This window comes from Diceros bicornis, chromosome 4 (genome assembly GCF_020826845.1).
Source record: "Diceros bicornis minor isolate mBicDic1 chromosome 4, mDicBic1.mat.cur, whole genome shotgun sequence".
NCBI classification, from domain to species: domain Eukaryota; kingdom Metazoa; phylum Chordata; class Mammalia; order Perissodactyla; family Rhinocerotidae; genus Diceros; species Diceros bicornis.
Genome location: NC_080743.1, coordinates 64,604,504 through 64,673,102, shown reverse-complemented (window position 1 = coordinate 64,673,102; position 68,599 = coordinate 64,604,504). Strand labels below are relative to the sequence as shown.

At 51.9% G+C, this 68,599-nt stretch overlaps 3 protein-coding genes and 1 pseudogene across 4 annotated transcripts; all 4 read left to right on the top strand.

The window, feature by feature from the left end:
- The first annotated feature begins 4,031 nt into the window (after positions 1-4,031).
- On the top strand, positions 4,032-8,696 carry LOC131401534 (Fc receptor-like protein 6; annotated as a pseudogene).
- A 10,050-nt stretch (positions 8,697-18,746) lies between these two features.
- Positions 18,747-21,479, top strand: SLAMF9 (SLAM family member 9). 2 transcript variants are annotated; one of them, XM_058537876.1, is made up of 5 exons: positions 18,747-18,947; positions 19,364-19,488; positions 19,564-19,705; positions 20,481-20,753; positions 21,131-21,479. In XM_058537876.1, the coding sequence occupies exons 1-5, from the start codon at positions 18,902-18,904 to the stop codon at positions 21,334-21,336; spliced, it is 792 nt and encodes a 263-aa protein (XP_058393859.1). In that variant the 5' UTR covers positions 18,747-18,901; the 3' UTR covers positions 21,337-21,479. The 2 variants fall into 2 exon arrangements, with proteins under 2 accessions (XP_058393859.1, XP_058393857.1); XM_058537874.1 differs by having other exon boundaries at positions 19,364-19,705.
- A 4,385-nt stretch (positions 21,480-25,864) lies between these two features.
- IGSF9 (immunoglobulin superfamily member 9) lies at positions 25,865-44,289 on the top strand. The gene is made up of 21 exons (XM_058539555.1): positions 25,865-26,221; positions 28,239-28,489; positions 28,716-28,904; positions 33,959-34,111; positions 34,884-35,044; positions 35,293-35,410; positions 36,902-37,043; positions 37,146-37,291; positions 37,384-37,526; positions 38,883-39,023; positions 39,518-39,634; positions 39,844-39,994; positions 40,203-40,326; positions 40,537-40,712; positions 40,958-41,208; positions 41,412-41,496; positions 41,593-41,775; positions 41,992-42,028; positions 42,354-43,196; positions 43,472-43,599; positions 43,812-44,289. Exons 2-21 carry the CDS (start codon positions 28,432-28,434, stop codon positions 43,991-43,993), a joined length of 3,528 nt encoding a protein of 1,175 aa, XP_058395538.1. The 5' UTR covers positions 25,865-26,221; positions 28,239-28,431; the 3' UTR covers positions 43,994-44,289.
- Positions 44,290-46,558: 2,269 nt separating this feature from the next.
- On the top strand, positions 46,559-54,095 carry TAGLN2 (transgelin 2). Its single transcript, XM_058539554.1, has 5 exons — positions 46,559-46,564; positions 51,760-51,967; positions 52,416-52,590; positions 52,875-52,977; positions 53,306-54,095. The coding sequence occupies exons 2-5, from the start codon at positions 51,788-51,790 to the stop codon at positions 53,445-53,447; spliced, it is 600 nt and encodes a 199-aa protein (XP_058395537.1). The 5' UTR covers positions 46,559-46,564; positions 51,760-51,787; the 3' UTR covers positions 53,448-54,095.
- Positions 54,096-68,599: the final 14,504 nt, after the last annotated feature.

Here is a 68,599-nt window from a genome sequence, read left to right as displayed (position 1 = left end):
AATGTGACTCTATTTGGAAATAGGATCTTAAAGAGGTAATTAAATAAAAATGAGGTCATTAGGTGGGTCCTAATCCAATATGATTGGTGTCCTTAATAAGAAAAGGAAATTTGGACACAGACATCTACCAAGGGAAGACACAGGAAGAAGACAGCCATCTACAAGCCAAGGAGAGAGGCCTGGAATAGATCCTTCCCTCACTGCCCTCGGAAGGAATCAATCCTGCTGACACCTCGATCTTGGACTTCCAGCCTCCAGAAGTGTGAGAAAACAAAATTCTATTGTTTAAGCCCCCAGTCTGTGGTACTTTGTTACGTCAGCCTTGGCAAACTAATACACTACTGCTGTAGGTAAGTTCTTTCAGATTGCAAGAAAGAGATAGGCTCAGGCTCGGAAGAGCTTGAGTGATGAGGATTTATTTTAAGGACAAGTAAGGAAATTGTCTCATAGTCAGGCCTCACAGAAGAGTGGGAATTACTCAACAGCAACTCTGGTTGCCCAGGCAACCAGTTGTCCCCTCAGAAGTGGATGTCTACTCTAGGTATAGCTGTTCTCCTTACTCAGCTTGTCTCTCTTCTGTCTTTACTTTTCCTACTTCTGTTTCTATTACCTCTGGTTTCAGTGCTCTTTTACTCTCTATTGCATACTTAAAACTCCCAAGAGAGAATCTAATTGGGAAACTTAGTACTCTATGATATGGTGCTCTCCTATAAACCCACTGGTCTAGCCAGTCCTTGATCCTTGGTCCAATCAGTTGTGTCCAAGGTAGCAGGATCATAAAACTCAAGGCATGGCATATTTTGCTGGAGTATAAGACAAAACTGATTTCTTCTGAAGGAGGCCATGGATTTGCTTGGAACTTGTAATATCAGAAACCTCTCTTCAGTCCATCCATTCCAATGTGGGCTTGGGAGGATGTATTAGTTTGCTAGGGCTGCCATAACAAAATACCACAGACTAGGCGGCTTAAAGGACAGAAATTTATTTTCCCACAGTTCTGGAGCCTGGAAGTCCAAGATCAAGGTGCTGGCAGAGTTGGTTTCCTCTGAGCCCTCTCTCCGCGGCTTGTAGATGGCCACCCATTTGCTGCCTCTTCATTGGGTTGTCTCTCTGTGCACGAGCACCCTTGGTGTTCTAATCTCCTCTTCTTATAAGGACACCAGTGAGATTGAATTAGGGCCCACCCTAACAGCCTCATTTTACCTTAATCACCTCTTTAAAGATCCTATCTCCAATTACAGTCACATTCTGAGATACCGTGAGTTAAGACTCCAACATATGAATGGTGGTGGGTGGGGCGGGGGCAGGGCAGGTGGTAAAATTCAGCTCATAACAGAGGGTAAGCAGTATCCTACCTCTGCAATTCTCTCACACATCAAGAGGCCCTAGTCCTTTGGTGTATGTTTTGGTGTTCCTTCCTGTGATTCCTCCTTCTGCCATCTGACAAGGAAAAGGAAAATCTGATGGCTTGAGGAGACACGGACACAGAGTGTTGGATGAAGATACGAGAAGAGTGGGAGAGTGAGAAGTAAACATATTAAATTGGGCTGAGCTCTTGAATTAGTTCTTAATTCTCAGAAGTCTCTGTTGCCCTTCAGAGGAGGAAGTAGGCAGGCATTTGGGCAATGTGGTTGGATACCCTTCTATACTGGTCACTTTCAAGAGAGAACAAAGCTAGCCACATAGTGAAAGGACAAGAAGAAATGAGGTACCCAGGCTAATGGAAGGGGTGAGAGATATGGCAAATGGGAAGAGGCTGGGAATAGCGGCCGAGGGAGGAAGACCATTGAGCTGGGTGAGAAGGTGAGTCTTTCTGACTGAGTGGAACCAAGGACTCAGCTCATTGTGGAAGGATGTCTGTGCCCAGGAGCCCATCCTGGAAATGTGTCTAGGAATCATGGTTCTAGTAGGTGGTTGGGGATGAGCTCTCAGCAGCAGAAGAAATGGGAAAGAACAGAAGACAGATGTCACTGATTTGCCCTAAACTTCCTTTGCCTTGGTCTTGCTCAGAGGGTCCCAATCTTCTCTCCCACCCTTATTTTCCACTAATTCCACATTCTTACGCTATGCTCTAAACAGACCTGACCATCTGATGTTTCCTAAAATATCCTGTGATGTTCCATCTCTGTGACTCTGTTCATGCCAGTTCTTTCATATACAATTTATTATACTTATAGCTGCCTCCACATCCCTTCTTGATGCCAGTGGAGCTCTCCAACTGGGTGGGCTATCTCCCTTCTTTGAACTTTCTTGCTACTCTGACCCTTTGCTTTGTGTCTCCATATGTGTTTTGTCCTGCATGACCAGACTGCCTGGGAATGAGGACTGTTGCATACAATTTTGTGTCCCCAGTTTCACCTAGCACAGCGTCTCACATATAGTAGAATTAAACAGATCTTTGTTGAGTTGAACTGAAGTAGAAAAAGATTGCCTTATGTTATTTTCTCTAGGTCGTTCATGGTAAAGAGTCCCATGAGGGTCTCTTCCAGTCAAGAAAATGTTTTTTGGCTACCATACTTGGATTCTTAACTCCTGCCCTTTGAAGCTGCGATTGATTTAAAGCCCTTTGCTTGAAATGCTTAAGCTTGCATATTTACCAAAATGAGCTCATAGCTTCATCTAAGCCTGCTTACCCAAGGAGATTTACATTTTCTCTGAACACTTACAAAGATATTAGAACAGTTTCTAAACAGAGATATGTTATGGTTTCCTCTTATCTTCCTAGCAGCATTTGCATATTAAAAGAAGAACTTGAGGAAGGTAGTGACAACCAACAAGAAATCTGTGAACTTTCATGTTGGGAGGTGGGGGTGGGTCCCAGAGAGATGTGATGGAGAGGGGCTTCTCTAAAACAGCTCGGTCTACACCACCTGGGTAGCCTTCTACTCCTCCTCCTCTTGGTTTGTAACTAATATTCCAACTTCCCCCACCCCCATCAGTTTTGCAAGATTTTCTACTCATAGCCATGTTAAGTGACCCACAAACTCAGAAAACTGAGCATGACAAATAGAAGTTAGAAGGAAACAATACTGACAGCATTGATGAGACACATTTAATTACATACAAGGCTCATGCAGTGCCTCCTGATAAATAAGCATAAATGAATCCCTATTCCTCAAAATCAACAGCAATCTGTATTTTCACATAGTCAAATGAAGTATTTTCTGGGGTCAGCTTGGGGAAAAGATTGTTTGGAGTGGGAGAAGCCCCTCTTCCAGCAAGAAGAGAGAGCCAGTTACTGCTCAGTCCATATTTTTGCAAGGAAATATTGCCTTCTTTGATAGCAACAAAATTCAGAACCACTGAGGTTGGGCCTGGAACAAGGATCTCCTGGTGGGGAAGGCCAACTGGACCACCTAGGCCTGAGATTCTCTCTGCTTTTGAGGTTTGCCTTCTCTTGGGGGCTCTCCTTGATTATCACTGTCGACGTCTGCCTTGCTGGGCTTCAGGGACCTCTGTTTCCCCTTCAACACATGGCTGAGATAGGCCGAAACCTTTAGACACGTCTTTACTAAAGATTAAGGTAAAGGGCAATTAAAAAAAAGAAAAAAAGAGTACCAGCAAGAATCTGTCTTAGAAGACATACGTTGGGCATCTTTAGCTGCCTCCCTTCTTAGTTCCTGGCCTGTCTGGATGCCGTCCTATCACCTGTCACCCAGGTGACTGAAATTGTCCACTTACCTCCTTCAAGTTGGAGCCAGGCTCCTGGGAGCTTAGGAGTCCTTTCCACCTGCTGAGATCCACCTCATCAGATCTGGTGTCCTGTAAAAGATCCACCTTCTCCCTAATAATTGACACCAAAGTCAAGTTCTCCTTTATAAAGTCCCCCACCTCCAGCCTGGGTCTTGTCCTGCCTGCTTCTTCTTAGAGGATGAGGTGGTTATCATTTAAGTCATATCTGACCTCCTTTCCTTATTCCTCCTGAAGCAGGGAGTGGGGATAGGTATGCTATGGGCTGGCTCCATGGAGACCCTAAAACCAGGATGACCAGATGTTGTGCGGAAATGGTCCTATGAAGCTTTTTAGGAACTATGACCAGGTGGGGGCTGGCACTTTCCAAATGTGTGTAGGAGGAGGGAGTAAGAGGGCTCACTTATCCTCTTGTATCCACCATTCCCACATTTAACCATTCTATCTGTCAGAAAGTCCTACTATCAAATCTAATCCCCATTGCTTTTCTCCATTGCAAATGGAGACAAAAAGTTTAGTACATCTTTAATTTCATTTTCCTGCTGTTTCTGTGTGTATGCCTATGTTCATGTCCCATTCTGACCACCCAGGCTGTTTGGAAATGTCTGAGGGGATAGTTGTCTGGCTGAGGTTGCTACAGCCCTTGACTCTAGATCAGTCAGTAAGGCTGGCTCCATCTTACTGAGCTCAGGCTTTTGTGTCCACCTGTGCCGTGGTTTATTCCAGAGCTGAAGGCAAGGGAGATCTCAGTATCTCTTCCCTCCTGTGACTGGCCCTGGACCTCCCTCTTCTCCCTAGTACCCAGTGACAAACATCTGTGTCTGGGTGCATTCTGATTTTCTTTCTCAGCTACTTTCTCCCATTTGCACCATGTCTCTCCATCAACAGAAGTCTTAGCCCTGTGGGACACTGTGACTGGCTCTACTGGGAGCTCATCAAACAGGAACACAATGAATCTTTCCTACAACTGAGGAGACAGAGAAAGCGATGCCAGGACCAACTTTCAGCAGAAAATCCATTTTTTTGTCTCTGAGTAAAGACTGGTTCTGCTAACCTCATGTCTTCCAATGCTACCTGGGACCTTGGCATGTAACTTCAAGACATGGGCTCTGCCATGCTTTGTGTCTCTCTTATCTCTTGCCCTCAACAAAATTGCAAGCCTGTCATTAGTTCTTGGTCTTCTCATCGACTTTTCCTATTCTGCCTAAGCTACAGTCTCCTGGATTCTCAATTCTAGAGTCTACACCTTACCTCCTCCCAACGGTTCTCACTGTGCACTGAGAAACTCAGTTCCTTAGGATCTTCACTTGCAAGGAATGGATCCATGCTTGGGTAACTTCAGGTAAGAAGAGTTTACTGAAGGATGTATGGGGAAATAAAGAAGGTCAGAATCTTTTATTTTATGTAGCTTTTTAATTGAAAAATATAGGTGAATGTGGTAAGAACATTAGAAAACATTTTTTAAAAGAAATAAGAAGTACATTGTGAAAACCATTTCTTGCCAATCCTAGCCCAGGAGTTACCAGTCTACCTACTATATTCTAAAAAAATTGTACACATATGCAAACATATATATGTTTATGAATATGTACTTCTTTTTATACAGACATGGAAGTGCACTGTACACATGGTTTCACGTGTTGCTTTTAATTTTCCTTCCCTAACACTTTATCTTGGGCCTCATTCCATGCAGGTATTTATGGACCTACCTCTTTCTTTCTCATGGCTACATTATATTTCATTATATGGCTGGATTATAATTTATTTAACCAGTCCCTTATTAATAAACATTGTAGTTGTTCTTACTCTTTTACTGTTATAAACAATACATATATCAAGTCTTATAGATTCTACCTCCTTAGCATCACCCATAACCTGCTGGGGTGGGCATTGGCATGCGGCATTGGTGGGGTCTGGGCCTGGGAGAGCCTCTGAGGAGGCAGGTAGGAGGGAACCAGCTTAGGTTTCCCCATCCCTGGATTCTCACGGGGACTCCTTGGAACTGTCACTGGAGGTGAGGGCTACTGGGTCAGCCTGGACCAGGGCAGGTTGCGAGGTGTGAAAAATGGGACTCTTTTCAGGAAGAAAAAGATAGCTAACTGGTTGGAATGACTCCAGCTGGAACCAAACATGTCAAGGATGAGGAAAGCCCAATATATAGTAGGGTCAGGGAGAGAGGAAAAGACAGAAGAAATGAGGGAAAGTAGAGGACAAGAGGAAGGAGAGAGGAAGAAGGGGAAAGGAAAGCAGAGGCCCTGGCCCCGGTCTGGCTTGAAGGACTAGGGGGCAGTGACAGCTGTGCAGGTGCCGTCCAGAAGCCTCCATCCCCAGTGGGAGGACCTAGGCTGGGGGACAGAGGGAGAAAATGGGCTAATGGGACCTGCAGCTCCAGGGTGACCCTGTTCCTGTGTCTCACAGTCCAGCTGAACCTCCAAGCCTGGCCAAACCCCATGTGTGAAGGATACGTCTTGACTCTGAGATGCCAGGGAATGAGGAACGCAGCCCTGACCCAGGTGGAGTTCTACAAAGATAGGAAATTCCTCCACTTCTCTACGGACAACCAGCCCCTGTCTGTGGGGACAGCAACAGTGAAAAACAGTGGCCAGAACACATGCACTGGGCAGGTGACATGTGGTCCATACATGAGCAAACAAACCTCAGGGACCACCCTGGTTCAGGTCCAAGGTGAGTCCAGCTTAGGGGGTTGGGGGGAGTAGGGTGCTGCTCAGGGATCTGGCCTCTAAAGGTCAGTAGCTCTCTGGGCAGCAACCCCCTCTGGCTGCCCCTGATGTTGGGCCAGTCCACAGGGCCCTGGATGTCCATGATGCTGTCTGAATGCCCTGCCCACCCACCATGGGGCACGTCTGGAGCCAGGGGAAGGAGGTGGGATGTCTTGGGGAGGGGTTGGGAAGAGCCCTGAACCAGCCCTGCCACTCACCCCCCCTTGAGACCCTGGGCCACACCCTTCCCCTCTGGGGACAAATGGTCTCTAAGGCCCCTCTGGCTCTGGCTTTCCGGGATTCCAGGGGGGCTTGGGTGTGTGGAGTCATTTCAGAGCTAGTGGGTAGGCTGAGAGGCCAGGTCCCAAGAGACAATGACAATGTTTCCCATGGGGCCCGGTGCTGTGGCCTGGGATGTGCTGAAGCTCTGACCTCAGCCTCCTGGGCCTCACTGTCCAGGATTCTCCTCCTGAGTCCTGGGCCTGCCTCTCCTCAGAGCTCTTCCCGCATCCTGTGCTGAGCGCCATCCCCTCTCCTGAGCCCCATGAGGGGAGCCCGGTGACCCTGAGATGTCAGACCAAGCTGCACCCCCAGAGGTCAGCCTTGTGACTCCTGTTCTCCTTCCATAAGGAGGGCCATGTCTTGCAGGACAGGGGCCTCCACCCAGAACTCTGCATCCCAGGAGCCCAGGAGGGAGACTCTGGGCTTTACTGGTGCGAGGTGGCCCCTGAGGGAGGCCGGGTCCAGAAACAGAGCCCCCAGCTGGAGATCAGGGTGTGGGGTAAGTGGGGGAGGGAGGGGAGACCCTCCCCAGAGGTCTGGGCATCAGGCAGTGGGCCCCTGGGAGTGTGGGGAGGGGTCCCTAGGGGAGCAGGAGCCAGGAGCCTGGGTGGTCCAGCTGACCCTCCCATCTCGTGTGCTGCCCCAGCTCCTGTGTCCTGACCTCTGCTCACCCTGAGCCCCGGGCCCACCAGCTTCACTGTGGGGGATGTGGTGGAGCTTCTCTGTGAGGCCCAGAGGGGCTCCTCTCTGATCCCGTACTCATTCTACCTCGATGGAGAGATCCTGGGGAACCACCTGGCCCCCTATGGGGGAGCCACCTCCCTCCTCTTCCTGGTGACATCAGAGCAGGGTGCTGGGAACTACCCCCGTGAGGCCGAGAACAGCGTCTCCAAAGAGTCAAGTGGGCCCGAGACACTCTCCCTGGACGGTACGTCTTGTCCCCCAGCCGGGTTCTGAGCCCCAGCGAGCTCACAGGGTCACTTCTCACTCCTCTGCGTACCTCCCACCATGCCCGACTCAGAGTATGGGGGGCTTGGAGGAGGGAGATATTAGAGAGAGAGAGAGGATTCTCATGTCACATGCAAATAAGCCGTTAGATAGACCTCCTTTTTACAATCACAGATGTTGTGGACCCTCTAGAGAACTGCTTTCCTGGGATTTCACTAAAACTGAGCCATCTGGATTTTAGCCTGAGACATGGGCAACTTCTCTCCTGCGGATAGACCATAGGGTGTGTGTTATGGACTGAATGTTTGTGTTCCACCCCCCACCCCCACCACCAAATTCGTATGTTGAAGCCCTAACCACCAATGTGATGGTATTTGGAGAGGAGGCCTTTGAGAGGTAGTTAGAATTAGGCGAGGTCATGATGGTGGAGCCCTCAGGAAGGGATTAGTGTCCTTACAAGAAGGCACACTGGACGGCTCTCTCTCTCTCTCCATGCCATAAGAAAAGGTCACGTAAGCACACATTGTGATGGCAGCCCCTTACAAGACAAGAGAAGAAGCCTCAGAATGAAACCTATCTGATTGGCACCTGCTCTTGGACTTCCAGACTCCAGAACTGTGAGAAAATAAATTTCTGTTGTTTAAGCCACCTAGTCTATGGTATTTTGTTGTGGCAGCCCAAGTTAACTATACAGTGTGTGTTAGAGAGACAGAGCCAGGAGGAGGAGAGCCCAACAGAGGCACACACAGGGACATGAACAGAGAGAGGCCAGAGCTGGAGTCCTGTGTGCAGAGGAGCTCCAGAGACCTGCAGGAAGTCCCGCAACATCAGCTTGGCCCGCATTTCTCCCCTGGACCTGCAGGCACCTTCTCCTCCCAGCTGGCTGCATTTCCTTTTCCCCTTGTTGCTGAGGTGGGTCCCTCTGCAGAGGGCACTCTGCGGCCCCACAGACAGGAGGTGTTTCTGGAGCACAGGCTTCCTCTTGCCCAGGACTCCTTGGAGTGCCAGGGGAGAAACAACAGTTGTTTTGCCCGAGTGCTGCCTGAAGAGATGTGAGAGTGGCTTTGAGTCTCTAGACCCCGGGCGCAAACCATGACCTTGACTGAGCATTCTTCCCAAACAGTTCCGCAAATCCACCAGAATTCCAACCTTCTACGGCACACGTGACCATCTTAACCTACTCTGCCTAGGAATCCCTTACCTAATAACATGAGAAGATGGAATGAGTCTGCCTGTGTCTGCATCAGCATCTCTGTGCCTTCCCTGGTCTCGGAGGGCACCGCAAGATGTCTCTCCTCCCTCACTCAGGCCGAGCAGTACCCCTGGCCCCCTCCTCCAACCCAGGGTACCACTAGCAGCACAACCAGCCCACAGAGGGGCTCAGTGGCTCTGGGCACATAATGTCCCTGCTGGAGTCCCTCACCCTTGATTTCTCCCCCAGCGGCATCATCATCAATGTGGGGCAGTTGCCAGGAGTCTGGTCATGTCTGGACTGATTCGGTTTGATTGGTTAGTTCATCCATTCTTTCCTTCTCCACACCTTGTTTAAAAAATGAATTTAACATGTTGGGTAGTGAAGAATTAACTTTACCCAAAGATAGACCCGGCCTTGCTATTGGCTACTGGGAGGTGATCTTCAGACCTTTGGAATGTCATGTCTGATAGGAATGTCTTTGTTTGCACAGGGACCTTGGCCACCAGACAGTCTGGCACTGTGATTTATGATGAGGGCTTTGGGCCATGCAATATCATTTCTGCTTCCACAGGGACTGGAGGCTGAAGGTATCTGCCCAGCCTTTGGAAGGACTAGAGACTAAAGGTTAGCCACCTGGGCCGTATGCCATCCAGCCCCAACAAAAACGGCACCAGGGTTCACGTGAGCTTTTCTGTGTGTATTGTCACATTGATGCCAGGAGAAGAACACTGTCCTAGGATTCCACAGGGAGAGGATATGTTTGGTGCTTTTCCTGGGCCTCTGCACTTCTTCCCTAGGCTGATTTTAATCTGTATTCTTTCCCTGTAATAAGCCATAGCTGTGAGCATAAAAACTTTCAGTGTGGTCTGTGAGACCTTCTAGCAAATTACTGAAACTAAGGGTGGTTTGGGGAACCCCTGGAACTTGCATTTGGTGTCAGAAGTGAGGGTGGTATTGTGTGGACTGTGATCTGTCTAACTGTATGCTGGGCTAAACTCGCGCACGTCTTACAAAATGTATACAGGGTGGCAAGATGAGACACCAATCAGTTAGGAAAATGAGATTAGAAGAAAGCAGGGTAGGAAGATAACCCAGAGCAAGGAACAAGGTCTGTATCCAAATTGCGTAAGAGGGCTACAGAAGCGGTCTCCACTCTTCAGCAGCAACTCAGAGAGGGCAGTGAGGTCTGCTATGCAATCACAGGGCTGCGCAGGGAAACAGCCCTGCTGTTCCTGCCACGGGGAGGCATTTTTTTTCAAGAGGACGTTGTGTGGTGGTAGTAAGCGGTATCTTTAGCTGCATCTTTTCCATAGCCCCATTGAATATTCCTACTTTATAACACCCCCCACCCAGGAGCTGGGCACTGCATCAAAGCACTTCAGTAGGTCCTTATGTGATGTGGTTCAGGTTTCAGCTTTCTGATCACGCCGCTTAACCTGGGTTAGTGATTCTCCCCTACCTCAACTTTGAGGGCCACTGCCAGAGCAAGCCATGATTACTTACAGGAACATATGGTATTCTTTTGTGTTTTGAAGTCTACAAAATTGGTGATAAACACTATATTAAAGGATTTTGAATAGAGTGGGGGATTTTTTTTAAAAGGGAAGTTTTTTCGCCACAGGGAATCTTTTCATAAGCCCAATATGTGAATAGGAGAAAGCCCATCTATTCTATTTGAAATAGGGGTAGAAGACCTGGAATTCCACCTTTTCATGCTGCCTCATTTCTTTGCCATCTGCAACCCCCTCCCCCAGCAGAGGAACTCCACAGAGCCCTTACGGCTCCAAGGAGTTGCTTTGGGGTTTAAGCTGAGAGGGCATACACTCTCCAGCTTCTTCCAGAATAGTCCATTTTTATCTGTTTCATATATCAGATTTCTTGTAATATTTCCTTTGAGGAAAGGGCTGTGTGGATATTTTCTGAAGTCCAGAAACCACTGTGCTAAAGGAAGGACTGGACTGCATAGCCTTTGGTGAACTTCAGAAAAGCAACGAGTTAGGAACAATACCCCTTGCCCCCTCCTCCACCCCCTCCCAATACAGCGATTCACAGTTAGCCAGACTGGCTACCCCTAGAGCCAGGAGTCGTCCATCCTAGGTAAATTCTCCTCCATTGCTTCTTCCCCTACCACAGAGCGGTTGTGGTGGGGGCTCCTAGATCCTCCACTTCTTTTTATGTCCCTCCATTTCCTCTTCTAGTAGACTAGGGGCATCCCTGAGGCCCTCCCCACCCCTTCGTCATTTCCACAGATCGGGAGAAAATGTCTCTGCTGTTGGTGTTTTGTTACCAGGCTGCTCTCCCCTCAGAGAAGGGACACCTCTCAGTTGCAGGAGATCCTGTCCCACAATCCGATGGCCTAAACTCCAAGCCACCTTTCATGCTCTGAGGTCAAGACTCCAGACAGCCCCCTCTTCCCTAGGAAGAAGGATTTGACCCAGAGAGCGGAGTGACACCATGGGGTGTCTTAAAACCTTTATACGAGATAAGCTTTACGAGGGACTTGACAGGGAAGAGAGAGCCTTCCCTAGTGAGGGCATTTTGTATCTGACGATGAGAGAGCCACAGCCTTTACCAAGAAAAGTATTGAATATGTTGGGGGGGTGCGGCGGGGGGGAAGGAGGTAGCCCTGGAAAAGGAGAATATGAGACTGCGTTCTGAGTCCCATAGTATTAAGTCAAAACTTAGTGGATCAGAGGTGAGATTTGCAAATTATCCTCAAAGAAACAAATGATCAAATGAAGGTGTCTACCTTAGAAAAACGAGATGGGGTGGTGTGGCCTTATTACAAGCAGAGTCACGGAAGTGAACCCTGGCAATGCCGTCCGAGTTCCCTCTGGGGACTCTGTCAGCCTGGCAGCTGGGCAGAAGGAGCACACTGCAGAGATGGACACAGTAGGTTGTCACCAAATTGTTGAATTATAGATCATCTCCTTTCCTCTAACACCGTGCTCCCCGGGGCAGCATGTTGATAACTCCGCGTACTGACTGTGTGCAGGGACATGCCAGGGCAATGTAACTGCAACTGGTGTATCTGAGCTGAAGGCCTTCAGCAAAGGAGACTTCTTGCCCCTGTCCCTCCTTATTCCCTCACCCTGCTTTGTTTTCCCTCACAGTGCTTTATTACTTCATGTTGTCTATTTGTTTGTTTGATGTGTATTGCTTATCTCCCCCACCCCCACCCTAACTATAATGTAAGCTCCGTGTTTTCCTGCTCTATGCTGCAGCTCATATCTACAACAGTGCCTGGCACTTAGTTGGGGCTTCATAAATATTTGTAGGATGAATGGCTAATTTTATATGTCAGTGGATAAAATGAGGCAGCATCCCAGATTCTGGTCAACTCTGGGACACTGACGAGCTGGAATTTTGAGCCTGGACTGTGAAGAGCTGGAGCCTGAACTGGGCTGACTTCGCTAAGAGAAATATTCTCATGTGCAGACCTGTCTGGGCAGCCAGTGGCTCTCCTCAAGCTACTTCCGTCTGTTCCCTTTGGGCTCTCTTTGAGTGCCTTCAGTCTCAAATTCAAATTAACAATAAAAAATGAATACAAATACAAATTAATAATGACCCCAACAATAATAATAATATTTACTGAGGGTTTTCTATGTTTTGGGACACCACCAGGTATAGTTCTGTTCATCCTGAATTAGTTTAATCAAGTAAAGTCCTGCCAGTAGGACACCAGGAGACCTGACTTTGGACTCCAGCTTTGCCACTAAACTGTGTGGCCTTGGAGAAGTTCCTCTATCACTTGGACCTCTGGTTTTTGTTTTTTGTGTTTTTGATTTGTAAAATAAGGGGTTGGACAACATCAGTAGATTTTAAACTTTTTAAGCAACAGAACCCTGTTTTCGAGCAAGTTCTGCTTCAGCACACCCATATGACAAAGGATAAAAGCAGACACCTCAGGTTGAAGCTCCCGGCCTCGAACCTGCTTCCCCCAGCAGTCCATGGGACAGCTCTTCTGAATCCCCAAGGGGACGCCAAGGAGGACAGATTAAAAGCCCCAGGGGACCCTCTCATGTTCTAGGAAGCCCAGCCCAAGAAGGCAGCCATGTCACAGCTCTACTCAGGGGAAAGAAACCTTTTATGATTGGAGACAAAGGTGTCGCCGGCTGGGGAACTTCCTCTCTGCTTCAGCAAAACAGAGGAGCAGGCAAAGCGTGGCATTCTCAGACTTTAGCGTACAGTGGAATGCCCTGGGGACCTTCATAAGCAGGAGGATTTGCAGGCCCCACCACCAAGGTTCCCATCCTGATTCCCTGGGTCTGGAGTGAGGCCAAAGGAATCAGCATTAACCATCCCTCCGTGCGGTTCTGATGCAGATGGTACAAAACCTGCTTTTTGAGAACAACAAGCATAAAGGAAACAGAGGACACACAACCCAGTGAGTCGATTTTAGAAAAGAAGGCAGACAAATTGTACTTACGAGGGAAGTTGCGGGAAGGGTGTGTGTGTGTAGGAACCACTCTGGCATCTGCGATGCCCGAGAGACAAGGAATGAGTTGTTCAGGCAGTGCATTAAAGGGGCTCAGCCTAGCATGTGGTCTCTGCATACATTACGGGGTGATCTGGTGAACAAACTGGGCTGGGCTGTTCCCAGCAGCAGTGCTGTGTCCCCAAGCCAGGAGCTGATTGGTGCTGCCAGCGAACATTCTTGAATAAACCCATTCATGTGCCTTATGTTAGAGACTTCCTGCATTTTCTCTTCAATAGCCACACACCCTGGCCAATTACAAGTGGGCCCCAGGTCTTCATAATGCCAAAGCACACAGTCTTTACCCGTAACCAACTTTTAGTAATAACCACAACTCACATTAGCTGAGCCCTCACCATGTGCGAGGGTCTGTGACAGCGCTTTACAGGTGTCATTTCATTTTCACAACCACCCTATAAAGCAGGTATTGTGAGTATCCCATTCTGCAGATGAAGGAGCCCACGCAGTTTGGTTCCAGATGCGTTCTCTTATCCCCTGCCCGCCCCACTGCCTCCCTCCAGAGCTTCAGGGCAATTTGCTGACCAGAAAAGCTAAGGGTGGTCTCGAACTCGTAAACCTTAGCTATCTCACTGTGATTCCTTTAATAGTATTTTGCTCCTGTTTTAGGGTAACCACATAATTTATCCTACAAACCAGGACACTTTCTAAGAGTGGAAAGAGGCACTATTAATAATTAGGCCAGGACAACAGGCTTAAACTGAGACTGTCCCAAGAAACCTGGACACAGAGTCACCTCATCTGTCTCAAACTGTCCTTTCTCCTGAAATACCTGCCTTTGAGACACACACATAAACCTTGAGTTTCAGCAGATCATCTGCCTCTACTTTACAGAGAAAATTGAAACCACCAGATAGGACTCTCTGTAACTCCTTGCCACATACAGATCTACCTGCATCTCTGACCACCTTTTCTTATTACGATAAAGGATCATCTTGTAATCTAAGCCTGGTTCTTCTTCCCGGGCTCTGAATCTCAGGCTTTGCTTCATTGGTCATCTCCTTTCTTTCCTGCCTCTGCAGCTCCACTCCCTACTTGCTTCTCTTCTCGGCATTTAAATATGTTCAAATCTCTCCCATCTTAAAAAATCAACAGCAATAAAACTTCCCTCTATATTATGTGCTCCCTTCACTTCCATCCTATATTTCTCCTCCCCGTCAAAGGTAAACTTCTTTATAGAGTATGACTTATAAACTCCTGACCAGGTCTCTACGGCCCTGGTGAGCTGCGTCCAGTCCGTCTTTGCAGCCCCACCCCAGCAGTTCTCCACCTCACTCTCTCTACCCCACCTGGTTGGGATGGCGTCTGTGCCTCCATGTGCTCGGCTCTCTCCCACCTTGGGGATCCTGCACAGGCTGGTCCCTCTGCAAGGAATACTCCTTTCTCCTGTTTCATAATGGCTCCTTTGAGTGCACCTCAATAATCCACAGACTTTCAGTTCTCTCCGGCCACCTTCATGATTCAGCATAATCACTCTTTTAACCCTGACACTTAAAAAAGAAGAAAAGAAAAGAAGAAGGCAAACCATGTATCAAGTGCACAGCAGGCCCCAGAATAGAAGGCCCCAGAACATGCAGGTCTCACCTGGCTTTGCTTTGGAAGAGAAGTGACTTATTTGGAACTTATCTGCTAATAGCTCCTCCAGGACCATGGCTCTGCTGTGTGGCTCCCCATCTTTCCAGACCCAAAGAGAAGCTGAGGAGACAGTCTGATCAAAGGTTTGACCCTTTATGACCCCTGCATCCTCTCTGTCAGAGCAAGACAAGCTTTTCACTGGCCCCTCTTTCCCAAGGCTGTTGTATCAGAAGAATTGGGGTGGGAGGCTTATTTCTCATTGACTTTTTGCCCCTAAAAACCCAGGCAGAAGAGACAGAGGATCTAAATTTTGCTGACTCAACTACTTTATCATTTATAATAGTATCTCAGTCTAGGTTCCGCCCAAAGAGAGCCTTTGACAAGAACTTGGGTGGAGGAAGTCTTTCTGGGAGACAATCCAGGAAGCAAACCTGAAAGAATGAGGAACATGAGAGAGGGAGGGGAGAAAAGTCAATAAAGGGCGTGTCAATGGTTGGTTACAGCTGTTGGCAACTGGGGCTAAATCTCACTGACGTGCTGTGGAGAACAAGGCTCAGAATTGCCCCATGGAAGGGCAGAGAGGCTGGGACATCTCCCCATCAACTCAGTGCTCCGCTGGCTGGGCTGCCTCTGGGGTCGGTACACTCCCCCACACTTCCAGGCTGCACTGCGCCTGTGCTGATGACCTTCTACTGCTTCAGAGAAAGCCCTGAAGCAGAAAATCAGAGATGCAAACTGCAGGGTGGGGGGCACAATCATGAAATTGTCACCACTGCAGTGCAGAAATCAACTGAGTCAAAGGCTGTGGTAGGGAACTCTAAGTGTCTGCTACAAGCAAGATGTTAGCTGGAACTCCCCCTGCTGTGGTTTCATGAAGGTGTCCATGTGACAGGTGTCAGGAGATCAAAGGCAGTGTGAGGGAGCTCCCCCCTCATGGGATTTACAGCTGGGATGAAGGGGAACCTGTGTCACTGCTCTTGGAACCCCTTATCCATGGATGGGGACTTGAGAGAGGGAGATTGGAAAGAAATTTCTTTGGAAATAGCTTATTTTATTGTGAGTCCCCACCTTTTCCCTCAAAGGATAGACAATGTTGTGTCTGACCACAAGCCAAGTGAGCGGACTTTAAGGAGAGCACTTGGAGAGCTTTGAAATGTGTGCTCTGCAGGTGAGGGTCTGAGGAGACAGGAGCCTGGGTCAGGCCTGGGAGAGTTAGAACTGACTGTGGATTGAGATGAGACTCTCACTGGGCAGCCAGGAATGTGGTGCTTGTTGTGGATCTTGGAATTTGCCAGGGCAAGGAGTGTGTTCTGTGGGCAACCCATGAGACACAGCCTGCTTGGTTGGTCTGGGTACTGTACAGTGGGGACAGTTGGAAGGGCGAGGGGAGGAGATGAGATGTATGGCCAGACGTCCAGGGGCTGAGAAAGGAGTTTCAAAGGACCAGCCAGAATAGAGATGCATCCACCCTGGGTCAAGAATAGAAGAGAGGGAATCAGCAGAAACTCTTAAGAACCCACAAAACTGCTCCTCAAGAGAAAAGAGTCCATCTTAACCATCTGCCAGACCCACAGAGAGCAAAGCCACTCAGCCTGGTAAGAACAATTTCATCACCTTCCCTCCCTGCCCCACCTCCTGGAGAGGGGCAATGTGAGTTGGGGGACGTCAGTTGAGGGAAGCAGAGGTGAAGGATGAAGCTGAATAGAGAGCAGGCCCTTTCTCTCTTCCCCTTTGCAGGCTTCCACCCTGAAACAGATCCAAGCCAGGGGAAGGGAGATTGTTTGATTCTAATTTAATTTTGGAATTTTCCATATTGCATGGGACAGGAAGTTCTCATTTCTGAACTGAGACCAGAAACCAAGGCCACAGTTCTCATCTGGGGCAGGTCAGGAGAAGACCACTCCACTGAAGAAGATTAAAGGAGTAAAGAGGGGCAGGGTGTGGCTTCAGGGCAGGGCCAAGAGATGAATAAAAGCCAAAATGGAAATCAGATTTTCAGAGCACTTGAAAATCACGTTCTGAGATGTACTTTCTCCACCTTGGACCAGGAGGGCTTGGCAAGGATGGGGGGTGGGGGGTGGAAATTATTTTCCTTTGCTCAATAAGCATGATGTACTGTTTATACTTATTTATGGAGACAGATTTAATTAATCTGAACACAGTTACCTTTTGGCTGATTAGTATATTCACTGTAGCAGCCTTGAAGGTACCTTTGGATCTCCTTTCAAGAGAGAGCTTGTCTTCAGCTGTGAAGGTGCAGTTAACTGGCAACCTCCAGTGGATCCATCTTCAGGCCCAGCCAACGACTGTGCACAGTGGGGGCACTGGATCTTTGCTTCAGAGCTCACTGCTGAGTTAGAGGAGACTGTCTGCTCTGCATCATGGTCCAAGGCTCTCCTTGCTCAATTCTGCTTCCTTCCCCTTTTATCTTTTACAGGCAATACCCTCTCCTCCATTAAACCGCTTTCATTCCTAACTTCAGCATCTGCTTCTCAGAGAACCTAACTGATAGCCTCACCCTTTAAACTCTGAACATTATGCACATGACCTTGTTTTCATTTTTTTCCCCTTTGCTTTAATTATTATTTTTTCAAATGGGAAGATTAAATAAAAATGTTTTTATACTCAGACTGAGACCTGATCTACCTTTCCAAAAGCTCCCAATCCCTGAGGTTTGATACTCATAAATTGAATTTTAAGAACTATCCACTCATTCTCTCCTTCACTTAGGAAATCCTACTCATCCTTGAGGTCTCAGTTTAAATATCATTTCCCCTTGAAAGCTTTTCCCTGACCCTCCTGACTTCAACTTTGCTAACCCCCCTCGGTATAGTCTCTCCTGCTTTATCCTTTGGTAAGACTCATCATACCTGCAGTTACTGGTCTATAGTCAGTGGTTAGCCTACGAGCTCCACAACGTCATGATCTAAAATTTTTGGTCACTGCCAATCCCCCAGCACTTAGGACGGTGTCCAAGCCATAGAAGCTGCTCAATAAGTGTTTGATCAAGTGCCAAATTTGCTAACCTAAAGATATGACATGTTGGCACAGGACCAGAACTGAATATATCTGCCTCCATTGTGCTCTTGGTCTTGACACACCACTCTTGTTTGCTCATCACAGCACAGACTCAGGGAATTGAGTATTAGAAGAAATTTAAAGATTATCTCATCTGCGGACCCATCTGATGCCAGAGATGCTGCAGAAAATCCAAGCAAGTGATTGTCCAGTCTTACCTTGAGCACCAGGGACAGAAACTACCTCCCAAAGCCACCCATTCCATCCTGGAGAGCTTTGACCATCAGATTTTCTATTTGGATCAGCTCTCTGGTCCAAACTGCTTTTTTAAGGAGAGTTAAAGTTCTTCCTCTGGTTAGTCTCTCAAGTAGGAACATAACTAACTTTAGATAGAAAGACTTCATTCATTCATCCATTCCAAAAATATCAATTGAGTGCTGCATGTGTCTAGCATGGGGGCCAGCAACAGTGGGACATACAGAGATGTCCCAAAACATGCAGTCTGTCTGGGGAGATAAAGATGTTTATAAGATCAAATGATCGCAGCCACAGAGTAACTGCCTAGGGAGAGCCGAGGCGGAATATGATAAGAGCCAAAGGACAGGGCCGGATGGGAAGTGTTCTAAGAGCTCAGAGCAGGGGGTATGTTTGCAGGGTCTGGAATACAGACAGGGGGAGTCTAGGAAGGCTTCAGTTAGGAAGTGGGATTTGAGCTGAGTTTGAGGAACAGGAAACATGAGTCAGTGGCTAAACCATTTTGACAGTCAGGCTCAGAGAAAGAACTCTTCCCAAGTGGACAGGGAGGGGCTTAGTGAGGATGGAGGAAGTTAGAGGGCTGCTAGATAGGGTGAGAATTATTTCTCTCTCCTCAGGACTGTCAACCAGTCACTCTGTCTCTAGCAGCCTCCTGACAGCTTGTCTTCTTCACAGCCTTGGGGGCTGACCAAGTCAGCCTCCTGGGGGCTTTGGTCTGCTGACATGGGGACCTTTCCATGGCTGCTCCTCCTCTCACTGCTCCTGGAAGGTGAGAGAGACTGCAGCTCCAGGACAGGAGTGTATCCTGCCCCCTCTGTTCTCCTGTTCTGCTGGGCCTTGGGCTTCTGCTTCCTTTGGGGCTGAATGCTCCTGTTCTTTTGGAGTAAAGAGGAATAGGGTGTGGCTTCAGGGAAGGCCCAAGAGATGAAGAAATCTGGGGATATAGAAGGGAGAGGAGCCCCATGATGGCAAATGGAGAAAGTAAAATTTGGAGGCTGAGGGCACAGATGGAAGCCAAGCCCTGGTAGGTGCTCAAGCAGGTGCAGCAGAAAGCTAGAGTCAGAGAGGCAGCTGAACGACAAGATTGAGTGCGGGGCCATTGAGGCTGCTCAGTTGAGATTGAGATCATGGCCCCACTGCCAGGCTCAGCAGCCCAGAGACCAGCTTTTCTTCCTTTATCTGTAGCCAAAGGGTACTCTGGAGATGGTCCAGATCCTGAGGACGTGCTTGCGGTCCTCCAGGAGTCCATCAGTCTCCTCCTGGAAATACCATCCGATGAAGAGGTTGAGAACATCATCTGGTCCTCCCAAGTAAGGCTTGCCACTGTGGTGCCAGGGAAAGAGGGACATCCAGCCACCATCATGGTGACCAACTCTCGCTACCAGGGCCGAGTGAGCTTCCTGGACCCCAGTTACTCCCTGCACATCAGGAATGTGACCTGGGAGGACTCGGGGCCTTACCAAGCTCAAGTCAACCTGAGGACATCCCAGCTCTCCACCATGCAGCGTTACAACCTACGTGTCTACCGTGAGTTTAGGCTGGGAACCATGAAGCTGCTTCTTCTGGCTCTCTTGAGCTTCCCACACAAAGGAGTAGGGCTCACAGGACTCGGGGTTACAGTTTGAGGGGCTGGGACTGGAAGGCAGACTGTCTCCTGTGTGCCCAATCCAGTATCTGAGCTGCACCACAGGTAGAGTGACCTGGAGCAGCAAGGCCCCGGGCACTGAGGTTTTCTGTGGACATGTCCAACTCAGTGAGAGGGGTCAGGGGTTTTGTGTATTGACCTCTAGGGGGCCTTTCTGTCCCAGTGAGATTTTGCATCCAGGAGATGAGTGCCACCTTCATTCTTGAGCATTTTATCCTCTTGTGTGACTTGAGGGCTACTAATCAGTATCTCCTTCCTACTTGATCCCAAATTTCTTCTTACTGCCTGTGACACTGACAGATATTCTACCTTGAATCTTGCAGAGACATTGATTAAACTATAAATGCCCCTGGGAGGGGTGATAGTATGTTTTGGGATCAAGAAGGCAGAATGGGGTTTGGAGGAACGTGGGGTACAAAGGTAAGAGAGAGAAAGCAAGGCAGAAAGGGAAAGTAGAAGATGCCAAAGACACCTCTGTCTACCTGAGCAGCTGCCCTGGGGCCTTGCAACCATGGGTTTTATGGCAGTTGGGTTTTGTTAGTTTTTGCTTATTTGTTATGTAGGTGAAGGGGCTCTCAAAGGGCTGTGTTGAGGAGCTTAGGAAAAAGACCCAACCCCTTATTACTTAAGGGGTCTTTGTATTTCTCCTTCATCTAGGACGGCTGTCGGAGCCCCGGATCACCGTGAACTTTGAGATGTCTGGGGAAGGTCCCTGTAATGTGTCCCTGACATGCTCTGTAGAGAAGGCAGGGCTGGATGTGACCTACAGCTGGATATCCTGGGAGGACGGCGCTGACGCAGCCCATGAAGGCTCTGTCTTCAGCACATCCTGGAGGCCTGGGGACAATGCCCTCTCCTACACCTGCAGGGTCGGAAACCCCATCAGCAACATCAGTTCCCGCCTCATCCCTGCTGGGCCCTTCTGTGCAGGTACCAGGACCCCAGAGACAGCCCCTGAGCTACTGCAGGACCTCAAGGCCATCACCTCCCTCCCCAGATTTTCCCAAGAGAGCACACAGAATCTAGAACCTAACCCCCTCCCATAGAGACTCGACACCTTTTCCTACTGCTCCCAAGTTCCAAAGGTCTCTTCCAGTCTCTCACTCAGCTTGAGATTGCTCCCCAAACGTCAGTTCCTGAGCTTCCGTGAATAGAGTATATGTGTCCAGAGACACTTGCAAAGGAACATCAACTGACTGTGAACTTGAGACCCGTCCTGTGGGATTAGGGGTAGGTGTCTGCCCCTTAATCTGGGCCTCACCCCTTCCTCTGGTGAGTGCCTCTCTCCTTCCCTTCTTCTGCCCCAGATCCTGGCTACCCTTTGGAGAAGGCCTCCCCTTCCTTCTGCCTCCCAGCCAAGGGATCGCTCTTCCTCTTGCTCTTGGTGACCCTGGCCGTGGGACTCTGGCGCATCCGAGTCCAGACGAGATGCAAAAGGCCAAAGATGAAGAAACTCAGGAGAAATAGAATGAAACTGTTAAAGAAGGGGAAGCCTGGTCCCAGCCTGGCCTGATGAGTCCTTGGGGACCCCTGCCCAGAGCTTTGTTTCTTCCCAGCCCCCAGGGAATGCTTCCTCACCTCCCAGGGGGCTGAGGGGTGGATGTCCAAAGGGCCATACACTCGAGGGAAGGTTGTCTGGCAATAAAGTCAAATGAAGTGACCACCACTTGGGAGGAGCTGTGTTTGGTCCTTGGCTGTAAGACTCTGCAAAACCCCACTTCCCTCCCTTTCCTCCGTCTCCAAGCGTCCTCCTCCACACCCACATGCTTCCCTGTGCTTGCCTTTGGGGAAGAAAGTGAGTCTAAAGACTCGTACACGATGAGGTGTTGGTATGTTATTGTTCACACTTATCCCATTACCCACCAACATACACAATATTTAAAATCTAAATAAGAAAAGTGAGAGATTCCTTTGAACCTAACTGAATCTGCAACTCCTAAATGGGAGAATTTCAGGCACTGAAAACCCTATACAAGACTGGTGTTATTCCTGCTAAGATTTTTCTGCTCTCATACCCCTTACTTCCACCCTGGCAGATGAGTTCACTTAACTACTCCCACACACCCCACTCCAATCTAGAGGTCGTCCTGCCCAGGGAGATATGAAGCAGCCTGGTGCAGCCCTGCTCTGGGACTTTGCAGTCATCTCCCTGATGCCAGCTGCTCTGGGCCTCTGGCGCCTACCCCACAGAGATGACAACTTGGCTGGATCAATAGCTGAGGTTGGGACCCTTGACTTCTGTTTGTGGTTGATGTTATTGTCCTGTCTGTCCTTTCTCTATAGATTTCCGTGTCTCAGACCTTCTCTCCGGACTCTTGTCCTGGGTTAATGCCCACCCTTTACACACACATACCCTGGCAAAGGCCCTTAAATTTATGTTCTTGCTCTTTCCCGAGCCCAACAATCAGACTGAACTCCTCTCCCAGGACTGATGTGCCACTGCCCAAGTCTTGGTCATCCTCTCAAAATCAGATCTTGTGGATGTTATTTATCGCAGCTACCATGGGGGTGGTGGTGGCGGGGGCTGGGGGGTTGGGGAGGGAATTGGAAGCCATCCAAGTGACAGGACATGTGCAGGTAGTGAGTGAGTTAGAAGAGGTGTGTAGGATACAGTAGCGAGGGGCATCGGGTGAGATCTCAGGAGATCTGGCCTCTGCTCTGCCCCTCGCCTCTGGCTTGGGACACTTTGTTCAGCAAACATCTCTTGGGCCACAGTCCCTTTCCAAAGGAACACACGCTTTGGAGGAGAAGCAGGCATAGGGGCACGCCTGACATTTCTCTGGATCTCACTTTCCCCTCTCTCGGTGAGGAAAAGAATGCTGACCACCAAAGTGTCTTCCAAGAAAAGGCAGTGGAATGCACTGGGGACTGTGGAGACCAGGGACACTGCTTTCAGGGCCTTGCAGATTGGAAAGGGAGCAGGGCACAGGAAGTAGGCAGGGGCTTCCTGTCTAGGTTTTTGTGCAGGAGATGGAGCTCCTTGGGGCTTGGGAAGGAGGTCGTAAGGGTGGGATGCCAGTCCCCAAAGAGCTCCTAAGACTGGCAACTGATCCGCTCTGCTCCCTGGGGCCCTGAGCCCTTGTCTTGCTGGAAGGCAGTCCCTGGTACGAGGCTGGTTCTCTGGGCCTCCCTTCGGCCTGAGCAGCCCCACCTTCCAAAAGACCTGTAGTTCTAGGACCAAGCCTGCAGACCCCAATTCTTCCGACTCCTTTAACGTCTTTCTGGAGACTGACTGGAAAAGACCAATAGGAGCCCATCTTGCACACACAGCGGCAGCTCGTTTCTCATGTATTTCAGAATCCGGCACACAGAAGGTAAATAAAGGAATGAATGGTCCCTGTACCGCTGGCCCCTGGCTCTCCCTGGAATTTGGCAAAGTCCCTTCTTCTCGCACCCAGTCTCTGAGCAAAGAAAGGCTGAGGCCCCCAAACAGCCCAGAGCACCTGGAAGAGGAAGGCTGAGACCCTCAAGAAGGTGGACTATAAACTCAGAGAGGCCCAGGCCTCTTCCTTTGCAGGAAGCCAGAATAATAGTCCCCTGATATCACTTTACAGTTTGCAAAGTTTGCTCACCTTTTGAAACAGATGAAAGCAAACTGGGCGGAGGAGGGTAATATGTAAGCACCTACTAAGTGTCAGGCACTGGGCCAGCACTGGGGAGGCAGAGAGGACAGTCTGCCCTCAAGGAACTCTTTCTGGGATGTGTAAAGATGTAATTACAATGAGGTGTGACGAGCTGTGGGTGAAGGTGAGGGCGTGGTGGGAGGAAGCAGGCAAGGTGTCCTGGAGGGAAGAGGTAAATAGAATTTTGACTTGTGATTAGCAGTGAATCCAGGGAAGGGAGAAAAAGGACATTCTAGCCAGCAGAAGATGAGTGCTAAGACTCTGGAGTGAATTCTAGGGCCTGCAAGGCCATACATTGCATGATAAAGGGGTACATGAGAAGCGAGGCTAGAGAAGTGGGCAGGGCCCCTCTGGTAGACTAAAGACTGTGGGGGAACTCAAGGGGGACCAGACAAGCTCCACACCCTCATGGAGCTAGAGTCTCATTGGGACAGAAGCCAGGCCACAAACAGTTCAGTGACAACCATGAGAAACCATACTTCTTTTCTGATCTGCTGCTAGGACCAGTGTTCATAGGCACGTGGTCAACAGAGTTGCTGCAATTAACAACATTTTCTGATCTCCTTGTCAACAAGTTGAAAATATACTGGCTGACTGCTACTTTGTTTAAGTAGAATCCTAGTTGGTCCATGGACTTTCCCAGAGAGTAATTATTATGGATCAATGACAACCTGGAGGAAAATCTTTTGTTTTGGGCCTCATGGACTATTTTTATCAACTTTCACTTCTGTCATGGTGAGGGAACACGCAATAGGGCTAGGTTCCTTTTTTTACCAAAAAGACAACAGGATACATGGGAATCAGAGCAAAATAACAATAATAATAAAACTCACAAAATGAGCTTCCAGAAAAAAATGATCATATCATAAACTTTTAAAAATTGAAAACTATTTTAAGTCTCAAATTTACAAAAAGTTACTTTAATGTCCAAATGAGATTAGCTTATCCTCAAGAAAACACTGGAGACAGCAGAAATGAAACCTTGGACCAGACAGAGGTGTAGCTGATTTTAATGTGGGGGAAGAGATCTTTCCGGTTGGTTGGTGAGGAGCCAACATGTAGAAAAGGCTTTGCTCTTTGACTCATCTTTCCTGAGCATTCTGCCTGGTCTTGCTTTCATGCTGTGTCTACTAACATATTTTCACTATAGTTTTATCACTGTTAGGTCAGTCTGCTACACTGTAAAGTAACATAAGCTGAAAGCACCACTGTGAGAGAATTTGCTGGAGGGATGGTGGGAGAGGCCACACCACTGCTCCCATCTCCCCCACCTCCACCCCCACTCACACTTCCATCTCAGGCTGTGGCATAAAGCACCCAGAGGTTTACACCTGGTAGAACTTTCCAGCAGTCAGAGTCCCTAAAGATGGAATGGATTACTACAAGGCGTGGTGAGCTTCCTGGCCCAGGATGTGGTCAGATGGGGCTGTCTGACCACTTAGAGGGAGGATGAGGCAGGGATACTGGTGTGAGCAGTGGTTAGATCCATCCTGTAGAGTCTCTCCTGATTTGAGGCTACCCTTCCACGAATCAGACGCCTGCTGCCCTCAGTTTGAGTGATAGGAGTTCAGACGGGTGAGATCAGTGTGCTGCCTTGGAAGGAGGCTTCCTGAATGGGAAGAACCAGGGCAAGTATGACTGCTTAAGCCTGGTGGACGAGGCGTGGTGAGGCTGCATCCCTAAGGTGGCACCAAATGGAGAAAGCAGAAAGCCCTGAGGGGCAGACATGCAAGATATCCTTTAGCCTGAGGTCTCCAAGGGGTGGGTTTGATGAAGTCCGGGCTGGGTCTGAATCCAGCTCTGCCGTGTCCTAGATGGGGAAGTCTGGGGCAAGTTACTTCACCTGCTTGGGCCTCCGTTTTTTCATTAGTGAAACGGTGCTCTACCTACTTCACGCGGTTTGGGCGCAGGTTACATGAGTTATAAAGCATGCAGTCTAGGGTCTGGCGCTCCGCAGGGGTTCAGTAACTGATCGTTTATTTCATTCCTCCTCTTTCCCTCTCGCGTGTCAGGATGTCTCCCATTTCCCCCCTCTGGGCCTATTTCTCTGGGTCGTTTATGCTGGGAGCCGCAGCGGGAGCTGACTTGGCAGCTTCAAGCTCGGAGCGCAGCCTTCCCCTGCTGCACACTGTGGGAGGCGCCTGGGCAAGATTTGGGAGCTCGCCAGTGCAGACAGGTATTTCCAGTCCGGCCACAGAAGAAATGGGTGGAGGTGGGGATGAGGATGGGGGAGGAGATCAGAGGAGCCCAGGAGCTGGGTGGATCCCCTGGGAGGAGGGCGGGGAGTCCCTCTCCTCGCCGGGCGCTCCTGCCCCAAGGCTCAGATTTCAAGCCTAGCTGCCGCATCTGCGGCTCTCTAAGCCTTTTAGGGGAGGGGAGAGGGTCGAAGTGAGTTTACAAAGGAAAGAGGGCGTGCAGGGAGCCAGCTAACAGCCAGCTCCTGCGACCCCCGGAGCACGGCCCTGACCCGCTAGCCCCGTACGCCTGCGCCGCGAAGCGGCCGACCGGTCTTTCCACGCTTGGTTGTACAGAACTCCACCAGGGGGCGATCGAGCCCACGTGCCACCGACTCCTGCTCCCCCGAAACTACAACTCCCAGGCGGCTCGGGGGTCGCGCCCGCCGCGCCTCTCCTTCTCTTTGCTCCAATTGGCCGCCGCGGGAGGAGGATTGGCGGTCTCCAGGGCGACGGGAGGCGCTCGGGGCATCCGAGGCGGGGAGGCGGGTCCGCCCCCTATTGTGTAGCTGGAAGAGAGGAGCCGAGCCGTGCGGAGCAGGTGAGGGCGGGGGCGTTCTGGGGGCAATGGAATGGGGGTGCCGGCGTGGGGTATGGAGAACAGTGTGGGAGTTATGGGGGACAGGAGAAAGCGGGGGACTTGTGAAGAGAAGTGGAATTCTTTGGGGAGCAGAACTAGGGGAGTTCTGGGGAGTGAAGTGGAATTCTTGGTTGGGTGGGTGGGGGTTCCCGGAGAACTGGAGTTCTGGAGGTAATGTGTGTGCGTGTGTGTGGGGGCGGTTATTAGTGGGTTCCAAAAGCAAGGAGGAGTTCCTGGCGTCCAGAGAAGGCAAGGGAGAGGGAATTGGGGGTGGGGTATCAGAAGCGTATTGTGGGCCGAGGCAGGAGAATTCTAGGGAGGGACATTACGCGGAGAGGATGGGAGAAGTGGGGGTGGGGGAGATTCTGGAGGAGACAGGAAGGGAATTCCTTGAAGGGCAGAGCACCTAGTGCAATTGGAGATCAGGTGCAAAAAATTGGAACCTGGGGAGGGGGGCTGTGAGAAGTAGGGAAAAGGAATGGGGAATGTGGGAGAATGAGGGAGTGCTGGATGGGGAGACTAGAAAGGTGAGGACATGGTGGGGGCAGAGGAGTTGGAAGGATCTTAGGAAAAGCGGAGGAATCCTGGGGAAACCCGGGTTACTAAGGTTCTCGGAGAACGGACACAGGAGGGAACTGGGGTTCCTATACACCTGGAAAAAAATTTGTCCGGGAAGTATGAGAGAGCTGGCTGCGCGTGATGGGAAGCAGGGGAATGTTTGCGGGTGAGTTGTCAAGAGTTAGACACATGGGGCCATTAAGTAGAGGCCGGGATCAGGCTGGCAGACATGCGGGATGTTTCATAGCCAGTCCTGAACTGTGAGGCCAGGAGCGGGGTGGAGGCCGCAGAGCAGAGTCCACTCGGATTTGCCAGGACCCAGGCCAGCACCCCCTGTCCCCAGCCCATGTGACTGCTCTAGGAGCCCTGGGGCAGGGGCTGTCGAGTGTTCCTACCCTCCATGCTCCTGTGTTCACTTTGTGCACCCTAAGGACTCGCAGGCTTTCTTTCTTGGCTTCTCAGGGACATGCCCCTAGGGTTGGGGAAGGGAGAGCTGGGCAAACCCTGGTGCCCTGAGGATATTGGAGGGGTGTAAGTGGAGGAATTGGGGTGAGGCACTTGGGTCATGGTGTCTGGCAGAGGGAGGGCTGCCTGGCAGCATGATGAAGAGCAAGTGGCGCCAGCCGCCAGCCTGGGACCTGCCCAGACCTGGAGGATGCTGCCTGGGCCCCCCATACCAGCAGATGGGGGAGGCAGCTCCTCCCTTCCCAAGTGCCTGACTCATTTGCTGCTCAAGCAGTGTTGGGAGGCTGAGTGGAGAGAGAAGCACAGGGTCCCCAGTTTCCAGGGTCCACAGAGACTGGGGAAACAGGGTAGGAAATTGTGTGGGGGTACCCTGGGGGCCACTTCCCCGGGGGTTCTCCCCCAGACTTTGCCCCTGACTGGCTCTGTGCCCCTGAGCAAGGCTCTCTGTGATCCTCAAGGTCCTTACCTGTCACAGTCGGGATGGATAATACTTGTGCTACCTCCTGTCTGCTACCTTGTTGTTAGCATCAGGACTAAGGAAAGAGAAGGGAGAGAGGCTGGGCTCCCTTCATCTCCCATACTTCCCTAACAAATCTTTTTCCGGGTGTACAGGAATCCCCGGTTCCCTCCTGCCTCTGTTTTCTGAGAATCTTAGTAACTCGAGTATCCCTAGAATTCCTCTGCTTTTTCTAAGATCTTTTCAACTCCTCTGCCCCTCACCATGTCCTCACCTCTCAGGTCTCCCCACCCAGCACTTCCTCATTTTCCCAGTACCCTCATCCCAGCCCTTATTCCCTGGGGCAAGATCTCTGGTGTCTTGGCGCCCCCTCTCGCTCCTGCTCTCCTCTCTCTTTTCTCTTCCTTTGCTCTCCTCTTAGCCTCTCCCAAACTGTGGGGTTTCTCCTGGTTCCCAATATTATCCAACTCTGCACGTTGCCTTGCATTTTGCGTTTAGATCTGGTGGTGCTCCAGAGAGCAGCTTTATCAGGTGTTACGAGAGCCAAGCCCTAACTGTCCAGAAGAGTGAGAGCTGACACCTGTTACCTGATCAGAAGGATTGACAGGGCTTGCTGGGCTGTGGACATCCTCGGGCCCCTCCATCTGGGCCCCCGTAGATAGGAGGGGCTGAGCCAGCAGGCAGCTGGGCTATGGTTTGGTGCCTCAGTCTGGCCATCCTCAGCCTGATCATCAGCCAGGGGGCTGACGGTGAGCTTGACTCCCTGGGTTCAAGAACTCCCTGGGGTGGGTGGCATTCCCCAGGGGGTTCTGTGTGAGCATGTGAGGGGAGGGGAGGAAGAGGGCTGGTTCTGGAGACGTTGAGGATTCCCTCAATCACTTCACAAAGTCCTAGGGAGCCCGCAGAGGTACTGATGAACCTCCCCTCCCAGCCCTGACTCCGGCCCCTGCTGTCCCATGCCCCCCCGCCATACAGGTCGAGGGAAGCCTGAGGTGGTATCGGTGGTGGGCCGGGCTGGGGAGAGTGCAGTGCTGGGCTGTGACCTGCTGCCCCCGACCGGCCGGCCCCCACTGCACGTCATCGAGTGGCTGCGTTTTGGGTTCCTGCTTCCCATCTTCATCAAGTTCGGCCTCTACTCTCCCCGAATCGACCCTGATTACGTGGGTAAGACTTATCCTCTGGTGGGAGGTCAGGAGGTATCACCAACAAAGGTGGGTGGGGTAGGGTGGGGGCCAGACCTCTTCTGAATGCTCTGTCCCTGCCCTGACTCATCTCTAGCTCCAACCTTAACTCTGCTTCACAAGCATGGCTCTGCTCCCAAGCAGTGTTAATTCACTGAAGGATTCATTCATTCATACACACACACACACACACACACACACACCTTATAGCTGTGCTGTTTAGAACTCCATGTGGCCTGTTCCAAAGGAGATCCTGCAGCTCTATTCCAAGTATCCATCCTAATTCTCTACTCGCTCTTTCTAGATCTCCCCGTGAAGCCTCCTAGACTCCATCCTGATCTTCCCTAGTCTCCCTCCTTGGCCCTACCTGGTCGCTGACTCTGCTATCTGCTGACTCCTCTGCCCTCCCCCTCCCGCACTGTCTTCAATGTTAGTTCGGGGGTTCTAGGCTTCTAGGGAGTGGACTGATGGGGCAGCAGAGTGGCTTTTCCAGTGCCGGCTCAGCCTTATTGAGTACAGAAGAGCATGTGCGCAGAGGTGGGCTGGGGAGGGCCAGGTTCCCTAAAGATCAGCGAGTGGATGGGGCCGGGCTGGGTTGCTGCTTCAGGGGCTCCTGTACGGACTGAAAATAGTAGAAAGCCTCCCTGGGGGCCTTCTCCTGCGCCCCAGCTGGCTCCCTGGAAAGTCTCGGCTTCCTCCTAATCCCAGATGAAGCCTTAATCTGAGCGGTTTAGTACCCGTCTCAGAGGGCAGTGGGTGGGAGGGCCCAAGGATGGGTCTCAGGCCACTGGGCAAGACACTCTTGTTGCCTCCTCTTCAGAGGGGAAAGGCCACTGGGGAGGACGTTGATTGGGGAGGGGGGCCCCCACCTTTTCCCTCTTTAGTTTGAATCCTGGGAGAAGCCCTAGGATTGGCTGAGCAGAGAGGGGGCGAGGCTCAGGCAGGTGCTGCAGAAGGGGAGAGTTTATTTTCAAACTGGGGGCCGTTGTTGGCAAACAGCCTGGTAGGAACGTATGTGTCTACACAAGCCCTGTGAGAATTGATGAAAGCAGGCCCCAGTTAGGACAAGAGGAGAAAAAAACAGCTGTGCCTACCAATGCTCTGGGCCCTGGAGGGGTTTGGGCTGCCGGGCTGAGGCTGGGCAGACTCAGAACATTGCCTGACTGAGGGCAAGGCAGGGGGAGGTGGGGGAGCGGAGAGAGAAGGGCTTTTCCTGGGACCAGGAAGATGTGCTACTCTTCTCCTTCCCTCTGCCCTCTGTCCTGTTTTGCAGTCCCTCAGGCAGACAAGCCACTGGACGGCTAGGAACTTTGCTACCTGTGGGTTTTCTTTTTGTCTCTGTGTTGCTCCTTTGAGCTGCAAGGACTGTGAGCAGTAACCTCTGGGGATTTCTTCCTACCTCTGCCCTTTGTGCCTACCCCTGCCTCCAGTCTGGAGTTCCTGGGTCGGGCCAGAGCTAGTCTGGGGAGTCAGGGCCCTGGGGGGAGGCCCCTGCACCCGTTAACCCTTTTACTGCCTCCAGTGTGGAAGGGGCCTCTCAGCCTTTGTGTAGGGGACTCTGAACTGCCGTTGCTAGGCAACAGGAGGTGGAGGTTGCTAAGGACAATGCTGTCCTGTCATAAATCCTCTGGGCAAGTGAAGGGGAGATGGCCTGGGACTGTGTGTGAGGCTGATGGCCTAGAATGCGGGAGGGACGGACCACAAGGGAAACTGTTTGGAGCCTTAGGGACTACACTGAAGGGAAAGCTTCCAATCTTTGAGGACTCTAGAATCCATCTAGCAGAGGAGACTGGATTTATTAACTAGTACAAAAGTAGTAAAAAGCAGTATAAAACAAGCTAGGACTGAATCCTAGGATTAAGTTAGCCACTGTATGTCAAGTAGCCAGCACAGAGCCTGCAGTGTGCCCACATGGTGTGAAACCGGGACCATGCGTCCAGAGGACAGAGAGGCTTGGCTTATTCCACACCAGCTTTCCCGGGGTGGATCTTAGACCAACTCTTCTAATCTATGGGACCGGCTTTTGGTCTTTGACTTTTGTGCTTTATTTCCGGGGAGTTCGAAGATACCCCATACAGCAGAAAGGACATGAGTTCTCTCTGTCCTGAATTGTTTGATAAACATCAGTGATCTCATTCCATTAAGAATACCCCTGCTCCTTCCAGTCATCTCCCCTTACTACCTTTTATCCTTCAAAACCCTCCACACGGTCACAGCTTCCTGGAAGCTGTCTATACTCCTCTTGCTTCATGGTGTCTTGGAATATTTGGGCCCTGTTAGCACCATTTTTGAACTGTGTGTATGTGAACTTGTACATATACGTGAGTGTGGATTCTCTGCCTTCTGAGAACTTGAGAGAGCAGAGTCTGTGTCTCCTGCTTCCTTTACACACCCTCCAGAGTCTGAAGTCCATCAGGCTCTGGACCTGCGAGTGGAGAGTGGGCCTCCAGGAGGTGGGTCCAGGACTCAGGAGGACCCAGCACTGCCTGCCCCAGCCATCTTCCTGTTCTTCTGTAACACTACAGGTCTAGCAGTCCATGTCTCACAGAAAAGTTGGGATGTGCACTATACTTCATTGGATATTCTGATCAACAAACACTTAAAACTGTTACCCACTGGCCACCAACATCCCCCAAGTGAGAATACACTGAATATGCTCAGGGCTGAGTGCCCTGAACATCACTTGATCCTCACACCAGTGGGCAATGGAAAGTACACTGCCCCTGGAGAAGGAGGGCCTGGCTTTGTCACTTACTAGCCGTGTGATTTTGGAAAGAAGCTTAATGTCAGTTTCCTCCTCTATAATGGAATTCTTGGGAGGATTAAATATGGTGACGATGCCTAATACAGTCATGTGCCGCATAACGACATTTCAGTCAACAATGGACCGTATATACGATGGTGGTCCCATAAGATTAGTACCATGTAGCCTAGGTGTATAGTAGGCTACACCATCTAGGTTCATGTAAGTATACTTTATGATGTTCGCACCATGACAAAATTGCCTAACAATGCATTTCTCAGACTGTATCCCTGTCATTAAGCGACACATGACTGTATTACATGGCCTATATTCAATGCTCAGTCTCCCTTCCCTCTTCTGTCTTCTTTGTAGAGCTTCAAGATCACCATGATGAAAAGTTACTATCACGTGGGACTTAGAGGAGGTTGCAGTCTGGGGTCTGCAGGGTTCCACGGCCAGTCAGATTAGGGTTACTGAGGAATCCTGTGAGTGGGTGGAGGGGTGTGATTAAGTTAAATATTTACCTGCAAGGCCTAGGCTTATCTCCTAGGTGGGGATTTAAACATGTAGCCCTTTAAGCAGGAGGTCCACCCTTCCTAAGAATCCACACCCCTGGACGTCATTTTTGGAAGAAAAAAATCCCTTGCTTCAGATCACATAGCCAGCCTCAACTTGATCATTTTCCTCTTCCATGACAGCATTAGGGGCACTGTAGGCTTCAATATTTCAGAAAGCTCACCCTATAGGTAGAGGGGAAGCAGACTGGAGGGGTGAGTGCATGAAGTGAGTGCAGCTTCAGAATTCCTAGTATTAGGAAGGGCTAATTAGGGGCACAGTCTGGTTGGTGGAGTGGGCACAATGCTAAGGTACTTGTCTTAGAGCTGTAATTGTTTTGCATAATCCAAAATATTTAGAAAATGTCATTTGTCCATATGAAAGGTCAAGGTGGGGTGAGCGGCTGATGAATGTAGAGGGGGTAGGCTGCAGGCAGGGGGACCTCTTAGGCTATTGGAGTAACCCAGGTCAGAGATACCACAAGGCTAAACTAAGGTGAAGATGGTAGAGAAGGAACAGATATTTAGGAGGTAGAATTTAAAAGATTTACTGAACAAGTTGACATGGAGGTAATGGCGAGAGGAATCTGGGTGATACAGGCTTCTAGTAGGGTGACTTGGTGCGTGAGTGCTGTTCACTGATACAGGGAGAGAGAAGGGAGATGATGTGTTATCAGGTAAGGGACGGGCCAGGATTGAATGCGGGCTTCTGATTTCAAATCTTGAGCTCATTCATTTGTTCATCAATCTTTGAGCACCTCCTGATTCCAGGCACCATGCTGCCTGCACTCCTTACATTATCTCTCCCCTCCATCCCACCTAGATTTTTCCTCTCTCTCATCTTACGGATGAGGAAACAGAAGTTGAGAGAGAAGTTAAGTAAGTTGCCCGAAGAAGTCCAGAGCAGAGCTGGACTCTAGGACTCTCTGGCTCCCAAGTGTGTGCCTTTCTCACTAGGCTGCACTGCCAGGGACCCCCAAAGCTGTCTGGGGTGCAGGGCTCCTCAGGGGAGGGTGCTGAGGGATGCGGGGGGATGTGTGGTGTGGATGCTGACTGAGGCTGGGTGTGCGGGGTCTGCCTGTGCTGGGCTGTGTGGCTTTGTGGAGCTCTATGTGATCAGTCAGCCGGGGCCTGGGTGCCCTGGGGCGTGAGGGTATGGGGTGAGGAGGCTGCTGACCTTGCTGCCTGGCTCGGCTGGACTCTGGCCACCCTAAGGCACTTAGGCTGCTGATAATAGCCCTGAGGGATTAGGGGCTTTGGGAGGCGAGGTCTGGGTCCCTGCTCAGTCCCCACACTCTGCTGAGGTTTCTGAAGAGAGTCCTATGGCAGGAAGAGTACCCTTGGGAGCCCATACCTTGCCCCTACAGAAGGAGCCCAGGGGTGGCAGGTCCTGTAAGAATCTAAAGAGACTAAGCGTGGCTCTTCACTCCCTCCCCCCAGCAGTCCTGGAAGCCGGGTGTAGTTCAGTGGAGCGTCTTGTCAACCTGCTGCCTGCTGCTCTGGGTTTCTCTTTGTCTAAACTGGGCCCCAGCTGTTGAAAGGCAGGAGCAATCAGAGTGGCTGAACGGAGGGATCTGCCTTCAGTGACCCCAATCCTATCTGTGCCTCTCGGACCCCACTCTATCAGGGTAACTGGGAGGGACAGCCTGTTCTTGGCCTCTAAGAATGACTGGTGTCACCAGGGGTTTGGGGCTCCCATGGGGTCCCTTCTGCACACTTGATTCGGGGCTCCTCCCCTAGGGCGAGTCCGGCTGCAGAAGGGAGCATCTCTCCAGATCGAGGGGCTCCGCGCGGAAGACCAGGGCTGGTACGAGTGCCGGGTGCTCTTCCTGGATCAGCACAGCCCCGAAGACGATTCTGCCAACGGCTCCTGGGTGCACCTCACAGTCAATTGTATGAAGCTGGTGGAGAAGGGAGGGGAGCAGAAAGATGGGGACTTCTTGCTGGTGGTGGAAGGGGAGGGGGGCAGTTCCGACATCCCGCCCTTGCTGATAACCCTTTGCATCTTACCCCTCCCACCCCCACTCTTGCTCTGTCGGTTCTTCAGGTGTAAATCCAATTGGCCTTCTAGGCTCTGTGTTAAGAACTTCCTCTTCCTCTCTCTTCCCCGCTCCTGCCTCCCTGGCCAGGAGAGGGTAATGGGTAGGGAGCAGGAGGGGGCTCTTGGGCCCTGAGTGAAACAGAGCACACATATACACAGCATTCTGTTTTTCAAAACTCCTTTTAACGCAGTACCTCGTGAATTCTGTCTTAACGCTAAGAAGGAAGAAGGTTATAATTATTCCCATTTCATAGATGAGGAGACTAGGCCACAGGGAGACTGGGTCATGCAACTGGTTACGGGCAGAACAGAATCTAGAACCCAGGCCTTCTGACCCCCAGAACAGGCTCTTCCAGAGGGCACGTAGCTATCTCCTGGCTCTGAACACCTGGCCTGTGCTCAGCCCCAGTTGCCAAGTCTGAGCCCAGTCTGTGGACGGGCTGGTGCAATCCTCACTTGGCCCTGGGGTGCAGCAGACAGGGTGGCCCTGGGCTTGGGATTCCTCTGAAGGTGGGCAGGCTAGTGGGGTGAGGGCTACAGCCCTGATCTGTCTCTCTGGTCCTCGGACGCTGCTCTTTGGGCTGATAGCCCTTCTGGCAGCCCCTGAAGCCTCTCTCCTTGCAGCACCCCCTCAGTTCCTGGAGACGCCTCCCCAGGTGCTGGAAGTGCGGGAACTGGAGCCCATCACTCTGCGTTGTGTGGCCCGAGGCAGCCCCCAGCCCCACGTGACTTGGAAGCTCCAAGGACGGGACCTTGGCCGGGGCCGGGGCCAGGGTCAGGTGCAAGTGAGTTCTGGGCTGGACAGGGTGGGCCAGATCGAGTGTGAGGGGCAGGTGGAGGCCTGGGAGCAGGGCTGGAGGACAGAGAGGGTGAAGGCCAGGCTGGGAGACCCGCCAGAGGAGGGGCTTTGCATTGGCTTCGTGAGCCTGGGGTGCTGCCTCCCTCTGCTGGCCAGCCTTGGAAATGCAGGGCCTGAGGGCAGCTGGAGGGAAGGGGACGCCCATGGGACCTTCCTCACTGACTCCTCCCCTAGGTGCAGAACGGGACACTGTGGATCCGGCGGGTGGAGCGAGGCAGCTCCGGGGTCTACACGTGCCAAGCTTCCAGCACTGAGGGCAGCACCACCCACGCCACCCAGCTGCTGGTGCTAGGTGCTCTGTGAGGGGAGGGCTGGGAACAGGACACCTATGTGGGAGGACTGTGACCTGTGGCTGGGGTGCACACAGCAGGAGTGGGGAGGAGACATGTGCCTGAGGGCAGGGGCCCTTGGAGAGTGAGGGGGCTCCCAATGCAGGCTGTTCTTCTAAAACCAGCATCTTAATTTTCAAAGAATCGTAAACAGACAGATAGATATTTAGTGCCCAGCAGTGTGGTATAGTGGAAAGAGCACGGATGCTGGTGTGAGACCATGAGCCATGTAGCCCCTGACTCCCAGGGTCCTCATCTATATCAAGAGGTTGATATCTTCCTATCAGGACTGTTACAAGAATTTAACTAGGTTCTGCTGAGCCCAGTGATCTGACTTAGTAATTCCTGGCCAAGACCTTCCCTTTAGAAGGAAACCTGAGAAGTAGGCCTGGACTTTGCCTCATGGAGCCTCTTTTCTACGTGGAGAGATAAGACGGATTAGCGAAGTGTTGCTCTCCTTGGTCCTGTGGGAAAGGCAGTGCTGGATAATGGTCAAGGGCAAGTCTCTGGTGTTGGGAAGGCCTGAATATGAATCTTGCCTTTCCTGCTGACCCTGGCACGTCACCTCACCGTCTCTCTGCCTCTGAGCCTTTGTTTCTTCATCTATGAAGGGGAGATAATTCCTACCACCCGAGGCTTTTGTGAGGATTAAATGAGATGATGCAGTAAAGTGCGCAGCAGGACGTCTGGCGTGCCTGTAGGTGTTCATACGCCGGCGTGTAGCATTACCTCTCATTACTGACTCCTGGTGCAGCAGAGCCCGGAGACGGGGAGACTGGTGCAGCTGCAGAAATCAGATGGTTTTTCAGGGGCTATGTGGCTTAGCCAGGCTGTCAGGGAAGAGCATTCTAAACGGGGTTCAGAGAGCAAAGGCGTGGAGATGGGAGTGAGCCTGGCGTGGGGCACAGCGAGCTGCCCATACTGACCTGAATAAAAAAGAAGTTTGAGCTTAATGTGGTTGGAGACGAACTGGGGCAGGTTCTTGAGCGAAGTGTTCTGTGGCCAATGGGGACATTTCTGCATGGATGGACATCAGCGTGGCAGAGGTGGGGGAGCCTGGAGTCAGGGATTGCTGTGGCATCTGGGGGTCAGGTATTGGGTATCTGGATTAGGGTAGGGGACATAGAGGTGATTTAAGATGTGACAGAGGAGGAATATAAAGGGTAGATGAGCAGAGAGTTAAAAGTGATCCCCCCCCCCCCCCCACACACACATAGTTTCTAGGCAGAGGAAACTGGGTGAATGGGGTTGTCCCTGGTGGGAAGGGGAGCTGGTCCAAGGGAGAGGAGGAACTTTGTCACGTACAAAGGTTAGGGCCTACTTCAGGTCCCCAAGGCCCTTTAACACCCAGCCTGTATTCCAGAGAGCAGGTCTGAGAGGAACTGTAGAAGTGACCTCAGGGTTCTGGGAAGACTGGGCTGAAGCCTCCTCCTTCCCTGTGTGCTCCCCCACAGGACCCCCAGTCATCGTGGTACCCCCCAAGAACAGCACAGTCAACGCCTCCCAGGATGTTTCTTTGGCCTGCCGGGCTGAGGCATACCCCGCTAACCTCACCTATAGCTGGTTCCAGGACAGCATCAATGTCTTCCACATTAGGTGGGACTCTGGGGAATGGGGGTGGGGAACTGGTGGGCAGTCTTTGAGGAGCCCCTTGGCTGAGCAAGGCCTGGACCACTCCCCACACGTGCCATATTGCAGCCGCCTGCAGCCCCGAGTGCGGATCCTGGTGGATGGGAGCCTGCGGCTGCAGGCTGCCCAGCCTGAGGATGCTGGCCGCTACACCTGTGTGCCCAGCAACGGCCTCCTGTACCCGCCCTCGGCCTCTGCCTACCTCACTGTACTCTGTAAGCCTGACCCCAGCTCCCTCCTCAGCCTGCTCCCCTCCTCTGGGCCAGGCCAAGCTCCTCCTCCACAACTCGCCACTGCTTCCCCCCAGACCCAGCCCAGGTGACAGCGATGCCTCCTGAGACATCCCTGCCCGTGGGCATGCAGGGGGTGATCCGGTGCCCGGTTCGTGCCAACCCCCCAGTGCTCTTTGTCAGCTGGACCAAGGATGGGCAGGCCCTGCATCTGGACAAGGTACAGGCTTGGGGCAGGGAGAAGGAAAGTCTTAGCTTGGTGTTATTTTAGTCAGGACAGCTGGGGTAGAATTAGCTCCATTTAATTCAATTCAGTGACTAGGAAACACACACTTCTTGCCAGGCGCTGTGTGGGTATTTTGGGGAGCAGAAGCAAAGAGACATCCATTGTTAAGGAGGGCACAGCCTAGTGGGGATAGGAGAGCAACATAGACGCTCTGCTGGAAGGCCAGGAATGGAGTCAGCACTGTCCTCTTAGGGCTGGTTGAGGATAAATCAGCAACCACTTCTGGGACTTTGGTGATGGGCCTTGAAGGGTGGACAGACATTCCATGCAGATACCAGACCCAGAGGCAGGAAACAGTATAGTGCGTTTATAGCATAATGCATCGTCCAGTTTGGTGGGAGCCACGGTGCCTGTGGGCTCATGAATGGTGTAGAGAAAGCTGGAAAGACAGGTTGCGGCCAAAAGGAAGAACTATGGATGCCAAGTTAATATTACTTCATTCCAAGGCGATTGGGTTCTTTTGTTTGTCTGCAAAGACTATAAATTCCTTGTGGGCTGGTATTGCATCTTTTTATCCTAGTGTCCTGGAGGCTTCTGCAAGAGTAGTACTCAATAAATTTTTGTTAAACGTTAAAAGAAAAGGCTAAAGGCAGTTGGAGGCGTTTGAGCAATGGTATGATAGCATCAGAGCTGTGAGCAGGAGTTGAGTTTGTCGGCTGGAATGGAGGGGGAGAGAGTGGACATAGGGAGAGGGGTTCAGAGGCTGTTGAAATGGTCCAGGTGAGAGGTTATGGAGTCTGAGTTAGAGAGGAGGAGAGGAAGATGGATGGCCTCAGGCCTAGACAAAAGGCCTTCCCAGGCAGGACGGGATGGACCTGGTGTGTATTTAGATGGCGGAGGGAGGGGAGTGAGGAGTCAAATGTTAGCGAGGACAGTGGGGCCTTTAACATAGAAACAGGGAAGCCAAGAAAAGGTACTGATTTGGGGTGGAAGATGCTGAATTGAGCCGTAGAGTGCTGGGATGACAACTAGGTGAGGTCCCAGCAGGCAGGGAGCCCCACACATCTCAACCCCAGGGGGCGCCATTCACACTGTATTCTCCTCTGTGTGTGGCGCCCCCTGGAGTTGTGCAGTCCTAGCCTTCATACCTATTGGTAGTGGCCCCTCTGTAGGAAAGAGAGATGAAGAACTGGAATTCAGAGAGAGGTCAGGCCTAGAGGAAGAGTGGTGGAGTCCTCTGCATAGATGTGAGTTTCTCAGACGGTCTCCCTTCTTTGAGTCACATCTCTCCATCTCTGTCTTGCCTCTGCTGAGTTTCTTTCTCTCGCTCTCATCTCCTCCTCCCTCCAGTTCCCCGGCTGGTCCCAGGGCCCAGAAGGCTCACTGATCATTGCCCTGGGGAACGAAGATGCCCTGGGAGAATACTCCTGCACGCCCTACAACAGTTTTGGTACTGCAGGGCCCTCCACGGTGACCCGCGTGCTACTCAAGGTGAGGCTCAAGGTGGCCCTGGTGCTGACACCAGGCTGACGGATGGGGTGGGGCAGTCACGTGGGGGAGGGGCTTCCAAGTCTGTGTTTCCCGTGGTGGCCACAGTAGCAGCTGTCGGACGCCATCCCAGAGGTTCTTGCAGAGATGGTGCTGGGGAGGCGGGACATCAGTCAAACAGCACATCCACAAAGTAAGATACCCTACTCGCCCCAACTTTCACCAACCTTGACCATGCTGCCTCCCTCTCTGGAGGGTGAAAGAGTGTTCTGCAGAGGTTTGAACGCCTCTAGAGAGGCCTCCCAGCCCACCAGTGCTCGTCTATCCCCACATTTCCCTCCAGCCCCCTGCCAGGGAACAGAGACATAGAGCTAGAGAGACAGTGAGAGATGGAGACTGAGACTTGGTGTGACAGGGAGCACCAGAGGGGGAGTAATGGCTGACCCTTAGACAGCAGTGTGAGAGAGGCCCCTCCCAATGCCAGATCTGGCTTGCAGGCTCCCCCAGCTTTTCTAGAACGGCCCAAGGAAGAATATTTCCAAGAAGTAGGGCGGGAGCTGCTTATCCCCTGCTCTGCCCAAGGAGACCCTGCTCCTGCCATCTCTTGGGCCAAGGTAAGGCTCCTGACCCCACTCAGCCTGTATTCATGCCGGCAACACCCCGCCTCTCCGTGCCCCTGGCCATTCTGTGGGAAGGAGGATATGGGAAGGAGAGGGCTGTCAGAGGCAGGGTGGGGAGGGAACTAGAGCTGCCTGGAGAGATGAGTGGCGCCCTTGGTGAGGGGTGGCTGCGTGTGTCCTCAGGCTGACCAGTGGTTCTGTAGGTGGGCCGGGGGCTGCAGGGCCAGGTCCAGCTGGACAGCAACAGCAGCCTCATCCTGCGACCATTGACCAAGGAGGCCCACGGGCGCTGGGTGTGCACTGCCAGCAATGCTGTGGCCCAGGTGGCCACCTCTACGAATGTCTACGTGCTGGGTTAGTGGCTGGAGAGCTGGCTGGGGGCTGGAGGAATCCATGTGGGACAGGAGATAGGGGAATCATTTTTGGAGGCCCAGATGGGCATCACGAGTGGGGGACCCCTGGGGTGATGGGTGGAGGGCAGAGGCCCTGGGGTTCCCCCTAGCTCTTCACCTTCCCTCAGGGTCCTGACCATCATCCCTCCCTCCATTTTCCCCCTATTCAGGCACCAGCCCACATGTTGTCACCAATGTGTCCGTGGTGCCTTTGCCCAAGGGTGCCAATGTCTCCTGGGAGCCTGGCTTTGACGGTGGCTACCTGCAGAGATTCAGTGTCTGGTATACCCCATTGTGAGTGACCTGCCCCTGCCCCTGGCCTTCTGCCCTCTATCCCAGCCCTGCCCTAACTCTGCTGCCCACTTTCCAGAGAACCTTAGGTGTTCAGGGCCTAGGTCCTGAGACCCTAGATGCTTGAAGGGAGGGGAGCGGTCAGCTCTCTGGACTCCAACCTTCCTGGTCTTCCTAGTTCATGAGGTGCCCCCATTTCCTCATGTCCTCCAGGGCCAAGCGTTCTGACCGAGCCCATCACGACTGGGTGTCCCTGGCGGTGCCCATGGGGGCTGCTCACCTCCTAGTGCCTGGGCTGCAGCCCCATACCCAGTACCAGTTCAGTGTCCTAGCTCAGAACAAGCTGGGGAGTGGGCCCTTCAGCGAAATCGTCTTGTCTGCCCCTGAAGGTAAAGAGTCCCCTCACCCCAGAACAGCACAAGGATGGGGAAGGGCTGGCAGGGAAAGCTGATATGGGAGCACCTGGGTGGGAGGGGGCAGAGGTGCAGGGCAGCTTGGGGTCCAGAGGAGTTTGTGGAAGATGATCCAGGTTTGTATTTAAGGCTCTGAGAGAATGGCTGCGTGGGGGTGGGGCAGGGTAGTGGAGGAAGGGCACTGGAAATCCAACTCGGTCATGCCTATCTGTCCCATTCAGGGCTTCCTACCACACCAGCTGCCCCCAGGCTTCCCCCGACAGATATGCTGCCTCCTCTGTCCCCTCCCCGAGGTCTGGTGGCAGTGAGGACACCCCGGGGGGTACTCCTGCATTGGGATCCCCCAGAACTGGTCCCTAAGAGTCTGGATGGCTACATCCTGGAGGGACGGCAAAGCTCCCAGGGCTGGGAGGTGCTGGACCGGGCCGTGGCAGGCACGGAAATGCATCTGCTGGTGCCAGGTCTCATTAAGGTATGTGAGGGAGGCGCGCACAGGGAGGGTGCTCGCCAGCTCTCTGCTCCAATTCTGGAACCCGGGCTTCTCAGCCTGATTTGACCATCCTTCCAGCTTCCCACTTAACCCTAACCCTTACTGCCCAACTGCTGTGCCTTTCCGAATGGGGCTGGAGTGGGTGGTGCTGGGCCCTGACCCCCTTACTGGACCCCCGCCCCCAGGATGTTCTCTATGAGTTCCGCCTTGTGGCCTTCGCCGGTAGCTATGTCAGTGATCCCAGCAACACAGCCAACGTCTCCACTTCCGGTGAGAACCTGGCGGGCGCGTAGAGCCCTGGGGCTTGTGGGGGTCGTAGCCGGCTAAGCCTTGGACACCGACCGTCCCTCGTGTCCCCTTGCGCAGGCCTGGAAGTCTACCCCTCGCGCACACAGCTGCCGGGTCTCCTGCCGCAGCCGGTATTGGCCGGCCTGGTGGGCGGGGTCTGCTTCCTGGGCGTGGCTGTCCTCGTGAGCATCCTGGCCGCCTGCCTCATGAACCGGCGCAGGGCTGCGCGCCGCCGCCGCCGCAAACGCCTCCTCCGCCAAGGTAGGCCGCGGAGGCCCCGCCCACAGCAGGGCCCCGCCCCTCCGCAAGCGCCTCCTACCTGGAGGAAAAGTCCCCACCTGATTGGGCCAGGTCCTTCGCACAGCTCCCACTCTTCCCAGCCGGATGGGGTTGGGTGGCAGGTGAGGGGGTCTGCGCCTGGGGCCCTGGAGGGCCTTGGTTTTGCCATTGTCACCTCTAGTTCTTCTGCCCTTTCAGATCCACCTCTTATCTTCTCTGGGAAGTCATCTCCACAGTAAGTCCCTCGATCTCGTTGGCTTCCCTCTGCTTTCCCACTCCGTACCAGTATTCTCTGCTTCCCTTTCTGCACCTTGCAGAGGGGTGGGAGGGGCAGAACAGAAATGAGAGGGAGGTGAGGATGGGAGTACAGAGGCCCCAGCCTGGGGGCGGGTCCAGTGTTGCCTGTGCCTTCCCTCCACCCCTCCGCCACGCGTGTCATTTTCTCGCTTGCTCTCCCTAGCTCTGCTCTGTTGTGCACCAGACCTCTCAAGGCCTGATGCTGGTTCCTGAAAGGGGGACTGGCCCTCTACCACAGACCCTGATCTCTTGTCCTTCCCCAGCTCTGCTCCGGGCTCAGGCAGTCCTGACAGCGTGGCGAAGCTGAAGCTCCAGGGTTCCCCAGTCCCCAGCCTGCGCCAGAGTCTGCTCTGGGGAGAGCCCGCTGGCCCCCCCAGCCCCACTCCGGATCCTCCATCTAGCCGGGGGCCCTTACCCCTGGAGCCCATTTCCCGGGGACCAGATGGGCGCTTTGTGATGGGACCTAATGTGGAGACCCCCCGAGAAAAGTCAGGCCCTGAGCAGGCCGAACCTCGGACCCCAGCCCATCGGCAGGCCAGGTCCTATGACTGCAGCAGCAGCAGCCCCAGTGGGATGCCCCAGCCCCTCTGCATTGCAGACATCAGCCCTGTGGGGCCCCCTCCCACAGCCCTGCCCAGTCCCCTCCCAGGTCCAGGACCGCTGCTCCAGTACCTGAGCCTGCCCTTCTTCCGGGAGATGAATGTGGATGGGGACTGGCCCCCTTTCGAGGAGCCTGGTCCTGCTCCACCCCCAGATTACATGGATACCCCGACCTGCCCCATCTCATCTCTCCTTCAACCGTTGGACTCCCCCACTGTGTCCCCCAGGGTGGTGCTTCCTGGGGCCGCCCCAGAGCCTCCATACACAGCACTGGCTGACTGGACACTGAAGGAACGGCTGTTGCCCAGCCTTCTCCCTGCTGCCCCTCGGGGCAGCCTCACAAGCCAGAGCAGTGGGCGGGGCAGCGCCTCGTTCCTTCGGCCCCCCTCCACAGCCCCCTCTGCAGGAGGCAGCTACCTCAGCCCTGCTCCAGGAGACACCAGCAGCTGGGCCAGTGGCCCTGAGAGGTGGCCTCGGAGGGAGCATGTGGTGACAGTCAGCAAGAGGTGAGGGCAGTCCCTGCCCATCCCTGCCCTGGCCCCAGTCCTGCTCTATCGTCTCAGACTTTCTCCCCACCCCTCTCCTATTACCCTCTGCCCTCTCTGCTCCACCCCTGCCCTGGGACCAGGAGACCTTGTCTCTTTTCAGAAGCTTTTGTTGAGGTCTAGGCATCTTCAGGTGAAACCCATGGCCCAAGCTGAGTTTGGGGACCCCGGGTTCGGGCTTTTCTGGGCCACCCTCTATTCCTCCACCCACACCACACATTTGTCTCTTTTAACAGGAGGAACACATCTGTGGATGAAAACTATGAATGGGACTCAGAATTCCCTGGGGACATGGAATTGCTGGAGACTCTGCACCTGGGCTTGGCTGGCCCTCGACCCCGACCTGAAGCTGAGCCAGAGCTAGGTGTGTGAGCCTTCCAGAAGGGCAGGCACTCCTGGCCTCGCTGTCTCATGTACTCCGACAGCCTTAGGGCCCAGTCTGATCCTAATTGGGCCCTGTGCCCCAGGCTCTCTCCTCTTGCTCCCTCGACTTATGAGCACTGGCAGGCTCTAGAGAGCTTCATGGTGTCCATGAACTCGACTTGTTCCTCTCATTGTTCTGCCATTGTCTTGCAGGTGCAAAGACTCCAGAGGAGGGTTGCCTCCTGAACACTGTCCCCGCTCCTGGCCCTGAGGCCCGCTGCGCTGCCCTTCGGGAGGAATTCCTGGCCTTCCGTCGCCGCCGAGATGCTACCAGGGCCCGGCTACCAGCCTATCGACAGCCAGTCCCCCACCCTGAACAGGCCACTCTGCTGTGAACACCCTAACGTGAGGCAGGGTGGAGGCACACAGACGCTGCAAAGGAGCCCCCAATAAGACCTAGCTCCAGCCTGGGACACTGACCCTGCCCCTTTGGGCCCAGGCACAGACCCTGCTGGTGGCCTTGGTAGGGGATGTATGTGATGAGCCCCTAGAGCCTGGGAACTGGAACAGGGATCTCAGGTCTGTGTGTGTGTGTGTGTGTGTGTGTGTGTGTGTGTGGTGTTTGTGGTGTGGGTGAAATTTTTTACAGGTGAATAAAGAAAGTCTGAAAAATGTTCCTGTGTGTCATCTGGCTTTGATTCTGAGAGGGAGGCAGGAAAATCCCTGAACCTTTAAAAGGCAGGGGACTCTTGTGGAATGAATGGAGGTGCATTCAACGTCCATTCAAAAAGCATTTATTGGGCCGGCCCCGTGGCTTAGCGGTTTAGTGCGCGCGCTCCGCTACTGGCAGCCCGGGTTCGGATCCCAGGCGCGCACCGACGCACCGCTCGTCCCGCCATGCTGAGACAGCATCCCACATACGGCAACTGGAAGGATGTGCAACTATGACATACACCTATCTACTGGGGCTTTGGGGAGAAAAAGGAGGAGGGCTGACAATAGATGTCTTCCTCAGCGAAAAGAGGAAGATTGGCATGGATGTTAGCTCAGGGCTGATCTTCCACACACACACACACACACACATACAGCATTTATTGAGTGCCTACTGAGGTCAGCTGCTAAAGATCAGCCATTGAGCTAGATGCTGAGAAAATAGAAAGTTCACTAAGACATGCCTTTGCCCTTGGGGAGTTCTTTCTGGGCAGTGAAGCAGGCAAGTAAAGAAATAGTTATAGGCCGGCCCCATGGCTTAGTGGTTAAGTGCGTGCGCGCTCCACTGCTGATGGCCCAGGTTCGGATCCCAGGCGCGCACCGACGCACCACTTCTCCGGCCATGCTGAGGCCGCGTCCCACATATAGCAACTAGAAGGATGTGCAACTATGACATACAACTATCTACTGGGGCTTTGGGGGAAAAAATTAAATTAAAAAAAAAATAGTTATAGTATGAGGAGACGAGTTCTGTGATAAAGCAGTGTGTTGGTTATTATGGTAGCACAAATGAAGGAGTCAACTGAATGCTTACAGCGTGTGCTGGGACAAATGCTCCATGTGGGGAGGGAGCCTTGGGAGTCTTCCGGAAAGTGGGAACCATGATAATAGCTAACAGCTGAGCACTCACTGTGTGCCAGGCACTGCTCAAAGCTCTTGATGTGGATCATTTAATTCTCTACAACTCTGAGGCGGGTAGTACCGTCAGCTGTTTTATAGACTAGAGAACTGAGGCTTACAGTGCTTTAGTAATTTGCCCAAAAGTCACACAGTAGGTGAGGAGTAGAGCACGCGAGCAGTGAGGCAGGAGAGGGGAAGCATCCCGGGCGGAGGAACAGCCTCTGGGAAGGCACAGGGGTGCGATAGCTTGGCCTCCAGGGAATCACCTGATGGCCCTGGAATATAGGGCTGGGTGGGATTGGGGAAGAGAGAATGGAAAGGTGGGGGCTTCTGCCACATATGAAGAACTCTGCTGGATGGGTGTAAGCAGGGACTCCACTCCAGTGGACTGCTCAACTGAAGCCGGAAAGGGGGGCTTGGAACCCCTTCAACCCCCAGATATGTTCTCCACCCTCAGAGACAGAATGCCAGCCTCCTGCTCCGCTGAGGCCTCCTCTTCAGATCCCTCCAGGATTAAGAAGAGATGCCAGGTCATAGAGGAGAAGATGACGGGGGAGGAGATGAAGGGGAGAGAAGGCAGGTCTGAACCCTGGGTCTCCACAAGGATCATGCCCCTTGGGCCCAGGGCAAGCAATGACCTCACTGTTAATCCTTGCCCAGGCTTGAAGTAGGTGACGACCAAGACCATGTGAGGGTGCTGTCCCAGCCTGCATGTGCAAGTCCTGTCACACCCTAGTCAGTTGTGGGGGAAGGGTCTTCCTATGCCTCTGTTTACCCAACCACCCTTTTTTTTTGCTGAGGAAGATTTGCCCTGAGCTAACATCCGCTGCCAATCTTCCTCTTTTTTTTTTTTTGTATGACAGCGGTCACCACAGCACGGCCACTGACAGACGGGTGGTGTAGGTCCGCCCCCAGTAACGGAACCCTGCGCGCAGAACTTAACCACTAGGCCACTGGGGCTGGCCCCCAACCATGCTTTTTAAACAAAAGGCTTCTTCCCACATAAACACGCCCACAGTCTTGAGCTAACCTAGGCGGCAAGTTTCCCAGCGGGGCACAGGCTTCTGGGCTCTGGGGTGGGGAATAAGGTTCTCATGGGTGGAGACCACTGCCGCGGCCCTGTGCGCCCAGACTCCCCAGATCCTTTAACCCACGTTCTAGCCCACCGCCCCTCTGTGGTAAGCACTGCCCTCTGCATCTGCGCTGCGGCGCCTTTAAACCCTCTCGGTCCTTGCCCCGCCCCTGGTCCGCCCCGTCTGAGGCGGGAGCCGCTGAAAACCCCCGGCCCAGCCCGGGCGCACCACTCGCCGCTGCAGCCCCTGCCGGAGTGAGCAGCTCTCCTGCCCCCGTGAACGGTGAGCAGGCGGGAGGGGCCGGGAGTGGGGGGTATGTGCATGGTCTCTGGAAAGCAAAAACCCCGTGTTTGCGACTTTCTGCAGTGAGCTTGAGGATCAGGGGCTTGGAGGCCAAGGTTCGATGACTTCTCTGCCCCGCCCTGTGCTGTCCTGTACCCGAACCCTGACCCGGCATTGTTGGGCAATGAGGTCAGGCGAGCCTTGCGGGTGCATAGACGGGGCGTCCGTCCGCAGCAAGGACTCAGGGACTACGCCCCACCTGCCGGCTCCAGCCCAGGGTCCTCGACGGGGTGAGGAAAGGAGGGCGTCGGGGATTAGCTGGCTGGCCCGGAGTGTCGCGCGTGCAGGGTCCCGGCGCCCGCCCTGGGCCAGCTCCGCGCTGCCGGGCTTCCCGCGCGACCTTTCACTTCCTGGATCCAGGAGCACGTGTGGGTGCTACCTGCCCTCTGCGTCCCCGAGGCCGGCTTTTCTGTTCCTCCTCCTGCCAGCTCATTTTCCTGGGGCCTCGGGGTAACGGGCCGGGGCGAGGGGGCTCCGTGCGCGGGTCCCACAGTGGCCTCGCCTTCCTCGGTTCGGGCTGGGAGTTGAAGCTGCAGTCGCCTCCAGGAGAGCCCCCTGACCTCAAGCATCTGGGAGCCTGCAGTCCTGACTGCGCCCCGAGGTGCCCTGCTTCTGTGAGGTGGTGTTGGGCAGGGATGGCTGCTTTCCAAGCCCTCCTGCCCCTACGCGAGCCGATGCTCCCACTCCGTGCCCCCTGCTGCTGGGAAAGCCGGTGGTGGCAGCGGGCGGGCGGACGGGAGGACTGCCCAGACCACTGCGTCACCCCAGCGGCGGGCGGTGGGTGACTCATCCCGCAGTAACGGCACAGGGTGTGGCGAGGGGGGTCGGCTGAGGGGGCCGGACCAGCAGGACCGGAAGTGGACTGCCGCCTTCCCTCGCTCTGCAGGCCTCCTGGAGCCCATCGCGGGAAAGTTCTGGGAGAACGTAGTATCTGTGAGCAGAAAGAAGAGGGGCTGTGAGCAGAAAGAAGAGGGGTGGAAGTGAGGATGGACCTGTGTGGAGATCGGTGTAGGAGGAGACCTGTGGCTGGGTGGGCCCTCCCTCATTCTCTGTTTGACTCCAGAGCACCAGACAGAGGGACAGCTCCCCATCTCCAACCCCCCTCCCAATTTCTCCTTCCTGGTCCATGGGGAAGACTTAAAACTGCAGAGGAAGCGAAGGTAGGATGGGGCCAGCCAGGCCCTACCTTTCCAGAACCAACAAATAGTCTTCGTCCAACTGCAATGCCCCCTCTCTCGCTCCATCGCCCAGTCCCTCTTCTGCCCCCTGGGGATAGGCCTCTAATCCTTTATTCACCCCATCCCTTCTCCTCCAGGATTTTCAGGTATGGGGCTCTCTAGCTCAGAACATACCTTCCATTCCCAGAGCATTTCTTCTTCTCCTGAACCATTTACTTCTGTACCCCAAAGGTTATAACTTTCTGTCTCCACCAAATGCCTTCCATGCCCTCCACAGCTGCCTCCTTGGGGAATCCCCTGCATCTGGTTATACCTGAGATCCGCTGCGGGGGTGTGGGAGGGGCCCTTCCCCAGGGATCCCACCTCTGCCCTCGGGGCTCAGAGCCTCCTGACTATTTGGTGTGTGCTGAGTGGATGTTTCTGCCTGATTGCCCCCACCCTGCCCCGTTCCTGTGTTTGGTACACAGAAGCCATGGCAACGCCCCCCCCACCCCTCCTCCTGCACAAGCCTTGTGGCTTCCTGTTTGTGTAGTTTCAGCTTGCTCTTCTGCTCACTTACTGTTGATGGTGAGGGGGCTGCCCCAGGTGGCCCCTTAATCATGGGTCTCCCACCATCCTTGCTTCTGCCTGCTCCCTGTGGCATTTCGCCGGTTCAGAATAGTCTTAATCCCAATTCTGAGTTGGGAAGTTCCCCTGAGTCCTGTCAGCACAATGAATGGAGAGTCCCTTTGTCTTCCCAATTAAACGCCGCAGCCACAAACCTTCAAATCCTCCCACCCCCACTCTGTCGTCTGTCTTTTCTTTGGCATTGGCATGGTGTGGGGTGGGGTGGGGTGAGGTAAGCTTCCAGCCCAGGGTCTGGGTGGGGCTGAGGGCTGGAGTGCCTTTTGTGGCCCCTCCCCCTTCCCTGACTATTGTAACCTTGTGGGTGGGGGTGAGGGCTGTTCCCACAGCTCCTGCTGGAGGTTAGGTTACTCACAGCCAACCCACCCCCCAAGTTGTTCTGCTGTCGTCTTCCCTTTGAATCCTCAGCTCTGGGCATCTTCCACACAGCTTCTTCCCACCCCAGCAGGCAACTGGCTGTTTTCCCTTCCTTTGAGGGAGGGCAGGGGATGGTCCCCTGGTGGCACTAGGGTGGGCCATGCCGGCTCCAGCTCCAGCAGCCTCAGCCCATCAGCTCTCACCCGCCCATGGGGGTGGGGAGAAGAAACAGCTGCTGGCTGGCTGGGCCTGGCTGGGCCGGCCCTTCCCAGAGCTCCGCCCTTTGGCTCTGGCACCTCAGGTCTCTAGAGCAATGGCCCCAGAGTGGAGCCGAGACACTGCATCTGGAGGCTGTGACACTGCCAGCTGTGTGCAAGCCCCAGAGTTGGGAAGGGGCACTCAGCATCCACCCAGCTCCCAGAGATGGGTCTGGGAGGCCAAGTCTATCCTGCCCATGGGGGACACTGGGAGGGTCAGGTTTCCGGCTTGCTCTCCGCTCCTAACCCTGGTGTCCAGGTTAATCATTCTCCTGCCTTTTCTTTCCCTGGGCCATCGTGTTCCCTGGGCCTCAGGCCACTTGGCTACGTGGAGAAACAGCCCTGAGGTCCAGGTGACCGTAGTGGAGCTACTCGCAGAAGAGAGGCCTGGACATTGGGCTGGGAAAGGGGCTTACTGGTGGCAGCAGCCCCTAACCCCCTTGCTTTTCTACCAAGTCTCCCAGCCCCACCCGTGTGTCAGGGATCACAGACTTACATAGCCTGAGTGGTGGCTAGGCTGGAGGAGGGAGGGTATCTTGCCTCCCTCTCTCCACAGGCCTCAGCCCCTGGACCCGCCTGCTCTCCCCCAGCTGAGTGTGTTTGTGGCTGGTGGTGTAGGTCAAGACCCAGACTGACATTTATCTGCCCTGGCTTTCTGGCTGGGGGAAGTTGAGGGTGGGTTGCTCTTAATGAGGTTTAAAAATAACATTTATGAGGAGGATCTCTGCCGGAAATGTGCAGCTCGATAAGCTGGAGTAGAAAGGAGCAGCCATGTTGGAGTGTGGGGGAGGGGACTGGCCTGAGACACACAACACTGGGGCTGAGGGGTGTGAGGAGGTTTGAGGCAGCTGCTGCCCCTGTGGCCTGGCTGCTTGTACTGAGGCCAATCCCCGAGGTTCACGGAATGGGTGGTGGGATTGTTTAATCTGGGGTGTGTGGGAGAGAGGGAGCCAGAGTGACTTCATCCCTTAAGTCTGACCTGGCCTGGAGCCAGATGTGGGGAGAAAAAGTGTGTCCCTTTCCTCTCCTTGAACACAGGTGCCCGTGCTGGGGGAATCCTCTTTTATGAGCCACCGAGAGCTAGCTGTATTTCAGAGCAGAAACAAGAGCCCATCCAGGGAGAGGATGGGGGCAGGAAATGGGGTCCTGTCCCTTCTCTGGTCCTGGCTCCCCCTTGGCATCCGTAGCATTCCCAGGACTTGCTCCACAGGCCCCTGGGTGAGGGACCGAGGCAGTGAGGTGGTGGGTGGGGACAGACTGCTCGCTATGAGGTGCTGCCAGCTCAGGCCAGCAGTCGGGAAACCACGCAGTTCTTCCTAACCAAAGTCCTCAAACTAACTTAAAGAAACCCTCCTGTGTATTTCCCCACCCACCCTCTCTTCCCAGGTTTCCCTAAAAATACCACCCAAGGGTCCTGTTTTAGTTCCTTATTCCTGCTGTAACAAGTTACTATAAACTTAGTGACTTAAAGCAACACACATTTAATATCTTACAGTTATAGAGACCCCAACAGAGGTGTCGGCAGGGCTGCGTTCCTTCTGCGGGTTTTAGGGGAGAATCCGTTTCCTTGCCTTCTCCAGCTTCTAGAGGCCGCCTGCATTGCTTGGTTCCTGGCCCCGTGTCACTTCAACCTCTGCTTCCTTCTTACTTCTCCCACTCGGACTCGCCAGCCTCCCTCTTTCGCTTATAAGGGCTCTTGTTGTGAGTACCCTGGGCTCACCTGGGTGATCCAGGGCACTCTCCCCATCTCAAGATCCTTAATTCAATCACAGCTGGAAAGTCCCTTTTTGCCATGTAAGGTAATGGTCACAGGTTCTAGGAATTAGGACACAGACACCTTTGGGGGGGGTGCATTATTCTGTCTACCACAGCATCTATCTAGAAAGGAAAGTAGAATTTGTTTTTATTGCCTGGTTCCTCGTGGGAAGTTCCTTTTGCCTGCTGAAATCTAAGGGCCTACTCAGATCTACCTCTTCCAGGAAACCCTCCAGGCTGCTTCATCCCATACGCTTCTCTGAATTCCTGTGGTCTGACTGTGCAGTTTAGGATTCGTCATGTACAACCTTATGCGTTCCTGTTTGCTCACTATGTCTCTCTGATGGCACTGTGGGTGACTTTAGGACCAAGGACTTCTGTCTCTCCCACAATCCCTAGCACAAATAGTAGGTGCTCAATTAAAACCCAGTGGCTGATTGAGGGTAGATCCATCCAGTCCTCTAGCTCCTGGCATAGGTTTCCCAAACCACTCCATATTCTTCCTGCTCTCCCCAAATCACTCTGCTCCCCAGGGCTGTAAAAAGCAGGGTTGGGGTTAGAATGACCACTTTGCCTTTGCTAAAGCTGACTACCTCAAATGAGGAGCTGAACCCCATCTTGGCCTCATTTACTCCATATTCTATTCCAGTGGGTTTGATACTTCATTCTAGTAGTGGAACCATTCAAATGAAATCGAATGGGAAGCCTCAGTGTAATAAACGGATTGCCTGTCATAGAGGTAGGGGCACCCACAGATGGCCTGTGTGGCCCCTTAACACCTCATAGAGTTCTGAGCAGTGCTTTTCTAGCCCATGTCCAGGGGTCAAGGTGAGATTCCCCTCATTTGGCCGCTGTTACCTCTGGGTCCCACCCTGGGGATATGGTGTGTGTCTCTGCAGGCAGAACCCCCCACCCCACAGGCTGCAGAGTGCTGACCACAGGCCTGGGTGTGTCCTCTCCCCAGCTCCCCACAGCCACCACCGCCCTTCAGAATGGCCAACAGGGGTCCTGCCTATGGCCTGAGCCGGGAGGTGCAGCAGAAGATTGAGAAACAATACGATGCAGACCTGGAGCAGATCTTGATCCAGTGGATCACCACCCAGTGCCGCAAGGATGTGGGCCGGCCCCAGCCTGGGCGTGAGAACTTCCAGAACTGGCTCAAAGATGGCACGGTGAGAGCTGGGCCCCTCTGACTGGAAGTGCCGGGAGAGCGGGGCTGGGTTTGGGGGACCGCGGATTGTTTCACCTGAAGAACTGAGGGCACACCCGTCCCAACTTCTTCCTGAGCCCGAATATCTTCATCATGCAGACGCCCCATGCTTTCCTCCCTCCCAGTGAGTGAAGGGTGAGGGTGAATGTGCCTCCCCTGCAGCAGAAGGCCCTGGGTGACACAAGGAAGAACAGCTCTAAGGACAGAACTGTGGGAGGTGCACTCCAGCCAGTGATACTGGAAGAGCCGCGTTTTCACTCTGGGCTCGAGGCAGGGGGCTGGGTGGGAAGGAACCTGAGTCTCACTCCAGGTGGAGTTGGAGCTTTCTGTAGCTAGGAGAGGAACCTCTGGTTCACTGTGATCTGCGGTAGGCATGGCCTCACCTCTGCACACCTGCCGTCCTCACCCAGGTGCTGTGTGAGCTCATTAACGGACTGTACCCCGAGGGGCAGGCCCCAGTGAAGAAGATCCAGGCCTCCACCATGGCCTTCAAGCAGATGGAGCAGATCTCTCAGTTCCTGCAAGCAGCTGAGCGCTACGGCATCAACACCACTGACATCTTCCAGACTGTGGACCTCTGGGAAGGTGGGCCAGGGTCTGTGTGCTGTCATCCAGAAGATCAGAGATGGGGCTAGGCTATTGTGACTGGGGAGAATGGACAGGTTTCTGGCACCTGAGGATGAAGAGGGGTGTATATGTGTGTGTTCTGTGGGGCAGTTGGCCATGTTGGGGGTTGGGATGGAGAGGGTATGGGGATGAAGAGTGAAAGAATTAGGAAGCTGGGCCTGCTAACTTAGTGATGGAGGTGGAACCCTGGCGTCCAGGACCCCAGCCCTGCTGAGGCCAACACGACCCCTTCTCCTTCCCAGGAAAGAACATGGCCTGTGTGCAGCGGACGCTGATGAACCTGGGTGGGCTGGCGGTAGCCCGGGACGATGGGCTTTTCTCTGGGGATCCCAACTGGTTTCCTAAGTGAGTATTGCCGGGGCAGCCCAGCCCAGCCCAGGGCAGGCGCGGTGACCCCGCCCATTCCGGTCCCTAGGAAACGATGATGCACTGTAGCAGCCGGCCCTTTACAAAGCACTTTCACATTCCTCGTCTCACTTCACCCTCACAATTCTCCCAGGATGGCAAGGGACTGTCCCTTTTGATAAGGAGGTGGCTTCAGAGAGTTCAAGGCTCTCAAGGGCACAGCTGGTGCCAGCACTTGAGCCCACAGCAAAGCCTGTGTTCTTCTAGGGAAGACATTTACTGGGGCAGCCAACACCCTCCTCCTAACCAGCGCTTTCTTTCCATCCAGAAAGTCCAAGGAGAACCCTCGGAACTTCTCAGACAACCAGCTGCAAGAGGGCAAGAATGTGATTGGGTTACAGATGGGCACCAACCGCGGGGCATCTCAGGCAGGCATGACCGGCTACGGAATGCCACGCCAGATCCTCTGATCCTGCCCCCCAGCCCTGCCCCTGCCCTCCTGTGAATGGTTAATATATATATATATTTTAGCAGTGACATTCCCTGAGAGCCCCTGGAGTTCTCAAGCTCCCCTCTGCTAGGGTGGGGGCCTGGCCTGGCCTGTCTCTTCTGGGAGTGCCCAATGGCAGCCTCTCCCCCGTGCTTACTAATACATTCCCTTCTCCAAACCTACCAAAACTGGACCAATGGCCTCTTCCTTTCCCCTGGGACCAAAATTTGGGGGCCTGACCCTCCCTACCATACCTCTTCTCTTTCCCTCTGGCCTCTCTTCCCCCGAGCTCTGTGCTCGCAATCCATTCCTTGGCTGGGGGTCGGGGATGCTGCCTTCTGGCCTTCCTTCCACAGAGATGCCTCGCCCACAGCTGTGGCTGCAGGGACTTAATTTATAAGGAGGGGCCTGTGGCAGCTGCCACCCCAGCCACAGCTGGACTGCGCTCGCCACACATCTGCGGCCGCCTGCCCTGGCAGAGGCCCTCTTGGCTTCTCATTTTCCATTCCCCTCGCTGTGGCTAAGGGGTGGGGGTGAGGGGACAGGGGAGGGAGGGCTGCCCACTGTGGACTGGGGCTTGAAGAATCTGAGTTTGCTGATTTAAATAAAGAATTCTGTCTTTTTTCAATGGACTCTGGCTGTGTCTGGGCCACTGAGCCCGCTGCTGGGGAGGGAGGAATATGAGGAGTGCAATAACTGGTACCGGGGGAGGGCTTTAAGATGAAAGGTTGCAATCTCACCCCATCTTCGATTTCCTTCCCCATCCTCTTTCTCCCTTGGTTTAGGTGAGGGTAGGTTGGGGTTGAGAAGGGACAGACCCTCACTGTCCTTGGGCTGCCCTTGGGCTAGGAGCCATAATGCAGGGTATGTGGGCAGTGTCCACAGGGAGATGGAGCCCTCACCTACCCCGGGAATTGGGCAGTCCTGCCTGGTGCTTCTGGCTGGGCCCCCTCCCCCAGCCAGCACAGCCTCTCAGCCACTGCAAGAGGGTGGGCCATGCTGTTGGCACAGCCCTTTGTCTGGCAAGTATCCGGGTAGGAAGCCCCTCAGACAGGCTTGGGGCAAGGTGGCCTCTGTTGGAGTTGGCCAGACCAGCTTGGGGGCCAGGGACAGGGGTTGCAGTGGTGAGGAGGAACTGGCAAGCTGGGGAATGAGCAGGGAGGAGGTGGTGGTGGCTGGAGGGAGGAAGCCTTGGTTGTTCCCACGCACCGCACCGTGAGCTGCATGCTGGGGAGAGCCTGGCAGCCAGCTTCCCGTCTAGCTGGGTGGCCTTGGACCAAGATAATCAGTTTTGGGGTCAGGTTGTCCTGAGCTCCTAGCCTTGCCCCAGGCATGAATGTTCCACTCTTAGTTTCCAACTCCTGGGTGTCACCTTTTCCCCATGGCCTCCCCATCAGACCCTGTGTCTTCCTAGGGAGAACTTGAGAGACCCTGCGCCAGCCTCCCCCTCCCCCATCTGGTGCCAGCCCAGGGCGCTGGCCTCCATTGTTCCTGTGCCCCTTTCTACTTCAGAGCATCTCTGTTTCCTTAGGAGGAGAAAGCCACACATTGTGCTGAGGGTGACAGATTATGCAGGGGTTGGTAACCTGAGAGGTTCTTCCCACCACTCCCGGCCCCACTGTGGTTCCCTCTGCCAAGAAGCACCTACTGTGTGCCAGGCTGTATGCCAGTGCTGTGCATTAGCCATCATCCCACTGGCTCTCAGCTTGATCCTGACACCACGCCGCTGGAAAGATGGTATTTGCTTGCTTGCTACACTCCCTCGGGCCGGGCACAGATAAGATAGGCTGCAGCCTGTGTGCAAATTCCCAGGGGATTATCTGTCACTCTACCCCTTTATCTCCCATTCAGGAAGGCTTTGTGGAATGCCAGCGAGGGAGAGTGATGTGATTGCAGAGAAAACATTGAATTCACTGATATTTATACTAAAAAGACAAACCATTTGCACCCTTCTCCGATTTAACTATTTATAGCTATAAATTATTGCCCACATGCATCACAACTTTCTGAGACACCCAGCATGTCACAGAGCCAAGACAGATCCACTGCCTTTTCCCAGTACATTCCCACAGTAATCCACAAGGTGGATGTTCCTGTATCATTTCCCCCATTTTGCCCCCAGATGAACACACTGGGTCTCAGGGCAAGAAACTTGCCCAAGGCCATGTAAGGAGTAAGTGGAGGGACAGGGATTTGAGCCCAGGTCAACCTGGCTGTGAGCTGTTCCAGGCTCAGCAAGAAGAGGGGCTGTAGAGGGACGAGAGGGACAAAAGGTGGTGTGGTGTAGGAGGTGTTCCTCATATGAAAACTAAAGGTAATAATAATTCCTTCCTCAGGAGGTTGCTATGAGGATTTTGTGAGATATATACAGAAAGCACTTTGCATAGTCCTAACACATAGCAAGTACTCAGGAAATGGAAATGTGGGAGAAAAAGGTAGAGTTAGTGTGGACGCTGGGCTGGGAGAGGGGATGCCCAGCAGCGCCACTGGCCTGTTGAACATGATCAGAGAGGGTTCAAGGAGCCTCATCCTCCAGTCCCTGGACTAACTTACTCTTCTAGGCAAGCATCGACTGGATTTGAGAGGTGCTCAGCCATGGGGCTCACCTGCCTTCTGGCTGCCACTGCCATCTACCAACAAGCTCTGTGAGGACTCTCCATGTCTCCCCTTAATCCATCTCACTGCAGGTTCAGCTCATTCCTTCTGGAAATGGCCTGCACTGACACCTCAAAATTTTGTTTTGCGGAGCCAGCCCCGATGGCCTAGCGGTTAAAGTTTGGCACGCTCCCCTTTGGCAGCCCAGGTTCGGTTTCCAGGCGCAAAACCACACCACCTGTCTGTCAATAGCCATGCGGTGGCAGCGGCTCACATAGAACTAGAAGGATATACAACTAGAATATATAACTATGTACTGGGGCTTTGGGAAAGAAAGGGAAAAAAAAAAAAAGAGAGAGAAAGGAAGATTGGCAACAGATGTTAGCTCAGGGCGAATCTTTCCCAGCAAAAATTTTGTTTTGTTTTCTGTTTGCTTCTAGGTATTTTGTTCCATCTGAGGTCACAGTTTCACTCCTAATTTGGCCTTTCTCATCTCTCCTGGCACTCCTTCAGGCCCTGGAGCCCAGAGTGGGTGCCAGCCCTGGGGTCAGGAGGAAGAGCTCCTCCGTATGGCACCCCCTTTTCTTGCTGTCTCCTTGTACTTCATTTTCCATGACTCTCTACACTGGTGTTTCCTAACACTGCACCTGCGGGACTCTTCCTGCTGCCTGGAACAATCTCCCCCTTCTAGGTCTCACCATGACTCACTTCTTTATCTCCTTCGGGTCTTTGTTCAAATGTTACCTTCTAAGTAAGGCCTTCCCTGGACACCCTATTTAAAATGGCACACTCCACCCTCAGCCTGCACCCCATCCTCCTTCCCTGCTTTCTCGTATCACCATCTGATGCCCAATATATTTTACTTATTTATTTTGTCTCCACCCATAGAATATACACTCTGTAAGGGCAGGTTTGTGTTGGTTTAGTTGATGTGGAGTAATGCCTGGCATGTTGTATGTGCTGGATAAATATTTGTTGAATGAATGCATATCACACTACTCTCACGTTCCTGAATCCCCTGGTCTGGTGACACAGTGCTCAACCAGCCCTGGGTCTCAGCAACCCAGCCTGTCATTGGATCTGAGATGCAACCAGCTTCTAATGCTTCCCGATTGTTCATTTCTAAAAAGTAAAAACCTGCGAATCCAGTGCTCCCTGCAGCCAGAGGAGTGGAGGTTAGGAAGGGGTTGGAGAGTGGTGTGTGTACTCTGGGCAAACGGAAGGTGCATTGAGGAACTGGGGGAAAAATGGGAGGAGGGCAGGATGAAGAGGTAGGAGCCAATTTCGGTTCATTTACTCCATGCCTTCAGCCTTGAAGTGTAAAATCACTGTGGAGTTGGAGAGAAAGTAGGCTTGGCCCATGGTGGCCAATAGAAAGGATAGTTGGAGAAGGAAGGCAGGGAGGAGGGGAGGAAGAGAAGGGGGAGGACAAGAAAGAGAGCTTCAGGTGCTCCACCTAGTTTGGCTCACCTATGGGGAAAACACATAGGTCCGTGCCGTCTATTTGTGTGTGTGTGAGTGTGAGTTCAGGTGTGTGAGAATTCACAGGACTAGGGCTCCAGGAGGTGCAGGTGGGAGGAGGTTAATCTGTGACTGTGTGGAGGCTGCCTATGAGCATGTATTTACCAAAGCTTGGGGATTATGGGTGCAGAGAGATGTGCGTCCTGGGTGCGTAGGCAGGAGTGTAAGCACCTACCTGTGCGTTTGTACATGGCTCCGTGGAGAACACTGTGTCTCATTCCTATCTCTACAGCCCACAGAGGCCATTGAGAGCTTGGCAAAAGGCCCAAGGACCAGTGGAACAGGGAAGGGGCCAGACACTAGGGCCCGAGGGAGGGAACAATAAAGGCGCTGGAACTAAACTTGTTGAAGATAAGGCTAAAGGGTAAATTAGTAACTGTCTCCTAGCAAAGAAATGAGTCTTAGTCTCAGTGGCTATAGAGGTTGATTAAAAGAAAATGCATTGAAGTTGCATCTAGAGAAATTTAGGTTAGACAGGGAAAAATGATCCTCTTGACTCTGAAGGTTATTAGCCTCTGGAGTCTCTTAAGGGTCAGGAGGAATGTCTTCAATAATAGGACAAATTCCATCTTCGTAAGGTAGAACATGAGCAATTCTGCCTGGGACTGCTCATACACACACTCATTTTTTCATTCATGTATTTGTTCATTCAACAATTATTGGGGTTCTACTCTATGTCAGGCCTTAGGGGGGATATGAAGATTATTAATACATGATCTCTTTGCTCAAAGAGCGCATAGTCCTGTAGGGGAGACAAAGCATGGATAGGAGTCATGGTAATTCAGGAAGCCAGCCATATGTGCCTTTGGAGAAATGCAAATAGGGCTCTTTGGAAGGATCACTCACCCACCTCCCATGGCCCTGGATCATTTCCAGAGTGGAGGCTGGTGGTGATGTCAAGGTGGGCTGAAGCTGCATATCTCAGGGATTTTCACCCCTGATCTGCCCAGTGAAGTGGGGCTACTGGTTAGGGGGGCTCCTCCAGAAAAAGGAGCAGTCATTGGTTCTGTGGTCAGAGATCAAGTTTCAATGGGGGGATGAAAGGATATTCCTTTCCTGCCTGGCGTGGGGGTGGGCAAAGAGGCCTGAGTCAGGGTGAGAACCAGGGACTGGGTAGAGACAGATCAACATCACTGGGGGTGGTGGGTGGGACAGGATCATACAAACAGCTCCTCAGACACTGGGGCTGTCACACCGTTTCACCCCACTATTGGCAGGACCTGAATTTTAAATTGTGTTTCCATTAGAGAAATGTGCTCAGTGTGGAACTGGACTGTAATGATGATGATGACGATATTCATTATCATTTTTCTGCTAGTCACTGTGCTAGGAGCTTTACCTGTATTTTGTATTTGTTCTTTCATTATTTCAAAAAATATTCCTTGAGCACCTATTCAGGGCAGGGCACCTGCTGCGTGCTGGGGGGTATAGCAATCAACAGGACAAACATAGTCTCTGCCTTCCTGGGAGCAGCTAGAAAAGCAAAGAGGCTATTACAATGTAATGTGATTCGTGGCATGCTAAGGGGAGTCCAGGGCTATGAGAACCCACAGGAGGGGACCTAACCCAGCCTTGCGGGGACGGGCATCAATGAAGATTTCTGGAAGATGGTAAAGTCTGAGCTGAGGATGTAAAGATCATTAGAAGCATGAAGGAGAGGCCAGTGATAGTGAGGAGGAGAGTGTTCTAGGCAGGGGTGTGGCATGTACATGGGCTGGAGGTGAGAATGTGCAGAACTGGACTGTAGAATGTATGTTTTTAGAAGCATGTGGGGTGGGGCGCTGAGAAATGCAATTGAAAAGGGAAGTCAGGACTAGATCATCAAAGGAGCTTCAAAGTCAAATTAATTTTGGACATTTCATTAAGCGCATAGGAGCCATTGAAGGATTTGAAGCAGGGGAATGAAGAGATGAGAGCTGTTTTATTTGGAAAGTTTCCTTAGGCTGCAGGAGAGGATGGCCTAGGCTTGGGGAAGGCTACCGGGGCAGGCAGACCTTAGAAGGGTACTGCAGTGGTCCAGACTGAAGTGAGAGGGGCCTAGTTTAAGGGAAGCCCAGTGGGGATGCAAGAGGATGGATTTTGAAATTGTTTAGTACTCTCTGATTGACTGTGGACAGTGAAGAAGGGGGAGAGGATTCTAGAAAGACAGGCTTCTGGCTTCAGCCACTAAGCAAATGGCGGTGTCTGTTGTTGGGATGGGAAGTCCAGGAGAAGGGGCTTGACGCCACCACAAAATAGTATTCTCTCCCATTTTACAAATGAGGAAACTGAGGCTAAGAGAGCAAAAGTAACTTGCAGAACCCAGTTGGTGGCTGAACTGGGATTTAAACTTAGGACAAAAGAAGTCCAAGCTAGTTGCTCGCCCCATCATGGAGCTCCCCTGTGAGGTGACCTGCAACCAGCCTGAACTGTGGTTTTTCTGTAGGCGGAGGCCAGGGCCACAGTGAGGAAGGGAGAGGTCAGGCCCAGGAAGGGGTGCAGAAAGTTCAGCTCTGCAGCAACCAGCCATCCAAGGCAAACGAAGAGCTGGCAGCTTCAAAAAGGAACTAAGGGAGAGACCCTAGGACCCAGCCTCTGGGTCCTGCAACTTGGGGTTTCTGTCCTCAAGGCTCCCTGACCTTTCTGGAGCCCCTCCGACAGCCCGACTTTTACCTCCAGGATACAAGCTGCCACAGCCGCCAGGACAATACCGAGAGTTGCACTTTCAAGGCACCTCTGTATCTATTAATTCCAGGGAGACTTGTCACCTCTTGGGAAGGCTTTAGTATTTTTATACCCTTTGGAGAGAAGAGAGAAACTGAAATCTAGAGACTGTAAGTGATGTGCCCAAGGTCCCAGTTCTTGAGAGGCGAAAGCACACCTTATATATCTTCACATGGCCCATGATTCTCAGAACAGTAGCACCTGGCCCAGAAGGAGCTCAGCCAAATTTTATGGTTTTGAATTGGTTCTGCGTGTACTAGAATCCAGGTCTCTGGACTCCTGTTCACTCACTGGATACTGAAAATACCCAAAGTCAAGCATCCCTGGGGAGAGGGCTGGCTGTAGACCCCAGCAGACACGGGATGCTTGGGATAGCCCAGGCCCCATCCTGTATCTTCCCCCACCCTGCCACAAGGAGTCCCAACTTCGTGAAACTTATTCTGTTTTTTAAGTGCCAGCATTGGCATCATCTGGGGTGCTGGTTAGAAATGCAGATTCCAGTTAGACCCATTAGGCCTATTAGACTGAGAATCCACGGTAGAGGTGGTGGGGGTGCTGTCTCGAATTTACATTTTAAACTGGCTTCCTCCATAATTCTTAGGCAGCACTGTCCTAGGAGATTTTGAGAGAAGTTTCTCCAACAAGAAAATTGAGGTCTGGGAAGGACCTGGCCTGAGGCCTTGAGCAGGAGTTGTCGTGTCGGCCACCCCCCCACCCCCCCACCCCGCCAGCGCACTGTTTGGCTATTGTGGCTAGGTTGCCAGGGGAACCAGGCTGTGTAACTTCCTGGCTCTGGCAGTTTTCCCCTCCTTGGCCTTATCTCAACATCCGCCACCCAGTCCAGGGCCTGTGCTGGTCACGTAGGAGGGGAAGCGGTGCCAGGCGTGTGGAGGCGTGTCCAGGGCACCAGGCAATGCTGGCTCAAGGACCGGGGTGGGGGGGTGGCAGGAAGGTGGAGATGAGGTTTTGAAGAAGCAAGGGAGGCTGCAGATTTGTCCTTCTCTGTGGCCTGGGGGATATCTGCCCAGTGGGAATGTGGCCAGGAGCAGGGGAGGTGGAGGGGGTGTGACCCTCAGTCTCTCTGTCACAACTCTGAAGGTCTAGCTCCTTATTCATTGCCCCATCCCCCTTGCCCCCATATCAGAATGTAATATTGTTCTTCTGGCCTGTGCCCTCTCTTCCTCCCCTCCCTCTCCCTCTAGACCTGGGGCCTCCAGCCCAAGCAAACCCCCGTAGCCCCCACTTCCACTCCACCCTACTATCTCTCTCCCCCGGCTCCACTTCACCCTATTCCCTCCCTCCTGCTCACAGCCTTTCTCCTTGGTCCCGAATTTCTTCTTGTTCCTCAAACTCTCTCCCCTGTCCCCAACCCATGCCTGGTCTCTCAGGCTATAGCAGGAAAGCCCTACGGTTTTTAAGGATGGGAAAGAGAAAGAGAGTTTTGAAGACAGAGGGAAGGCAGCAAATACTTTGAGTAAAATAATTCATGCATTTAAGTATTTATTTATGTTTTAAGCCCTACTTTGTTTTAGAAAGACTTGAAGGCAGTTTTGAGAGTTCAAGTATTCCAGGAAGAAGGGGGTAGCGAACTAGCCTCTCAGGCGTCCCTGCGACTTAGAGGATTTACAGTCTGATTCCTGATCGTGTTTATACTACACTGAGGACAAAGGCATCCCCCCACCCCCCACATCCCCCTGCTCTGGGGGAAGGAAAAGGGAAGAAAACCACCAGGCTCTGTGCAAATTGATTTTCGAGCCCGTCTTCTCTTCACAACGCCTCTCTGCTGGGCTCTTACTGCGTCTCACAGATAAGAAACAAGGCCCAGACTGTTAGGCAGGTTGCCCGAGGTCTTGCAGCTGTGAGTGGCTGAGCCAGGGTTCTAACCCTGCTAGTCTGGCTCCAAAACCAGTCACTGCTTTCCTTCTTCACTGTGCTGCCCCAGGGAGCACAGTTCAAGGCGGGGCTTCTTCAGGCTGTCCTGGAGAGAACAGTTGGCTATGAACCAGCCTGGAAGAAAAGGTACTTTACTGAGAACCAATAGGCACCCCAGAATTCCTTTCATGGGCAGTTGGTCACCCGTACAAAGGGAGCAGAAGCTGCACAGGGCAATGGAGGCAGGTCCAGAGGAAGGAGGTGGGGCCGCCATCCTGGAGAACTCCCAGCATGTGTGGAGCAAAGGAGTTCAGAGAAAACATGAGCCAAATAGGCCATCACTAACAAAGAACTACATGCACTTAACACCAACTCTTCCACGGGAATGGGGAAGCCCCATCTCTTTTGCTCAGTCTACAAACATGGCCCTGCTACCCCTATCCCACACCCAGCCTCAGTATCTCTGATCCCTGTGCTCAGAGGTGCAGGTTCCTAAATGCGTTTAAAGGAGAAGGAGACTGAGAAGCAGGGACTCAGAGTCTCTCTTCTCCTTGCTCTTAGACAGGAGGAATGCTCAAGTGAGAGGCCAGACTTTTCATTTTAACCAAATGGCTCCTCTGGGTCTTGTCTCCCAGGCTCCTCCCATTTAAATGTGCTTATTCATCACAGAGTCAAAATTCCTACCCCTCCTGCTTCAGCCAGTGTGGGGAGCGCCTCAGGAGGCCTGCAGGGTGGGGCCAACCTGACCCGGCACCCAGGAGGGCTCCGAGGCCCTGTGGGGTGAGGAGAAGCTTTCGGACCCAGCCCAGCCCAGCCTGGGGTTGCTGGGCTCTGCTCTCAGCTCCGCGGCGCCTAGCTCCTCGCCTGGCTCTGGGCTCCTGGCCCCCTGGCCTACAATCCAGGGTTTAGTCTGAGACTTCTCTGGGTGCGGCGACTTGATAGGAAGGGTCAGGCAGCCGGAAGTGGGGTTAGGGTTGGGCAGAGAATGTGGACCTGCCCTCTTCCTCAGGCATCTTCAGCCTCTTGAACCCCTCAGCTTGCTGGGCAGTGAGAACACTGGAAATGGGACAGAGCAGAGGAGCAGAGCAGAGCAGAAATGAGAGCTTGGGCATCGGGGTAGAAGGAAGAAGACTCCAAAGATGCACAGCAAGTAGAAACGAGAGGAAAAAAAGGAAGGGCCTGGGGGGAAAGTGGAAGAGGGGGCGAGGGGAGGAGCGGGCAGAGCTGGCTGAGGTTGGGCGGTGAGAGCACGGGCACCACCCCAGCCCTACCAGATATGGATATGGCTGCGCATTTGAGCCAACTTTTGCTGAGAAGGGAAAGGTTGCCTCCCTTCTTATCAGGGGTGGAACTGGGTTTTGTGAAGCCTGAGGCTTATACAATTTTGGAAGCCCCAAAATAATTAACACAAAATTAATTACAGGAGTAAACATTTATTTAGAATAATAAATCACAACAAATCATAAATTTTAAAAAATCTGGCAAATACTATAAACATCATAACATCTAGAAGAGTAACATAAGATTTGCATGAATTCATTGCCTGACACAACTCTAAACTAGTTTTTATCCTTAAACTTTTTTGCCTGCTTATTCTTTGTCTCTTCAAATGACAATGATTTTATCATGTTACTTGATATAGAGAGACTAGAACAATAATTCAGTCTTTCCTCTGGCGTGGATTGATCAACGCTTTTATTATTATTGATAGATTAGAATGTTTCTTTCCTTTCACAGTCTGTTGTTGGTAAAATCATATCAGTTTTTATGATTGTTGTCAAATTTGGGAAAATCTGTGTTAAATTTCTTTGTTATATGAGTTGTAGGATTTCAGGACATTGTGCAGTAATTGATCGTAAATGTTCTTTGAATTGATGGCACCCATTAACCAGATTGTCATAGGTCCTCATGTTAGTGTACTAATAAGAGTTTTATGCGATCTTGAGATCATCCATGTTGATGTTTTATGTCAAATCAACAAGAAATTTAATATTTTCCCAATGTGTTCATATGATTTTCTTCTCCGTGTTGACGGGATTATCAAACAATCCAAATGCCTGTTTATTCAAAATTTGTCTATTCCTCTCATTGAATTACTTTCTTTGGTACAATCTGAAAATTTTTGTTACAATTTCCTTCTCAATTTCAAAATAATTTCTATGGGTTTCATGGTTCATTTTTTACCACTTTTGTTTCATAAACCTATTAATTTTTTTGTTGAGATTATAATTGATATATAACATTATATTAGTTTCAGGTGTACGACATAATGATTCAATATTTGTAAATATTGTAAAATGATCACCACAATGTCTAGTTAACATCCGTCGCCACACATAGATACAAATTATTTTTTCTTGTCATGAGAACTTTTAAGATCTACTCTCTTTGCACCTTTCAAATATACAATACAGTATTATTAACTATAGTGACCACACCGTACATTACATCCCCAGGACTTCTTTATTTTATAACTGGGAATTTGTATCTTTTGACCACCTTCACCCATTTCATCCATCGTCCATCCTCCCCTCCCACCCCCAGGCAATCAATGGCCAATTTGTTTTCTGTATCTAGGAGTTTTTTTTTTTTTTTTTTAGATTCTACATATAACTGAGATCATACATTATTTGTCTTTCTATGACTTATTTCACTTAGCATAATGCCCTCAAGGTCCATCCACATTGTCACAAATATCAAGATTTCCCTCTTTTTTATGACTGAATAATATTTCATTATATGTATATATATACATATCACATTTTCTTTATCCATTCATCCATTGATGGACACTTAAGTTGCTTCCGAGTCTTGGCTATTGTAAATAATGCTGCAATGAACATAGGAGTGCATATATCTTTTCGGGTTAGTGTTTTCATTTCCTTTGGATAAATACCCAGAAGTGGAATTGCTGGATCATATGGTAATTCTATTTTTAATTTTTTGAGGAAGCTCCATTTCCATAGTGGCTGCACCAATTTACATTCCCACCAACAGTACACAAGGGTTCTCTTTTCTCCCTGTCCTTGCCAACACTTGTTATCTCTTGGCTTTTTGATAACAGCCATTCTAACAGGTGTGAGGTGATATCTCATGTGGTTTTGATTTGAATTTCCCTGATGATTAATGATGTTGAGCACCTTTTCACGTACCTGTTGGCCATTTGAATATCTTCTTTGGAAAAACATCTATTCAGATCCTCTGCTCATTTTTCAATCAGATTGTTCTTTTGCTATTGAGTTGTATGAGTTCTTTACATAGTTTGGATGTTAACCTCTTATCAGGTACATGATTTGCAAATATTTTCTCCCATTTGGTATGTTGCCTTTCCATTTTGTTGATCGTTTCCTTTGCTGTGCAGAATAAACCCATTAATTTTTAAGAAAATTTTCAGTTCTTTAATAAATACATATAAGTTGACGAAAGAAGAACGTATACTCTTGATATATGTCTGAATCTGTTAAATCTCATTTGTATTATTTAAATCTTCAAAGAGACTTTCCAAAATGCAGTTTAGAATGACATGTTCAAGTTGTATCAACTTTTTGAATAAATTTTTTGCATTTTGTTTTTGTTTGTGTTTCTCTTCCAAGCCATTGAAAATATATTACAGATCCTTGAAATATCATTGTTACCTAGCAAGGTGCAGTAGGCAAAATAATGAAACTCTCCTCCTCCACATATCCACTTCAATTCCCAGAACCTGTGAATATTTACCTTACATGGCAAAAGGGACTTTGCAGGCATGATTAAGTTAAAGACCTTGAGATGAGGAGATTATCTTGGATTATCCATATGGGCCCAACCTAGTCACATGAGTCCTTAAAGAACCTTTCCCAGCAGAGGGAGATGTGATTACTGTAGAGTGTTCAGAGAGATGCAGTATTACTAGCTTTAAAGATGGAGTAAGGGGACCAAGAGTCAAGGAATATGGGTGGCCTTTAGAAACTGTAAAAAGGATTCACCCTAGGGCCTCCAGAAGGAATGCAATCCTGCCGACACCTGGATTTTAGCCCAGTGAGATTTGTGTTGAACTCTAGAATTGTAAGATAATAAATTTGTGCTGTTTTAAGCTACTAGATTTGTGGCAATTTGTTACAAAAGTAGTAGAAAACAAATACACAAGGCTTGAATAGTTTTTAAAGGGAAAGATGGTCTCATTATACCTAGAAAAATTCAAGTAGGCATGTGTGTTTAAAATACTCTTATCTGAACAACAAACACACAGAGACAGAGATTGGATTGGTGGTTATCAGAGGGGAAGGGGGGAGGGAGGAGGGCGAAAGGAGTGATTAGGCACATGTGTGTGGTGATAGATTGCAATTAGTCTTTGTGTGGTGAACATGATGTAATCTACACAGAAATCAAAATATAATGATTTACACCTGAAATTTATATGTTATAAACCAATGTTACCACAATAAAAAATAAAAATAAAATACTCTTATCTGTGAGAGGAATGCAAAAAGAAAATGTATCACTGTTGGAAAAACAGGAGTAGTCAACAAATTTAGGTCCTCTGGAAGCAGCTTTTTCTACGATGAGATGTATAATGTGATTATAATTATATATGCTGCATTACTGGGTCTCTTCCTGGCCAGAGAGAACTTCAGTTTTGATCAGGCATTGATAAGAACAGAATCTCCACTTACAATTTTTTTTTTTTTTTTGGTGAGGAAGATCAGCCCTGAGCTAACATCCATGCCAGTCCTCCTCTTTTTGCTGAGGAAGACTGGCTCTGAGCTAACATCTATTGCCAATCCTCCTCCTTTTTCTCCCCAAAGCCCCAGTAGATAGTTGTATGTCATAGCTGCACATCCTTCTAGCTGCTGTATGTGGGACACCACCTCAGCATGGCGGGACAAGCAGTGCATCAGTGCGCCTGGGATCTGAACCCGGGCTGCCAGTAGCGGAGCATGCGCACTTAACCGCTAAGCCACCGGCTGGCCCCTCCACTTACAATTTGACACAATGAAGGGTTAGAATTTTTTCACAGTCTGGCTTCTGGCTTTGTTTATTGCAAACCTTGTTTCTCCTCCACTCTGCAAATACTTTTGGTGTTTGGCACCACAGCACATATTGGCGTGGAGAATATGGCTGGCACTTTCTGGTCTGGACATCAGGTGGGTTGGCATAGTGGACTGTTGGAAGGAGTATTCCAGGCAGCCATTCCTACACCAGGACAGCAGGCAGTAACGTAACTATACATGTAAATGATGGAGAACCACACAAACATGTTTCACTAAATCCAAAATAAATGTATCCCTAACTCAACTGTTGCAAATTTATTTATTTTATTATTTTTTTGTGTGAGGAAGATCAGCCCTGAGCTAACATCCATGCTAATCCTCCTCCTTTTGCCAAGGAAGACTGGCTCTGAGCTAACATCCATTGCCAAGCCTCCTCCTCCTTTTGTTTCCCCAAAGCCCCAGTAGACAGTTGTATGTCATAGTTGCACATCCTTCTAGTTGCTGTATGTGGGACGCGGCCTCAGCATGGTCGGAGAAGTGGTGTGTCGGTGCGCGCCCGGATCTGAACCCGGGCTGCCAATAGCGGAGTGCGCGCACCCAACCGCTAAGCCATGCGGCCGGTCCTCAACTGTTGCAAATTTAAAAACATACATGGTCAAGTAGACACATTACTAAGATCCCTGACATGAGCCTTGCAAGGGGCTCCTGAAAATGGGATGCCTGAAGTTTAAGCACTGATAGCTTCAAGGTAAATTCAAACAAGCCTGGAAGGCGATTCCCTTACACTGCACTCTATCATCCCCTCCTTCCAGCCTCAACTTGACACCTCCCCCTCAGAGAGGCAGCCTGGGTTGAGAAAAGAACAGAAACTTTTAAGTTCAGATAGTTATCTCACTCGGCCTCAGTTTCCTCTCTGGAGGATAACGACTACCCCATAGAGATGTGGCTCTGAGGTTTGGGTGGAAAACTTATGGGAAGCATCCGATCCACAGTGGGCTGGTTACTTCATCTTCTCTCCTCTCTGGGCTGCAGGGAAGAGGGGGTTATGATGCCAAGGCTGGGAAAGGAAGGGTGCCAGGAACAGAAAAGCCCTTTGCTCATTCCCAAGCCCAAGGGTGTGCCCCCTCCTTCAGGTCTGCCTCATATTGTAGCTACTCTTCCCTCCCTGGCCTCTGATCCCACCTCCAACATTTGTGCTCACCACCTCCCTCCCTCCATCTTGTCCTTTTGAGGATCCCAAAGGAGATAAGGCGGGAAATCTAGGGAAGGAATGTGAAGCCTGCTGTAGTAAGTCCTTTTAAAACAGCTGGAGGTGACTGTGGCTCCCTTCCTCCATTTCCCTGGGCTTGTGAAGAGCCCTCAACAGCCCTAGCTCTGCAGCCCATCCTTCAGTCCCAGAATATGTCACAAGATGAAGCAATCGGTTTTGAAACACAAAAGCCAAGTTGGCATAAGCTTCAGAAAGGCGGGC

What these genes read in the sequence shown, in the direction of transcription:
- TAGLN2 (XM_058539554.1), top strand. Translation starts at nt 51,788, where the DNA reads ATGGCCAACAGGGGTCCTGCCTATGGCCTGAGCCGGGAGGTGCAGCAG. An exon ending in GACTGTGGACCTCTGGGAAG is followed by an intron (nt 52,591 to 52,874) that starts GTGGGCCAGGGT and finishes TCTCCTTCCCAG; the next exon opens with GAAAGAACATGGCCTGTGTG. An exon ending in GATCCCAACTGGTTTCCTAA is followed by an intron (nt 52,978 to 53,305) that starts GTGAGTATTGCC and finishes CTTTCCATCCAG; the next exon opens with AAAGTCCAAGGAGAACCCTC.
- IGSF9 (XM_058539555.1), top strand. Translation starts at nt 28,432, where the DNA reads ATGGTTTGGTGCCTCAGTCTGGCCATCCTCAGCCTGATCATCAGCCAG. An exon ending in CTGCCATCTCTTGGGCCAAG is followed by an intron (nt 39,635 to 39,843) that starts GTAAGGCTCCTG and finishes GTGGTTCTGTAG; the next exon opens with GTGGGCCGGGGGCTGCAGGG. An exon ending in GTGGTGACAGTCAGCAAGAG is followed by an intron (nt 43,197 to 43,471) that starts GTGAGGGCAGTC and finishes CTCTTTTAACAG; the next exon opens with GAGGAACACATCTGTGGATG.
- SLAMF9 (XM_058537874.1), top strand. Translation starts at nt 18,902, where the DNA reads ATGGGGACCTTTCCATGGCTGCTCCTCCTCTCACTGCTCCTGGAAG. An exon ending in CCTCTCACTGCTCCTGGAAG is followed by an intron (nt 18,948 to 19,363) that starts GTGAGAGAGACT and finishes CTTTATCTGTAG; the next exon opens with CCAAAGGGTACTCTGGAGAT. An exon ending in TTACAACCTACGTGTCTACC is followed by an intron (nt 19,706 to 20,480) that starts GTGAGTTTAGGC and finishes TCCTTCATCTAG; the next exon opens with GACGGCTGTCGGAGCCCCGG.